At 40.0% G+C, this 54,624-nt stretch overlaps 3 protein-coding genes across 3 annotated transcripts; 1 reads left to right on the top strand and 2 right to left on the bottom strand.

Moving 5' to 3' along the window:
- The first annotated feature begins 13,740 nt into the window (after positions 1-13,740).
- On the top strand, positions 13,741-15,636 carry LOC145448713 (uncharacterized). Its single transcript, XM_080327177.1, has 4 exons — positions 13,741-14,019; positions 14,253-14,327; positions 14,521-14,846; positions 15,475-15,636. Exons 1-4 carry the CDS (start codon positions 13,755-13,757, stop codon positions 15,634-15,636), a joined length of 828 nt encoding a protein of 275 aa, XP_080183303.1. The 5' UTR covers positions 13,741-13,754.
- Positions 15,637-21,924: 6,288 nt separating this feature from the next.
- LOC145449010 (serine/threonine-protein kinase/endoribonuclease IRE1-like) lies at positions 21,925-27,349 on the bottom strand. The gene is made up of 2 exons (XM_080327471.1): positions 27,208-27,349; positions 21,925-23,126 (listed from the first exon to the last, which is right to left on the bottom strand). Exons 1-2 carry the CDS (start codon positions 27,212-27,214, stop codon positions 22,018-22,020), a joined length of 1,116 nt encoding a protein of 371 aa, XP_080183597.1. The 5' UTR covers positions 27,215-27,349; the 3' UTR covers positions 21,925-22,017.
- Positions 27,350-27,353: 4 nt separating this feature from the next.
- Positions 27,354-50,016, bottom strand: LOC145449006 (uncharacterized). The gene is made up of 8 exons (XM_080327467.1): positions 49,728-50,016; positions 40,441-40,488; positions 39,303-39,538; positions 39,052-39,228; positions 34,936-35,097; positions 34,707-34,871; positions 30,685-30,843; positions 27,354-30,618 (listed from the first exon to the last, which is right to left on the bottom strand). The coding sequence occupies exons 1-8, from the start codon at positions 49,999-50,001 to the stop codon at positions 30,433-30,435; spliced, it is 1,407 nt and encodes a 468-aa protein (XP_080183593.1). The 5' UTR covers positions 50,002-50,016; the 3' UTR covers positions 27,354-30,432.
- Between the last annotated feature and the right edge of the window lie 4,608 nt (positions 50,017-54,624).

The raw sequence follows: 54,624 nt of genomic DNA, 5'->3' as shown, positions 1-54,624 counted from the left end.
GAGTCACCAGCCATTTCGATGGCGTGGGTTCGAATCCCACCGCTGCCACCACGGATAAAGAGCTTGTACTCCCTGCTGCACCACGAAACGATGTCTACACACGATAAACGTATATTACAGAAGAGACATCCTAACAGCACGAGTAGTGGTTATATATGGCAACTAAATAAACGGCGCAATCCAGGGTTGTAACCAAGTCACAAGGGTCCGAGTCAAAAGAGAATCTCACTTTTAGAGTTTTGACTCGAGTCAAGTCGAGTCATTTTCAATTCAACACCGAGTCAAGTCCGAGTTCAAGTCATCGTGCAGAGGTTCGAGTCCGATTCATGGTAATATGACTCGAGTCCGGGTCCAAGTCATTATGTTGACTGCTCAGTTTCCAGTTAAAGTCTTGTTAAACCCAGCACCTTTATAACTCTGTATTGTGATATCGAATGGTTCGCGTCTATAATATACTAATTTTCCTCGCCGAATTTTCCGAAGTTCCACTCCAATATAACACAAACAATATTGGCGCTCACAATTCGCGAGTGATACTGGCCGCTGGCGTGACAGTAACTTAAATGTGATGATTTTGAAGGGGGCATCCGAGCCCCTAAACCTGAAGACGGCATTGTCCTTACCTCTCAACGACATGTTTATGTTGCCACGAGAATAATTATTTTGACCGTGATGAAAATTTACCAGTCGCTGCAATATTGATCAATTCAGTACAAAAATAAATATTTGGAAAAGGGCCATTTCTTGCACCCAAAAGAGCCATTAATGGCTCGCGAGCCATAGGTTCCCGACCACTGACATACAATATTCAGAGTTAAAGTTTACGCAGAAACATATATATATATATTCAATAAGTGAGAATAATATTTCGTAATACACGTATACTATTCGTGAAGACGGAGGCCTACTAACTAAACTATTGCTCTTGCATAAATTAACAAAGAGACGCTTAGGAGTACAGAACTTCATAACACATTTGAATAAAATATTCATATTTATTCCCGAAGCTTTTCGGCTAACCCTCGTCAGGGGAATATCGTCAGCAATAATGCGAGAATTCAAGTAACTATGTTCAGCAACAATATATATCGCTAATTATGACGTCACACAGAAAATATACAAAGTTAGGAAAACGAGAGAGCTGAAGCGTTGGCATGGAGATAGCGAAGCCAAACAAGTTAATGCGCGATTTTCAAATGATACACAAATTCTTTCTGTTGGCATAAACTAGGTTTACTCATAGTGATGATGGTAGACTCAAGAACAGACAAATGAAATAAATTGCGACCCTTAGCCAATACAGAGAACATGTCCTCGTGGTAGTTAGCAACTACCAACTAGCTAACTGCCTACTTATTGAATGTATAAAATGGATCAACTGGGACAATCAAATGATATAATCTTCCCATAAAATCAATATCTTCCGTCGCTTTGCCAACAATTTCGACGAAGACTTGCAAGGGAATACGCCTTAGCGGTCCAGGCCAGACCGGACAATGTATTCGGCGTCTGAGTATTGCTACGTTGATAGCGAGCAGAGTGTAAAACGGGTTTCTATACTTGCTACCGATATTACCCCATTAACAAGTTATACAGCAGTAGCCAACACCCCTATCGCGCGGATTTGGTTTATATGACACAATAAACATATGAAATCTAGATTGACGCTTACTACATTTTTTACATCAGACATACATATCAATTGCATTGATTGGTTGAATAAGCATCATTCGCTGACTACCTCCGTGTTGTGTATTTCTCTCTTGATGTTGAGTGATCGCGGGTCAAGCTCACAGCAGAGAGTCTCTAAGTATTCACAAACGGAAAGCTGTATATTTCGACCAAACTTCTCTATCAAAGCAAGTAAAATTTTTGAGATTATAAAGGTACATGCTCGTTTAGTGTTGATTTTTGTTATGCTGCCAGCGCCATTGATAGAGTGGTCCGCAGTTGAAATGCAATGAATTTCAACCAAAGATGTTAGAATGAAGTGAAAATTGTACTACGAACTTTACTGGAAAAACATTTCCGAAGTCATGATTATCCCACAACATTGCCACAAAGTGCAATGAAATCGGTATGGTCGAAATATACCAAAGTATTTTTAAAATAACAAGACAACAAAACAGAATCGAAATGTCCGCGTAATATTCGATAACGTTCCTGCCGCAATTGATTGATTTTCATTGTGGATACCGCGTATAGTCAGGTCACCCATACCTAGGCTCCACATGGTGCGGTAACGAACCCAATATAAAGCCTTCGCGACCCATATTTTAAGAACCACTGCATGGCGGAACCGATTCCTTTGTCAGCTTCAAATAAGCGGTTGGTTGAATTCCTTGTTTGAAACTAGTATTATGATAAAACTAAAAACGTTCGGCAAGCCAGTTTGTGGTATCTTGACATTGACATATTTGACACCTTTCATACGCAAGGTTGCCGACCAATGTAGGCTACTACACAATAAAAATGAATTCATAGACAAATATAATACTTCTTTGTCGAATTTTTATTCCCTTTTTTTCCTAGCACCTAGGGCTGTCATGCGTGTTCCTGTTCAATAACAGAAGGTGTGTTGACGTTATATCGTTGAGTCTTTGTTGAAGTCATATTGAAATATTGCGGCCCGCGGTGTCAAATCAAGTTTTGGAGTAACCCATCACTCGTTTTGAGTTGAAGACTCACAATGTATTTCTATACTATAGAGTCTATAGCAGGGCCGGCCAACCCGTGGCCCGCGGAAAGGTTTTGAGTGTCCCGCGAGGTAATTTCCGAAATATCTAATATCAAAAATGGATTGCACAGATTGTGAACTTGCAAGGCCAACCAAAAATTTGATTAGTTTCGCCGCAACACTTGAGATGTGATGACTAAAATATCAGTTGCGACGCATTGAAAGATTCATCAGCCAGTCCCATATTGGTATATCTTCGTACACTACAATAAAGCAGAATAATTTGAGATGGATTTATCAAAAGTAAAAATTTTCTACAAGCTTAGCGCAACATGTTGTCACTCGATTCCTTGTTTTTAATATTGTTGCCCTTTTTGTGAAAATGGAAGAACGCCTAATGTATCAGATTGAGTCTAACTATATTCGCGATTACGAGACAAAGTGTCGTTCAACATATGCGACCTTGCGTTTGCGCTCGCAGTAAGACCGTTGACTATGAAACCTAGGCACGGAATGATTGACGCATTTTGGTCGCAGCTTTCGATATCGATATGTCCATGCGCCGAATAGCCCAGTCCTCGCAAACTTAGCCCAGCGATATACGGCAGGCCCGCAATGTAGTCAAGTTACAATATTATTGACCTATGAACTTCATAAAATTTTCGCGCTTCGCGCGGTAAGTGGCCCGCGCAATATTTCGTCAATCGAATGTGGTCCTTTGGCTGAAAAGGTTGGCCAGCCCTGGTCTATAGTATAGACTGCTCAGTGCTCGGCCTTACGGACCTCTTGTATGATTCACATCGAACGAATGGGGTTTATGCGTTATATTACTCGTCAACAATTGGTGTATAGCATGATTTCATACCCATTTTCACGCAGAATACATACTTTATGGTCGCGTGAACCCCCTCGCTGCGAAATTTGGGAAACTGACGACAAAAAATAGGTCATCTTATTTGCCAAGTCCTCATCATGGCCATAGTTTGAGTGCATAATTAGTGTTCGTATAATATATGCGGCTATTGTGACCTGCGGCACGACATTAGTCGAAAATACGGTCATATCTTATGAATATGAACGATCTAGTACAGGGGTTCTCAACATGGGGGCATGCCCCCCTTGGGGGGGGCGCTGGTTGCTCTCAGGGAGGGCGCGAGAAATATTTTTCAATTTGTCAATGTCTGTATAAATTGTGACTAAACATGTGTTTCACAACCATTCTGAAGATACGATTATTGAAGATTAAACTTAATTCGTATTCTAGAAAGCTTGACAAACTCAAACTCCAGCAGTCGCGCTCAACGGAGTATAGGCTGACTTCAAGGCGTCAGCGGTGTCTTGCAAAAAGCCTAGAGGTGGGCCGTGCTATAAGTCGGCAGTTACGGAATATAAAAAGATTATCGGCCTGGTGTAAATGACCATAGTAGTCGACAAACACCATGAATACCACAAACCAACCAACCAACTTCATTTGAGCAAATTTTTGATATTATTTGAAGATTTAGAGAAATCCATACGTGCAAGTCACTCATTCATTACTTTATAGCTTTGGAAGTAGCCTAAATCTCTGTGCGCTAGGTAGCTGTTGTTTATAGCTGGCAAACTGCACTGACAAAGACAGACTTGGATGCAATATAGGTTGCCCGGTTTCGCCCTCAATTTGGCTATAAATCAACGCAATTTCATTCATTTCCAAAACTGATCAAATTTAGCATGGTAGGACAGAAGGACACAAACGGCAAAAAAATGCACACACTGAGTTCAGAGTGTTATCGGAAAATGAACCGAAAACAGAAGCGAAAACGGCAATACGAATCCGGTTTATGCGGGAAACATAGATAATAATATAATAATTGCAGAGAAGTATAAATCAAATATCTTTGGTCGCACTGCTGTATCACTCCTGACTCAAAATGTCCCCGGCCTCCCGAGAATGCCGAATCGCCATTTAATAATATGTAACGGTATTGAAATGGCCAATCCCCGTATTTATTTTAGCGATTCGGTTCTTTGCGAATAAAGGTGTTGGCAACAACGCCCAAAACTAAATACCGCTAATTCTCCTTCTGGCAATTTCTCAGATAATTTTACAGAAGTATTTGCTGGGTAATTAAGCTATTTATGCCCACCCCATGTCATATTCGGCACGTTCTGGCGACAATTAATGGATGTGTATCGTGTATAGCCTACCTCATACTCACCCATAATTCGAGCAGCCTGTTGCCACGACGGCCTTACAACTTGCCATTGTATCGACTACGTGATCTCCTTCTTAATGGAATTTCAAGGGTAAATTACTCTGAATATCGTTTACGTTGCTACACTCCCTGCGAGAAATTGAAATGTGGCAAATCTCAGAAAACTAGTTTACACCGTGTTAAAGCTCAGCTCATATTTAGAAAATAAAATATTCGCTACATAATATCAATAATCGTCAGATTATATATTCATCTGATCAAGACGTAGGCCTACACAATATACAATGCGATACACAGGACACAATGTGATGTAACGAACAGATAGGATGCTCATTTGTTTGATATTGATATTTTCGGGTCTGTCATTTTTAGACAGTTCATCCTTGTTCTTTTTCCTCAAATAACAGCATGTAATTCTGCCATCGGGCAGCATATCTTGCAACCTTATAATAGCAATCAGTTATCCATAGTTGCTTGTGGTTGATCTCTTTTTCATTTAAAGGTCCTCGAATCTACCATTATAAAGCTGCCAAAGCCGATCCTCATCTGCCAGAAAGAACATCTCTACCCTGATCATATTCCGTATTTGTGTCTGTTATACCGTATATGCGTGTTGTTATCTACCGTTCGCGATTCTCATGTACTTGACATTATTTATTAGTATATTTAGCATATATTATGATATTTCGAATTAAATATAGCAGCAAGCAATATATTCAAAGTATCAAATGTATTCCACTAACTCTCATGGGGAGCGAACGTAATTTGACATATATAAATAATTTTGTCGTTGTGGCGTAATAATGACAAAGTGCACTAAGTCGCGAACCGCAATAACAAACCTACAGTGAAAGTCAGTGGCGGCGCGTGACAATATCGAGTGGTGGGGCACGGGCTGCACGCGACTTTTTATCAGGATGACGTCACTATGGCGTTTTCCAGCGTAAACAAGTAACTTAATCATGGTACGGTAACATCATGGAAAATTTTGTGAATCACTGCCTTAGAATTATCATGGTGAAATATACTATGAAAAAGTTAATCAAGCCCCTGCATTAATTAGATTTTTCGTACGCATTTTTTCAATATTTTAATAAGTTTCTTTAGACTCTTGCGGGCTGCACAGAACGGTGTGGAGGGCCGCATGCGGCCCGCGGGCCGTAGTTTTTCCATCCCTGGGCTGGAACCACTCTTTTATGCGGATCCATATAGTTTCAAACAGGTGATACTTATTGTATGAATGCATGCTGCCTGTTATGATATTATTATGGAAGTTAAAGCCGTTATGAAGGCAGTTATGGTCATGTCCACGCTGCTTTATCTGCAATATCGCTATGCCTATGGAACTATGTCAAATCGTAAATTGAAATTGGGTCCAGTAGATAAAAATTGATGTTGAGGACGTGGTCATTTGTAATGCGGTTGACAAGATCAGAATGCTTTGCGTCTGATGTCTTGAAAATTTCCTTAAAAAGGAAGATCTCTCAGTCACCAGACATTCTATATTTCTAACACATGGGTGGGCAAACTTTTGAGCTCGCGGGCCGCATTCAACATCTCAATCCATTCGCGGGCCGCACTATCTGAAATTGGAATTATAAACCAAAACGCAATAGTGGTATTTGATTATAGCCTATATAGTGAGGACATGGGGAAGCTTATTTAAAACAAACCAAGCATTGCTTTGATGATATCGTACATGCGTCGGAAACAGTGGCGAGATTTCACAGGCTGCTCGACCTCCATAACCAATTTGTCAAAAACTATAGACATGAAAGTCGGTGGTCCCGATTCTTAGAACAGGATTCAAATTTAAATCTGTCAGCAGCGATCTGTTCATAGATTTGCAAATTTCACTTTTGGTTGAGTTGCAGGACACACAATACTGACAGCATCATAACCATGTTAGCTTCAAACACGCTTCTTCTGTTTGTAAATAGATAGATATATATAGCCTACCATAATTCTACGCATACAGAGAACGAATCTACCTAAGACATGCGCGAATCGTTTTTATAAACACATCACTGAAATATTCACAACTGGAGTGGCCAATCTGAAATCACACTCGTGATCCAAATTATGTCAATCTCGTTTACGAGTTCTGTGTTTTTTTGCAGTTGAAACCTTTCAAACTGCGCGGGCTTTAATATCGGGCTGTCGCGCCAGACATTAAACAGAAAAAAGGATATAGGAAGCATTAACTTTAGAACAATGGTTCTCAAACTTTGCAAGTCACGCCCTTTTATGATGGTGAAAGATTTCGTGTACCCCTTATCGTCATATCACAAAACGTAACCAGGATGCTAGCAAACCTAACGGGTAGTTTGATGGCGTGGAAGGCTACGACTGTGGAGGTAAGATTTTTAAATATGAAATCCAGACGAAATCCAGAGCGATAACCGTGTATTGAATGTAAATCGCGCGGAAGGCGAAAAGAATTTTCAGTTGATCTGAGCTTCGCGCCCCTTTTCAGATGCTTTCTCACCCTCAAGGGGGCGCGCCCCCCAGTTTGAAACCCCCTTCCTTAAAATTAGCATGATGAAATATACTAAAAAGTTCAATCAAGTCGCAGCATTAATTCGATTTTTAGTACGCATTTTATCAATATTTTTAATAAGTTTCTTTAGACGCTCGCGGTCGCGGGCCGCACAGAACGGTGTTGCGGGCCGCATGAGCCCGCGGGCCGTAGTTTGCCCACCTCTGTTCTAACACGTCAAGTCAACAAGCCGGACTCGACCCCTAACACCAATTTTCACATTAGTATTCCACATTTATACTTCAATGACACTTGCGAAAACTGTGAGAACTTATTTTATATTCCAATACCAATGGATTGGCTACATACACAGATGATGACTTCAGTAGTCATATTTACTCCTATAACTTTCAATATCACACATCTAACTAGGGTTGCAATTAAACAAAAATCAATTTAAAACAATTTTATTTTTATATATTTTTTTAATCCATGACGTCACGAATAAGTGAATGAAGTGAAAATTGTAATATATGAAAAGGGTCCGTAGTGCAGAACCTACCAAGGTTCGTTTGTGAACGTGAACCTTCGAATTTCTGAGGTTCACACACAGAACGCGAACGTGATGAGCCTCACGTTCACACCATCCCTAGTTACCATACGTACTCCTTCAGTCGGATTTGTCCTCTCTTCGCCAAATTGTCCTCTTTTTTGACAATTTATCCTTCTTCTTAGCCTATAGTGGCCAAAAAGACCGCGGAAGACGTGAAATATCGGCCTAAAGACGGAAGACGGGTGTTTCGGGAGTCAAATCGTAAAAATCTTCTTTTTTAGTGAACACTTATAGATTATGCTGTATAAATATGTAAAGCACCCATACTTCCCTCCACTATAGTATATTTTGCCCCATGTGAAAAGTGTCCTCATTTCCGTGTCTGAAATTATGGTAACCTCAGCATATGCATGCATGGACAATAATTGGACATCCGTTGGACATTATAGACGTGGTTACATTGGGTGTAATTGGACTTCATTTGAACTATGGAGTGATAGTGTATCGTTCCCAAATGTTGGACCAATTTCAAGTAACGTCTACTTCAGCTTTGTTCGATCACTTCAGTGATGCGTCACGGTATGTCATAAGCGCTTAAGAAAGAAATAGATTTTACCTCATAACTATCGTAAAATGATAATGCTTACCAAAACCTAAACATTATGGATGGTGTGAACCAATGTTCCCTCTAAGCTGCGCACGTGCGCAATTAATGCGCAGTGCTGACACGGTCTCTGCGCACAGAAAGTCTAATCTGCGCACAAAAACTCCAAAGTGATGACCTTTTTTTTGGTCGTTGCGCACCGTTGTCCAAGGTACGGCGCAGTGAGTTGGCTCTTTATAGAAATCAACAAAAATATTAACGACGCCCTTACTACTTGCCATTGTATCGACTAAGTGATCTCGTTCTTATTGAAATTTCACGGCAATATTACTTTGAAGAGCTATCGGTTACGTTGCTATACGATCGCTGTGACAAATTAAAACGAGGAAGATGTCAAAAACCTAGTTTATGCCGTATGAGCTTTTAACACGTGTTAAAGCTCGTCATTTCATATTTATTTACGAAATAAGATCTCCGCTACATAACATTACGCATACTTACATGTTGTTTGTAAGCAAGGATTTCTCGAACTTATAGAAAGACCTGGTTGTAAGGTCAGGTCAGCATGTTGTTGTCATGTATGAATGAATCAAAATACCAAATTTTGACGTGGGTAAAATTTTATTTTTCTACAACTTTGATGAGTCGATATATGTCTTGAAGCATGTGCAATTTGTGCATACCGTATTCTTCTAGTTCAAGTTCAAGTTTGTTCATAAAATTTCATCACTTCAAAACATCACAAGACTGCAATACAATGAATGATAGGAATAGAGATATCTAAAAGGTTTAGATATCCCTGGGTAGGAAGATGCCGAAACTTCTAGTAGTCCTAAGATCAAACACCCACCTGGGCCTAGGCGATGTAAAGAGGAGGCATGCGCACTGAATGAAAAGTGGCGAGATAGCACAGTAGTTTTATGGGGACCTACTCTTTACTCTTTATAATTAGGATAGAAAGCGATTTCACGATACCGACATTTCTTTAAAACTACTTCTACTTGAGTACTTCAAAAGCTATATATTTTGTCCTTCCATTTGAAGTAAATTTAGCATGTGTTGTAAATCACTCCAGCTATCTCGACAACCTCGCTAGAATGCGTAGCTTCGTCTGGATCGGTAGTACCTAGTAGCCTACGTTGTGTATACATATAGAGAGGGATTGCAGAGGCGACTTGCTTCAGTCGAGTAACAGGCGATGTCGATTTCACACGCATTCCAAAGTGCATCTTGTGAGAATGATGTACCGCCATCCCGGCAATTCTAGCTACGACATTGGATCATTTCGCTGTACTAAGGTGGGTATACCCCGACATGGTCGAGTGCGCTCGATCTTTTTCATGTAAAGGTAGTTTGGGTCGCTTTTACTTTTCACCTATACATGTTTACACAGGCCCCCGTATCCACGTAATAGCCTGCACAATGCCATCATAGCGTCATTTTTTTCGATTTGGCTACGTAAATACCCGACTTTCGTAATCCAGGCCCACATTTCGCGTTACTTGTGGTGTTTTTTGGATATGTTAAGCTAACAAGGAGGACAAATTGACAGAACGAGAGTATATTTGGGCGAAGGGGTGACATATCTAGGAAAAGGAGGACATATGCTCCCCTAAATGAGGCCGTATGGTAAACCTATTAAAACAGGAGGGTCGATGGGGACATCAAATGGATCGCATTGTGTTGCTGTCAACCCGAAGACGCGAGTTTTGTCATACAGGCGGATTGATGACTGACATCGATTGTGTCACGCTCGATTGATCACAGCTGATTTGCGTTCATCACACCACACCGAAATTACAAGCATTCCAACGACGAGTTATGAAACCCAGTCAGTGTGATCACCGTTCCCGTCGAAAAAATAAGCAATTCTCTCTAATACCCCACCGGCCGCCGGTTGTATTGCTAACGTATTTCCAGACTCTTTGGACCTGGATTACCAGCCCCCTGTTAGTGATCACCATGTTACAATACTAACAAAAACAACCATGCCAAAGGAATCGTACGCGATAATATCGTGTGAGCGTGGTGGAATACCTCTTAATAATGATATGAATGAAATCTACAAGGTTATATCCCGTCGGGGTTGTTGACGGGGAAGGTTGTTATCGTTGTGTGATCGATAAGATTTTGCCAATATAATTCTTGTGGTGCCAAATCAAATTACACTAATGGCACCGGTTTAGACGAATCAAGCAGAATTTCGCCAAAGGGGTGATATAAAGTTTCGTTTTACGCAAATTATTATACAACGACACCCACATTACAGCAGAACTATTTTGTCTGGACGGGGGTGGTCACGAATCATCTCCGGGCCCGGCGCAGATTTCATCAGTTTTGAGCGAAGCCGGACTGGATGCAGCCAAATGGCCTTGAGAGTCGGATTTATGCTATATTTTACCCTCACAACATGTGGAAACAACGGGACTTTACGTGCCAGCCGGATTTTTTGGACTTTGATTTGGCAACCCGAGTCGGGGTGGAGTCAGATTTCGAAGTCTCCCGCTCATCTTTACACCTCACCGAAAGCAGGCTAGATTGCATCACGTATGATCTGCCACAATTCATCCCCCATTATTGCACCACCGCAACTGAGCGTGTTTCAGCGAAATAAGGTGAGTCCACTGATCCCCGATGAAGCGAGCTATCCCGATTCGTCACTATACAACTGAACCTGACATCGTACTCGTAGTTTCAGAGTTCGAGCGGTAAATGCGAGGCTCGAAAGGGTGACACAGCAATTCTCTGACGGTAACACTCCGCCGAATCTATATATCCGTAGTATGATACTGTAAATATGTTTGGAGGTGTTGGCATAACATGTATTAAGGATATGTTACGGTACACGCGAACACAACTGATTGTCTACAGCGAAATTAGTCGCACTCGAACGACAAGTGCGCGGTGAACTCGTGATCCATATCTATCGTACAGACGGGAAAAGCATCAGTACGACAACAGATCGATTCAAGTTGTACATCATGTACAGCATACAAAATTAATATCCCGCGGTAAATTGCATATCATTTATAGGCACTGGTATGATTACGCTTGACCAGACGTGAAGCAGTAAAAAGAACCCATCATATATACATTGTTCGGATGGGACTGTCTGTCCTTATGAAGACGCTAGAACGCGGTATAGGTATGGAACAGCCACATTTGTTGCTTGCACTGAATACTAGGTACGTAACACCGGGGGTTAACACGTTGATGCGAGCAAAATTGAGAATCAGCTATTTGTTTAATTACTTATGCTATTCATAATGTTACTTTATTTAAGCTAATCTATGTCGGGTCGCCTAATACAAATTTCTACTACGACATTCATTTTGATTCTCGGTATGACTCGAAATGACAGACATATTTATCATCATAACAGATCATTTCTCGTTACTGTCTGGGTGGACAACAAAGCAAAAAAGGGTTCAAGTACAACAGTACACAAGACACAGACCACAAGCGTCACTTTACATAGCCGAACGTATGGACACCTAAAACACGCACTAGGATCTCATGGATCAGAAGAAACTATACTGACGTCACGACCGGTAATTATGACCCCCGTACATGAAATTGAATCAACCGCGGAACGACAAGTCAACCAGCTTGACGCTCTATTGTTCCCAAGCCACGAAATTGGACCACGGAATGACAGGTCAGGGCAGGCAACTATTATCACCGTCGTGTACGACCGAAGTCAGCTGTGGATCGTGCAAAATTACAGTAAAATGACAATGTATTATAATAAATCCCAAGTTTCGTGTCTGACCAGAGTACAAAGGTCAATCGGGATTCTTTGTTCTTTTTCTCTCTAGCGGGGATTATTCCCCCTTTTTGACTGCCGCACACAGGGTCATAAAAGTATTGCTGCAAAATTGAGAATGAGGTAAATCTTTAATTACTTATTATGTTGATAATCTTTGTTTGTTTATTATAAATCGCGAATGAGGGGATTCCGCCCAAACTATATACTACTAAGGAAGGGAGCCTCAAGGAATGCCATCCTCTCGGGGAACCATATCCGCATTATTAACGAGCGATTGTTAGCTTTGAAAAAGAGCATTCCTGACGTCTTTGTCCGAAAACCCAGAACCCTGCTGGAAGTTGATCGCTGGAAGGCAACTGAATTCCGTCAATTTCTTCTGTATACTGGTAAAATTGTTCTTAAGGACGTTTTACGTGAAGATGCATACAGCCATTTTTTAACTTTGAATGCAGCTATTTGTATTCTAGTTTCTCCTAATGTTAGTGAGCAGCTAGCAAAATTTTCGCATCGACTTCTAAAGTCCTTCGTTGGAACAAGTGTTGATCTTTTTGGCGAGATATTTTCTGTTTATAATGTTCACATTCTGTTGCACTTACCCGAAGATGCTGTTAAATTTAAAGGACTGGACAATTGCTCAGCATTTAGATTTGAAAATTACATGCAAAATATGTTGAAAAAAGTCAGATCTGGTAAAAATCCTCTCTCCCAAGTAATAAAGCGTCATAAAGAGTCTGTTCCAGCTGTTTACGAGAATGTTCCTGCAAAAAAGTTGTCATCAAAAAGACCAAACAATTCTTATATATTGAAAAATGGGTCGTGTTGTGAAATTTTGGAGATCATGCCTGGCGATGATTCCAATTCAAACCTTATGTGTCGCGTGTATCAATCCATAAATCCATTGTTCAGGTCACCGTGTTCATCTAATCTCATCGGTGCATATGTCACCAAACCTTCATTGGGAGAGGTACATCGTATCTCATCTAGTGAGTTATCATGCAGAGCGATGCTGTTGGAATTTTCCAGTAATGCAATAGTGTTTATGGCCCTCATGCATGACTTTGAATATGGTTGATAATTATACTGTAAATTTCTATTTTTCTTGTTTCAGAGCTTTCGTCATGTCTGAGACTTATCATAAATATTGTGTTGTAGTTTTTCCTCAATATCCTGATGATGCTGCTATTGTACATAGAAGTTGGATCAAAGAATGTGAAGTAAGCTGCATCTCATTAATTTCATCCCTTCTCCCATCTTATTCATAATCTAATATTTCAGGACAAACTACTTTGTCATTGGCCCCCAAGAGGTACTGCTCGGGCAAAAGCCAAGAAGGAATGTCTGCCTGACCCTTCTTGGCCTCAACATGAAATACGAATGATGCATGACACAGGCGAGTACAAGATTACGTAGTCAAGAAAATATCACAGGTAATTCTTTTTATACTTTGATGTTTTCAGATCAATGGGAGATTGCTATGAGAAAATTGAGCAAGGTACTTGTCACTAGTAACTTGGATAGCTCGCCATCAGATGCTGGGAAAAAGCGGCGTATACGAAATCCTGAGCGATATAGGTGTGATTCAAGCTCTGATTCCGGTGACGATGACAAAGTTCGAAAAAAGCGCAGATGTCCTGCTAAAGCTGATCTTGCTGAAGCTCCAGCAAATCATCACAAAGGACAGTTGCAAAATAAATCTACCAGTAAAGTCATTATTGCTGGAAGTGCACCACCAAATGCAGGTTAGATCTTCCTGTAGTATCTTATCAGTCAGCTTCCCGCAAACATGATTTAACAATTTTAACGTAATTGCTTTATAACTTTCTTAGCTGTTCAAAAATATCAAGTTGAATATTTGTAAAGTCTAGCTAAATGGAGCAGTATGATGATTTTAGATACTCTCTGCACGATTAATCACCCCATGCCTGCTAGTGTATGTGTTTGAAATGCTAATGGCTTTTATCAATCCGTTCAGATGATCATTTGGAACAAGCATCCATTTCTGAAGAGGATCTTTCAATTCAAAACTGGGGATGGCCAACTCCAAATGGTGAGCTCAGTTGCTTGATCTATTATGACAGCGGCAACCAAATTGAGGTCTGCCAAGACATCTGACAAATGTTGCATACGTCGCGGTTCTACTCTCATTGCATAATGACGGCAAAAGGTTACGAAACTCGGGAATAGAATAATTGTAGTAGAGTGAAGTTGTGTATTCTGAAGTAAAATATTCAATTGTTCAGATAATCCACTGAGCTCAACGTTTCTTGAAGACACCAGCTTGTCCAAAACAAATCCGAAGCGATCTCGTATGGACTTCTTGTGTAAAGAAATCGCAAAAATCAACGAGAACCAAAAAGACTTGAAACAAGATTGTAAAAAAAACGAAAGGTTACTGGAGCAGATACTGCAATTACTACACTCCAATGGCCGACCAGTTGCCAATGAGGACCACAGCACAGGTGTAACACTCATCGAAGATATCGTTCCGGAACCATTTCAGGATGTTTTGAAACTGGAGAGCTTTCTTGAAAATGAGATCAATACTGCGAAGCAGAAGTGGAGAATGGTAAATGAATAGTATATAATAGAGAATTGTCTTATGTAATACACAAGAAATATGGTACCTTGTTGCTGCGCTCTAAATACATTTAGTATTCTGATACAATTGAATGAGCACTGCGCTCAAAGATGATGTGGTCTCAAATTGAAGAGAAAAATGAACAAATTTGTTTATCCGCAGCCATTTCCTTAAGAACGCCACCGTAATGGAGCTGCAATTTATTGAAATTTCCCCAGGACCTTCACGCTCTAGCTCCCGCTGCTGCTTAGCTCGCTACATGGCATGCTGTCTTCATCGTCGCGCTTGCTCGACCCAGTAAGGCAGTCACGCAGAGAATGAACTTTCGACATAATTCCTTCATAAAGATCTGCTTACAGCTATCTAAAATTCGTTCTCTACGTGACTGCCTCTACTTCGAGCAAGTGCGACGGTGAAGACATCGTGCCATGTGACGAGTTAAGCAGACGCGGCAGCTGAACCGTGAAGGTCTTGTGAAAATTTCAATTATTTGCAGCTCCATTACGGTGGCGTTCTGAAGGAAATGGCCAAAAATTTTTGTTCGTTTTGCCCTTCCAACTTCCCCACATCTGTCTTATGACACTGCAATGATGTGTTAACTTGTCTTATTTTTCAGGTAAAAGCAATGAGTTCTGTCGGGGGGCACTCTCTGAATGACTCTGTCAGAAAATTATATAGAAGAGTTGCAACTGCTGGAGTTTGGACCAAGTTCTGTGTGAAGGGCAGAAATGAAAATAAAAAGGCTCTGTGTAAACTCGCTTTATACCAAATCATATAGAAATGGGCATCTCGGCGTCAGCCAGTATCACACCATGACGCACCAAGACATATGAAGTTTCAGGCCATGTAACATGCGACTCCGAGAAGTGTGCTAGAACGAGAAAACCTTGGCAGAAAAGGACTGCCTTTATGCCGACCGACTCGATATATATACGATATACATATATATTTAATTGCCCATAGGCGCCTAAATGGCTGGCGCCAAATGTTCCTGTCCTGGCAATTAGAACCCCACAAAAAATGCCATTTCGCAGAGAAAAATTATGCCAGTGCAGAAATACCAATTTGAAATCGCGTTCGTCTTTTAGTTTAGTACGTATGGGCGATTTGAATATCTTTTGACATCGCAGACAGGTCATGAAATGTCATTACGTAGCGAAGTCATTATACCCACGGGCAATGTTCCCTCCGAATTTTGACCGAGTATGCGCACACTCACCAACTCACTGCGTAGACCCTTGTACAACAGTGCGTAACGACTAAAAAAGGTCATCACTTCGGATTTTTTGTGCGCAACTTGATTATCTTTGCGCAGAGACCGTGTCAGCACTGCGCAGGTTCGAGGGAACATTGCCCACGGGTCCGCCCGAATATGTTCAATTATTATCTATGGGCCCTACATTTTCCAAGACACCTCACTCAGCTTTACCGGAAATCTGAATACATAAGCAGAGAGAGGATAAGAAATTGACAGCAATATATACGCAATTCCCGATCATATTGACCGATGCAATCATGAATGATAGAAAATCACGATTCGTTTCCGGCGCGTATTTCATCAGTTTTGGTTAAACCTGGGCTGGATGCGGCCAAGTGTCTTTGAGAGTCGGATTTATGATACATTTTACCAGCCTAATACATGGAAATACCAGGCCTTTACGGGGCAGTCGGATTTTTTGGACTTTGATTTTGCAACCCTATAGTCGCAGTGGATTCCGATTTCGAAATCTCCCCCTCTACTTTACACCTCACCTCATGCTATAGATCGTATCAGGTATGATCTGTCACAATTCATTCCCATTATTGCACCACCGAACGCGTTTCAGCCAAATAAGGTCACTGATCCCCGATGAAGCAAGCTACCCCGATTCGTTTCGTGGACAATTGAAATAACATCGTACTCGCAGTTACCGAGCGGAAAATGCAAGGCCCGAAGGCGTGACACAGCAATTCTCTGACGGTAACACTCTGCCGAGTCAATATATCCGTAGTATGATGCTGCAAATATGCTTGGAGGTGTTGTCATAACATGTGTGGAGGATATGTTTCGATCCTCGACACAGCAGGATGGATCACAAAACAAAATGGCGCTATGCAGTCTACGCGGCCGCATGTCATTTTCGACAGCGAGATTGATTATCGTGGATTAGGTCTTGGACAAAGCAACGATAGCAGCGCGTCGTATAATATCCGAGCTAAGTAGTTATAGTATACTATAAACCTGATCCTCGCACCGCCAACGAGCCGTAACCACAATTCTAATACCGCAACAACCCATACACAATAATACACCATACCGGGAGCTTTCAAAATACCAGTTGACGTGGTTCGATCGATTGTCGACACGTGATGATTTAAATCAGCCTGATTTAAACCAGAGCCCTAAATATGATGCAAATATGCTTGGAGGTATTGGCATAGCATGTGTCCTGACCGCGGGGTTGCCGGAAGGAGCGACTCTACTGTGTCTCAAAGAATACCAACAACTTTTGGAGATCTCAGAGAAGCGCGAAGTAGTGTCCGTATGAACACCGACCAAATTAATCATATTTTATTCAATCATCGCGACACGCGAGATTTATTTGCCGGGACTTTTGCGATCGATTTATTGCCAGCAAAGCTACTTAAGCTGTACGCAGTCGTTATCAATTACGACCCTAACGCGAAGGGCGGCTCGCATTGGATCTGTATCTTCGCCGATCAAGATGGCACGCACTTTCACGACTCTTTCGGGATTCCGCCTCTGAAGAAGGAGATCTATAAGTTATTGGGCGCTGACGATTATACCTTCACTAGTGTGCAATTACAGTCTTTACGCTCGTTTGTGTGCGGCGAACATTGTATCGCTTTCCTGATTAGAAAGGGTCAAGGTCTAGGTACCCTCGATTATTTAGATGCTTTTGGTTCTGATAAACGTGCGAATGATCGCCTCGTTTTTGATTTTGTAAACAAAGAAAAATCTACTTTGTGAACGCTCGTGACTTGTATTTTCAGATTGTGTATGTTCAATAAACCTTGTACAGCATACGTTCTACTCTTTTACGAGCGCTCGGGAGTCGTTGGCGTCATAAAGATCATACTCGCTACTATACAGGGAGCAAAAAAGAGGTCAACTATACGAAAGTATGACACAGACCAGAATCGTCACCTTACATCGTTTCGTCTGGCCGAACGCGTTGACAATCCACCTAAAACACGAGCCGGGGTCTCACATACGGATCCGGAGGAACAGATACTATACTGACGTCATGTTTGACGGACAAATATTACCAAATCCCATCGTGTTTACACGCAATTGGATTAATCAACCCACCGCGGAACGACAAGTCAAGACAGGAGAACTATACCGATTCGTCGGCGTGCATACCATTGAAATTAAATGTCAATCCATTGTTGTTCGAGGGAAAATATAAAAAATAATACACAAGTCTCGTGTCCAGAGGTCAGGCGAGGTAGAATCAGGAGTGGAAAAGTACAAGTAGAAGTACTCCAGTTTCATGTCTGAGTACAAAGGTCAATCCAGATTCTTTGTTCGTTTTCTCTCTAGCGTTAATCCCCCCCTTTTCTGATTGCCGCACACAAGGTCATAAAAGTATTGCTGCAAAAATGAGAATGAGCTAATTCTTTCAATAATTATTATATTGATAATGTTTGTTTGTTTTTTATAAATCGCGAATGGGGGGATTCCGCCCATTTCTCTAACTACTCACAGTGGTATAATCCGCGGCTGCAACACCAATGGGTGCGGGTTCGAGTGCGACCGAGGTCGACTTCCGAATTCCGATACCTAAGTGTTGGAGGTTTACCTAGGCTCCTCCTATCGCCACCTCATCCGTGTGGGGCTATAAGTCGGCAGTTACGGAAAATAAGAAGAATATTGGCCTGATGTAAATTACCATACTAGCTAGTCGATATTTGCCGATATTAGCAATAAACAAAAACAGCTGACGTCAAAGCACAAGCACTACTTTTGCAGAAAGCTGAGGAAATCACTCATAACGGTAGAGACATACAGTTCAGCAACATACCGTCAGGGCTGGCGACCTTTTCGGCCAAAGGGCCACATGCAATTGGTGAAGCATTACGCGGGCCACTAGTCGCGCAAGGGGCGAAAATTTTTCGAAGTTTACTTGTCAATAAAATTGTTTCTTGAGTAGGGGAGACCGCGGACAATTGTAACAGTTTCTGTATTTTCGAACATTACGTGTTTTTCTCGAGGATATTTCATTTCCAAACTTTTATATAAAGAAGCCAACAACTCGATAGTTGATATAAAAACTAAAATGGATCTTAATCAATATTCAATCATGGAAATTTTGGGTCGCGAAAATCATCGCTCAAATGTTACAATCGCCCCGTACCCCGGGGCAATTGTAACGCCCATGCGGGGCAATTCCCAGCAAACACCAAATTGCCGTGGGCTATCCGAGCCGGATCCGAGCCGTGTCCGAATGTCCGAGTGTCCGCTTGGACATACGGGGGTATATACTAGGCTATCCAGATTTGGAACTGTCCTTTTTGAATATCAAGAACATACCTCCGGACCAACATTTAGGAGAGTCCACTGAAATTGCAAATCAAATGTCCGATGGATATCACAATCTGACAGTGTGCGGATATTTCCACGTTGTTTCAGCTAAAAAGTCAACATCTCAAGTTCCTGTGCTGATAAGTGCACATATTTCATCCTTTCAAAATATTTCGAAAGAAAATTGTAGCTTTACTTATCAACATTCGGGATGAGTGTCCACTGAAAGTGCGAACCAAAATTCCAATGGATATCAGGTTCGGACAATGTGAGGATAGTTCCATTTTGTTTCAGCTAAAAAGTCAATCCCCCAACTCTGACGCTGATATGCACAAATTGCACATATTTCAGGATTTCAAAATATTTCAAGAATATAGTTTGAAAGAAAATCGTCACTTGACGTGATTCTTCAGCGATGTGGCGTATAACCGCATTATGCATCTTGGCATTGAATGGTCAATATATTCCTTGTCGGGCCTTCATTTCAAGCTTTTAGGCGTTACGATTTCTATGCCTTTTTAGCTGTCGCGTTACTGTTTGTTCCTGCGGTGAACATTCGCAATTCCGAAAGATATGTGACGAACTTTTCGCGTGCGTCACGTCGTCAGATACGTTTATAGCGTTTCTCGCTCGAATGCGCTCAATCGGTCGGCAGAAATGGCGTCTGCGCACAATGAATCTGTATTTCGTTTATGACTTGATCGGGATTATATACTTGACTTGACCGGAATAATATGCTGGTATTGAGGAGTTGATGGTATATTTTCTTTCGGACTTTTATTTCGAGCATGTAATAAACTATACCGTACCTATTCTGTACCGCCATATAAGGTGTTTTACCGAAGTTCCTGCGCTGAACATCACTGAACATTGTGAACGATCGTCGCGTCGCGGCCTTCGTGGATGAGATTATTAGCGTTTTTCCCTACATGCGCAATGGCTCAGTGCACACAGTCACGTGACTCAAATTTTCGTCTGGCAAGTTTGAACTTACTGTCAGCGGCGAGAGAAGCATTTGGGAGTCTGCTGTGCGCCACTTACCTCGTTGATTACTTATAACTACTGGCTCTAGTTAGCGTAGTCAGTCAATGATACGGTTAGTGTTATAGCCGTACTGTGTATAAAGTGTAAATCGCTACCCACAAATATAATTATCGATCTATCTAGTCAGAAGTGGCTTATGCCCACAGCGAAAATGCGCTTGGTTGGTTATTAGACTGCTGTCATCTGGGCCGAATACTTGTATGAAATTTCCAAAGCGGAAAAAAGATATGACCTACCATTACCATTTTTAACGAATTACCTCCGGAGGATGAGTTGATACCTTTTCTGGATTCAATAGTGGTATAAATTACATACCAATATGAGATAGCTTCTTTCCAGCTGCATAAGTACCCGTAAATGTCCACCCAAATTTCTGTGATGTGATCGCATTCGCAACAATACACCATAGCTTCGATCAATTTGACCCTGTCAATATATCTTATCGGTAGGGTAACTTATACTTTGTTCCGGAAGATAAGTTATACCTTTTCTGAATCTAATAGTCATCTATTTTACACCCAGACTAGAGACAACTCATTTCGAGGTACACAATTAACTCTAAAATCCACCTAAATATGTCGTAATATCGCTACAGAGGCCAATTCACATTCATTTCACGCAACTCGACCATGCCAATATATGTTATCGGTAGGGTAACTTAAACTTTGTTCCGGGAGATGAATTATACCTTTTCTGAATCTAATAGTCATCTATTTTACACCCACACTAGAGACAACTCATTTCGAGGTACACAAGTTACTCTAAAATTCACCTAAATATGTCGTATTATCGCTACAAAGGCCAATTAACATTCGTTTCACGCAACTCGACCATGCCAATATATGTTATCGGTAGGGTAACTTAAACTTTGTTCCGGGAGATGAATTATACCTTTTCTGAATCTAATAGTCATCTATTTTACACCCACACTAGAGACAACTCATTTCGAGGTACACAACTTACTCTAAAATCAACCTAAATATGTCGTGTTATCGCTACAGAGGCCAATTCACATTCATTTCACGCAATTTGTCCATGCCAATATATGTAAAGAGTCGTAAAAACTATAATGGCTGGAGTCTCTATCATGAAAACGTGGCCCGCGAGAAGGTTTTGTGTGGCCTGCGAGGTAATTCTCGAAATTATTTATCACATGAGGTAACATTGCGCGAATTACCTCGCAGGCCACACAAAACCTTCTCGCGGGCCACATTTGGCCTGCGTGCCACGGGTTGGCCGCACCTGATCCGCATGGTTAATAATAACAGTGATTGACGGTACATAAAAATTATATTGAAAATCCTTTGAAAGCAATTGTTTTGATGATAGAGAAGTTGGAGTCGGAGTCGGAGTTCGAGTCAGGGTCATTTTCACAAACTCCGACTCCAATCAGTATTTTTTCCTACGACTCCAACTCCAGCCATTATAGTTTTCACGACTCGAACTCCGACTCCGACTCCACAGCCCTGCCCACGACCCACGTATACCTATATACACAGGTAAGTTATTTTTATTAAGATGGCCAATAGAGGTAATTGTTTACTATAAACATATTTTCTACTACCAAGTCCGTGAATACAAATGATCTCATCGTCGTCTACGAGATGTTAATCTGTTATTATTGCTGTTAATATCTTCCAATTCCGCTTTGTACAGTGAAATGTCAACTTTAAACTGCGAAATATCGCCGGGTAACGGTGAGTTTTCACATTCGGCTTTTAAATAGATGTCTTCAAATCCTTTCAAGAGTTTGTAACTTTTGAAGTGGTCATATATGTCATATAAGAGTTTCGGATATCTCTTTGAGAAAAACTGCCAATATATGCTTGTTTCATTATTTTGGAACGATTGCCGCACCGGACCATCCTTTTTATGAAAATGTGTTTTCGTATTCCGAAAAAACTTCAGCAATTGGAATAAGCTCCTTCTTGAATCTCCTTTGTTCTTCCCTTTCGCAAGTTTTACCACCGCGTTATTTTCTACCAATCCATAAGTCCTACACATATCCACCTCATAAGTAGTTAGAACTAATAAATTAGTCCAGTCGTAATTCAAAAGTTGACTGAGGAAGACCTCGCTTGCTGAAGGTTCCACGTCCAATAAATCCGTGCATCTCAGTAAGAAATTTATTTTCTTGTCTTCTGACCAAAAGAATGGGTGTCTGAGGATATGGGAAGTCAAAAAGAGGGTTTTATCCCTCATGTCTTCGATCAATTTGGTGGCGATCACATGATCTCGGCATGTCCACTCAAGTCCGTCGTTCTGCTGCCCATTCTTAAGGACGTATTCGAACACGTCTGCAAGGTTTATTACATCATTTCGGATGGAATTCGGGTAAACTTCGTTATGCTCATGATACACGAGAACTGCATTAGGACAGGCAGGATCTCCCGATAACAAAACGTTCTCATTATTCACGCTCCCGTGCTTCTTTCCATGTTTATGCAAGTACTTTAAACCATGGGTGATTTGGAGTAGCAAGCATTTCCGAAATTCATCTCTCAAGTAGAGTCCGTCTTTCTTATACTCTTCTATTACTTCGGCCAAATTTTTAGTGTGAGAAACAACAACTTCAGATACATTATCACCATCAGTGATGAGAGCCACGTTGGGATGTGGCGATGAGAAGGCTTGATGAGATCTTGCTGTTTCGGCGATTTTCGTCGTCATCATGCGATACGACGTTGAAGTTGTGACTGAAAAAAGGCGCAATAAGGAATCAAGGTATGTTTTTATCAGTACATTGTTGTAATCATAGGGAATTGTTTTCTCAGATGGCTAAGGCCTGGCGTAGATTTACGAGATACGCGAAAGAAATCACATAGCTTCCTTAGACCTTATACTTTCACCATTAACTATGAAATAAGAGGCCGAAGCCGTTGATTGTTGGTGACGTCAGGAGCGGTGGCAAATTCAATCGTGGAGCGTAGAGAAGAAATGCTATCGGGATCGTACCGTCATGGTATCAATGGAAGAACAAAAGGTGATAAAATGGTCCGTTACTATCAGCGGTGGTCAGTAACTAAGTATTTCTTATTTTTCGAAGTACTCATGCAGTTTTCCTCTACTTGTTGTACTTACTCACTTGAATCTAATTTCCCGATACTTATACTTCGTCACATTGTGTGGCTTACTTATAGTTGAGTAGCATTCTTGGCGACTTCGACCGCTTCTGATTAACATAGCTCTTTCAATTGAAGCTTGCGATGCAATCACGCATGCACATCATGCTTGTGCAAAAGCAACTCTTTTCCTTTCCTTTCACTGACTATCCCAGTGATTCCCAACCGTGGGGGAATCGTCCACTTTGAGAGAGTTTACTAATTTGTAGTGGGTAATCCGGCTTCCGGATATATTCTAGCTGGCAAAACCGTGGAGTATGAAACTAGTTCGACATATGTGTTCTTTTTGGATGATATTTAGCTAGAGTCAGTGGTTCTCAAAGTTTTCCAGACACGCCCTCCTTTATTACAGTGAAAAGTTTCGCGCCCCCTTATCTGTATCACAAAATGCAACCAGATTGCTAGCGATCCCGACGGATAGTTTGATGGCATGGACGGTTATGACTGCGTTAATGAGTGAATTGTCCAGTGACGTGCGGTCCATTGAAGCAGGTGAGGCAGTGCCGTGTACGTGAAAATTGTAAAAACCCTCCATGAGTCGATGAATATTGATATTTTACATCGATGTTCATAAATAACTAAATTTCAACATTTTTTCGCACAACATCATCAGTTTGCATAATTATTATTCAAAAATACAGCGCGAAAGGAGAGTTGAGGCACAGGTGAGGCACGGGCGGGTCGTGCCTCACCTGCGACAAAGCAATTCATCACAAATAGCTCTGAATTCATCACAACCGGTATCAATCAAATGCTATCGTCACACTGATTCCGAAAATCCAAATATTACCAATGTCAGGCCACCAGAACCCCTCAAAATCGCCAAGGAAGGTGACATTCGGCTTTATTACAGACAATGCCATCGCAGAGAAACAATGACCAGGTGAGGCACAAACGAATCTGCCTCATGCACTATTCGCTAACGATTGGACAATCGCAGCACAATGAAACGCGCTATCGATTTCGGAATACAACAGTCTTGACTGTCTTGTAGGAAATATATGGTAGCGACGGCCAATCCGTAATGCGGAGCAAATACATTCCCTTACTTATGTAGGTGTTATTTATTTTCCGTTAAATTGTGGTATGTGATAGCTACTTGCATAGGCTGCATTGTCGTTGCTTTATGCTTCAAATAATTTATACCGGTACTTGAAGAGATAGTAATTATTATCCGTTTAAACTTGCCCATTTAGCACAATAGCGACCAGTCCTACATGTATTGTATAATGTGGAATAGCTTCAGCTATCAGTGTGAAAAGAAAATGCTCTCTATACCCGCGGCTGTTGTTATTCACATTTAAGATCTCTTTATCAGGTAGGCTACCGTACTTTACGTGCGTGCGTGTTTGTGTGTGTGGGGGGAGGGTCCGTGCCTCACCAGCCATGAACCTCACCGCACGTCACTGAATTTCTCAAATAGGAAATTAGGAATATATACAGACCAACAACTATGAATTGGAGCCCCCCAGTTTGAGAACCCATGAGCTATACAGTATGGTTCTCAAACTGGGGTCCGTCAGACCATTTTTGGAACCACGAAGCACGTGACTAAAATTCAAACGAGCCAGAAAAATACAATTTTCTTCGTATAAAAAAATCACGCAACTGATTTACTTGTTATTCAAATTTTAGTTGAGCGTCACGTATTGGAGTGTTACCACGCATCTCCTGATTTTATTGTTCGTATACCTTGTATACCCACTCCCTAACAAAATAACTGTATTCGCAATTATGAGAGCATCGCTTGAGGCCGTTGAAACACTTTCGTATAGGGGTGCGCAACCTGCGAGCGCATCATCGGAAATTCGACGCTTACCATTTCCGCGCCAGGACACACCAAGACATATGCAGATTTGGCCAGCACGCGACCTCACGAGAAGTGTGCTGCCGAAAATATCGCTGACGATGAATCCGTGGACCAAAATTATCACCAAATGTTGGTCGGAACCTTCGATATTGATATGTTCGGGCACCGAATAGTAATAATCTAAGCCCCGCGCGGTACAAATGCGTCCCGCGGAGGAAAGTAATGCTCCATGAGTTGAAATGCGAATTGAAAAGAAAATTTCACTTTAGTTTAGTCTGGTAAGTGTGAGTGACTCCAACGTCTTTCGAATTGCGACAATCATTACCTAAGTTCACGAAATAATAACACATATTCCAACAAAGTCATTATTAATTGAAGAAATATTGAAGAAATTGCTTCTTTACAGCTTCACACGACAAAAAATAACTGCTCACTGATTTATCATTACAGTGGTTGCTGGTGCTTACCAACCCGATTGAAACAAATTAATCGTTGGCCATTTTATACTTCAGCTTGTTGTGGATATATAATACCGTATGCTAATAAGATAAATAAAAGGTAGTGATGAAAATCTCGCAGGGATTAGGCTGATCTCCATATGAGGACCAAGACCGCCGTTTTCACAGGTAGAAGGCGAATTTGAATCTGTTAAATGTGATTCTGAAAAACGCAACCAAACATAGCCGTAAATATCGGCTACACCTGTCACATTGCCACCATAAAATCAAATGAGTTGTTTTGTGTCAATATTGCCAAGGACTGTGAGTCATTTAAATAATTGCCAAGGGACCTTTACCCGGTATTATTACTTCCGCCACCACATATTTTTGGAGAAACCGATGTTCGGCACTCGTTCATACTAACTCGAAGACGTAGGTTTTCAAAACACGTCCAGGTCCATGCATTTTAAGAAATGCAAAGTCGCAGAATTCACTTTGAAATAATAACCGTCTACGCGATTTTTATCCAATAGTATTATATTATTTCAAGAAAATCTAGTTTGCTGCTGTTAATCACTAGCCTGCAGTTAACAATTGCACAAGATATATAGCGGTTGCACGATAATTGAGCGGAATTAGAAATGAAACCAGGGGTCCGGAATGGTCCAAAAGGGGCCCGTGAAGACAAATAGGTTGAGAACCACTGAGCAAATATCATATTCGGCCAATTTGCTCAGCTCACTTTATTTCGTTGATTTCCTTTGGACTAGAAAATTGAATAGTTTGTTTGTTTGTGGTATTCGTGGTATTTGTTTACTACTACGGTCATTTACACCAGATCGATATTCTTCATATACCGTAGCTGCCGACTTGCAGCACGGCCCACATCTTGGCTTTCTTAAGACACCGTTTGCACGGATGAGATGGCTAGGAGGAGCCTAGATATACCTCCAACACTTAGGTAGGAATTCTGGAGTCGGACACGAACCCGTAATCCATTGGTGTTGCAGCTGTGGATTATACCACTACGCTATCTCGCCACTAATATTAAATAGTCGTTATTTTACAAAACGACATTCAGATGAAATAGACGGCTATACGACTAGAAATCATTATTACTCCATATCCGATACTATAATGGTACTTCCTATAGCAGTGGGGTCATTCGCCATTTTCTGGGGATCGCGAAGGTGCTGATCTTTTTAATGTAAGTAGGCCGTAAGTCTGGCCGGATCTCCTCACCTTTTTAGTAGTTGGCAAAAGTGGGGTCGCAGAACATTTTCAAATCGGAAATTGGGCCGCGACCATATAAAGGTATGGAATCACTGTCCTGGAGCAAGGGACAAGTACAAACAGAGGTAACAAACTTTTTCTCACTAGAAATAAGATACCTGAAATTTCTTACCCGACATTCTTGGGTAAGGTTGTGTCAGAGTGTTTCCTCAACTCAGTATGCTCGCTGATGGTATTGCACCCGCTGAAGACTGATAAGCACTCACTACGTATGGCACAGACCTTGACATTTATCAGATTATAAAAGGATTACATATACTGTAATGGTAAAAATCAGATATTTCATATGAGTAATTGAAATCGCAGGACAAAAACTTAACCAAACATTGGCAGGCTAAAGACACATATAGTTGTTTGGCGCTTTGTTTTGTGAAATCAATTGCCGCGAATTTGAATGATTTGGGATTCAATTGGCTTGAAACTTCACCGAGTTTGTGACTAGGAAAGGGATGGACGCCATTGATGTATGCATAGGGAAAAATCGCATAGTCATTGGATAAATATCAGTGATATCAACATCACTGAATCAATGGCATTTTGATACTTATTTTATCCCACACAGCTGCGTAGCGTATGGTTTTTAGAATTGATTGTCTGTACCTTCTCTGTTTTATACATGCCCGTAAAAACACGGTATAATATAAATTAAAAATACATTTCTTGGGGTGTGGGGTCAAGGTGATAGTTCGTTAGCACAATGTTAGGGGATCGCCACACCGAAAAGTTTGAAGAGAAGAAACAACGATTGAGAACCACTGCAAGGGGCCAATCAATATATGGCCAGATTGGTATGAATACGACAGAGAGGTATTCGAGGACATAATGGTTCGCCCTACTTACTAGTTCTACGCAAATCAGAGTCAAAGGATACAGAGATAAATGCACGAACACGAACATCATTGACGGGTCGGATTGCTAGGGATCATTTCGACTTATCAATGCGTGGAAATATTCAGGAAAGGACAGTGAAATCCTCCAGTACAAATATCATTTCCCAAAACGGGGATAGTTGGTTATAACATTAAAATAAAATGTTTAGTCTGATTCAGTTAATTTTCAATCATTATCTTTATTTCCCCGTGAACGCGGGCACTCGATTTTCATCTTGTTCACCATTTTGTGCCAAGACTGATTTCGATGATGTACCAGTGTTGGAATCAAGTCACTACCTTCGAGTCATGAGTTATCTCGAGTCATTGCACATTTTGACTCGCGATTTCCGAAGGTGACTCGAGTCAAGTCAAGTCACTCGTTTTTTGGAAGTGACTCGAGTCGAGTCGAGTCGATTTAAGTCGAGAGAGTATGAGTGATGATGTAAAGTAATTACATTTTGCTAACTGGGTGAAATACAGATTAATTGGCCATTTATCTTGAATCAAAGAAATAATATAAAGTTAAATATACATGCAAAAAGGCGCTGTAATGCTCAAGCACACGTAAAACTGCTAATAAAATACGTGAGTAACTGTATAGCTATATGCTCCAGTCTGTCATTGTCAGCCAAAATAGAGGATCAAATACGAAGCCTCGAGAAGTTGAAGCAAATTGATATGGTACAATACACTACTCATCTACACACCCGTGAGGGTGAGAATATCAACGCATAAACTATATACATTCGATTTAAATCTTACAAGAGAGTTGGTAAATGTGATCACTGCACAATGTAAGTAATGAACTGTATAAGAAGAAAAAAAGAATATTTGCTATTAGGTTAATCCACTACTAACACGGCAACGAAAGCTGTGGTCGTTTCGTTTGCGATCAATTCATTTGTGATGTAACAATGGGAAGGATAAGGGAAACGTACAATCGGTGAATGACAGGCCGCTGTCGTAGTGAAACCGGCTTATCGCGAACAATCCAAACATACATAGGATAGCGTGATTTTATCGACACCGTTTACTTGATGACTTGAAATTGACTCGTAAATTTTGCCTTGAGTCACGAGTCAATCCACATTTCTGAAGCGCCAAGTCAAGTCAAGTCAAGTCTGACTCGAGTCATCCCAACACTGTGATATACTAATCAGGATGTCCGGATCTTCACAAAGTCACGGGCTGTCTACAATATGTATGTATTTGTAAATGCTATAGCAGTCGTTCTTATGACAGTGTTATTAACGACGCCTATTGTTGTATCTTTCCTATTTAGTATATGGCCCTTTCGGTAGTCGGACACATACTAAAGTCTCTACAGCAGTTTTCCTGTCGTGGATCATCCAACTTTATACTGAGGTTTTCTACATTTACATTGTCGGGCATGGTATACGAGGAAATAAGGATTCGCACTATGGCGCATAGCTCAGTGTTTCTCAACCTTTTTTGAGTGCGGATACCCTTTGGACAGTCACGGACCCCACCGTTTTAGTTCAAATTTAGTTCAATTAACATGCAACCGTCTTTGTGTTGTGTTAATATCAACTTTGGGTAATTGATAAACAGCAATAAGATGACCTTACTTGAATATAAAATCATAATATTTTTTTTTAAATTGGAAAGACTTTTATTATTTCAATGCGAATTCTGTGGCTGCATTCCTCGAGATACGCGGCTGAGTCTTGAAAATACGCGTCGTCGATTTGATATGAACGAGTGCCGAAATGCAATTTCGCAAAGATATGTGGTGACGAATGTAATAATAACGCGGAACGCTTCCAACGACACCTTCGGGTATGATCGCAAAATCCATGGCACGTAAATTAAGAATTAGCGTTTTACTAAAAATATCACATTCAACCTTGTCATTTCAATCTATCAGATAATCTTGAAGTTATTCTGGAATAGCGGTTATGTAGCCTATCCTATCACAGGAGAACATGGATTTGTACAAACAGTATCTTTCAAAACCCCAACAAAACATCTGTAAACAGCAATGTTTGTGTCAGTTGTCTGTTGGCAATTTGACAATTAAAATGACTTTGCATAGTAAAATATTTCATCTCAGACAGCCGTTCTGTTTATGTAAGTATACTAGATTTTTACCAGTTATGACGCGAAACTGCCTCGTGATTTCTCTAATTTAAACAGAGAATAGGTTATCAACAATATTGCAGATTGGTAGGTTTCGCGGACCCCCTGTAACTGCTTCATGGACCGACCCCCGGTTGAGAACCACTGGTCAAGCATGATTATTGGGAGTATAGAAATTAGAGTCAAAGAATTCAAAGTACATGCATGAACATAACTAAAATGAGCATGGCGTTTCATTCATATGCCGTAGTGGTGAGGATCACTTAAACAGACCATCGAATGCAAATATTCATAAATGGTCAGGGAAAATGACAGGTCAGGTCATGAATAACTGGTCAAAATGTTTTGACTGATGCAGGTAATTGTCAATTTGTTATCTTTATTTCCCCGCTTCGTCGAGCACACGCTGCTTTTAATTGAGAAATTCTTTCCTTAGTCCATCCATATTTGGAAATTTCCAAGTTCATGCCGCCGCTGCTGTCGATAACATCAATTAGGATGTCTGGAGATTTAGAGAGCTTCGGGTTGTCCACAACAGTTAAACTTTTGAGCTGTATCAGATTGAACGTTAAAGAATTTGATGGCTATGTGTGTGCCAAAACTGTATGAATGCAAACCTTGATAACATTCGCAACTTCACTCAACATATATCCGCTCAAATCGCAACCAGCCAATCCTAAGCTTGTTGGTCCGATTAGTTTGAGTGTTTCGGCTGCAAGAAATATTTGGGAAGACTCCAGGATACCAACATTATAGCTCAGGTTGAGCTTTTCAACCTAGATGGCAAAGATAATATTATAAATACGTGATGCTATATATATTGTAAACTTTCAGGAATCACGAACGCTCTATGATAAGTTGGCTATATGTATGGTTGCATTTATGTAAAACAAATGGTTGTTTAAAAGACTTTGTTTAAACTATATTTTGAACAGAGTTTTAAACATAGGCATTTAAAAAAAATGAATAAGTTTATTTAATCGGTATAATTATGCCATAATTGTGTAAATACCTTTCAAAAACGTGCTGAATGAGCCTACGGACGATATCCACCCGATATAGCCAGCCTATACGATACTTACTTGGATAAGTCGGCGAGATTTTCGTCGATCTTTGCGCAAAATATACCGTCGGTATATGTAATGAGTTTAAATCAGGGTGTGTAGAAAAAAAGCATGTTTTTTCGAAGTTAAATAAATATGTCATGATTGTGTGAATACTTTCAACAAAACATGTAGTATGAGCCCAAGGACGATTTGTAGCCGATATAGTCCAGGTTCTATATAATGGAATCGTTCTTAGAACCCTCGAAATCGTCGTCGGTTCAAACGTTATATCACGCAGTTATAGATCATTGGTGTGGAAGGGATGTTCTCATGATGATGACCGCCGACTGAAAAAATGGTGCATAGCGATGTAATTAAAGATATTTTTTGTTCGTTTATGACAGAGGTCGGAAGCCTTTTTCGTCAAGAGGGCCATATTTACCCGACATTTTCAAGCGTCCATGTCAATCCAGAATGACGTCACAACTGGGGATTTTATAAACAATGGTTATGTTTTAAACTTAATTGTTTTAAATTGATATTTGTTTTAAATGCAACCCTAGGTATATAAAAGATTTTCGGGTAATTTACTATACGCACCTAGCAATGAAGCAAAATCCCATTACCTGGGCTACATACAACTTCACCGAATCGCCTTTCGCGCAGGTGGAACTGGGGTGTGTTTATTGGGATCGAGTCCAGACGGCTGTTATAACAACCTTGGTTTTGAATAGTAAGTACAGTTATTAGATCCTTCATTAGTCGAGTGGTCGCCGAGAACGATTCGGCGGGTAACATTTCAAACAATCAAAGTCCAAACCCAAAAAGACCGACCCGATTCGACCATTACCCGGTCGTCTTTAGTACTATCCGTAAAATGAGGATAGCCTATGACCATGAAAATGTCTGAATAGGGGCGCTGGAGGGAAAAGGCTTAGAACCGATGGCGTAAACATATGTACACACGACGGATCATGCTTGCATGATGTTACTATTATTATTTTATTCTTTATTCACAGTAGAACTGGTAAATACACACATAATCCGGGAAACAACCTGCCCCAAAGCAAAATGGCTAGATTGAAGTAAATTTGTAACATTTCAGTAATACGGTCAAATTGTTATTTCTATGCAATACATGGAGAAGTCAGATTACAGCATTGCAGTGGATGAAGAATTGGCAAGTGTTACAGAGCAGAGGTAGAGATGATTGAAAATGAAGAATCGAAATTACAGAAATTATGTGATTCACAAGTGTAATTTTAGTCCAGTGGTGAATTCAAGGCCTTCCGAAGAATATGCACAATGCCCAATAACGTGATCTTTTGTATTATGTCGAATCGAACGTTACCCGGAATCTGTTGGATATGGAATCTGTTGGATATGTCTCATGAGTTTTTTTGCTTACGGCCCCTGTAGCGCCAAAGACTATCGGTACAATGTTTATTTTGCATCGCCACATTTTCTCGCATTCCATTGTGAGGTCTGCGTATTTCCACTGTTTTTCTGATTGTTTTTGCAATATATTGTGATCAGCTGGGACAGACAGTTCAATGAACAAGCATTCTCTTGTCTTTTTTAGTTTGATTATCATATCCGGGTGGTTGCTCCTGATTTCGCGGTCAGTTATAACTAGTACATCCCACATAATTGTTACTTGGTCGTTTTCTGTCACTGGTGCTGGGTTGTAGTCATAGTGGGCAAATTTCATTTTTATACCTTCCGAAAACTCATGAACAATTTTCATTTGGTTATTCAGGTCCACATCGGATTTCGCATACAGTTTCAGATCATCCATGAACAAAAGGTTGACCTTCATTGTTTGCTGCTTTTTTCATCACGTATCCTGTTTCATTTTTTCTCAGCAACTCACTGAGTGGAGCTAAACTGAGGCAGAACAGAAGTGGTGAGAATGAGTCGCCTTGAAAGATACCATTCCGTATCTGAATTGTACAGGTTTCAGTTTCACCTTGATCATGTTTGATCAATAGTTTTGTATGCCAATTTTCCATTGAATCTTCAATAAATCTGATAATGATCGGATTCATTTTGTACATACGCATTGTTTTCAGTATCCATGTGCGAGGGACTGAATCGAAAGCTTTTTTTATAGTCTATCCATGCCATGTTGAGGTTATTATTATTATTATGAATTGTGAAAATGGGGCATTATCACCTTATCGGTCTGGTGCGCCACGTCAAAATTTCGTATTACATGTCGCAAGTTATTTACCTAACAAAATTTGCTTAAATCAACACAGGACGTGCGTGACGTAAACCAGATGCAAAAATCTGATACGACGATCGACGACAGATTCCCAGCCCATTCTTGGCCGTGGCCCATTTCCGGTTTAAAAATGTGCTGTGGCCCACCTGATATCTTAGAATCATAGTCCTGTTTAATGCGTGGTCATGGACAGCGCCGATATGCCTATTTATCTAATATATGCACATTTTTCTCTAACTTATGATATTTAAATCTCGATCTACCGGAATATGAAATCGCGCATAGCGCGAAAAAAAATGTCGGGTGTGGGTGCGGCAGTTACGGCCCTCTTAGATCATAAGCTAAAACTCCTAAGTAGATTATTTTCGTCCGCTGCTCCATTCGCGTCGCGAAACACAACGATCAGATCCCCGCACTGTGAGATTTGAACTTTAAGTTAGTGATACTATTGCGGAGAATATTATAATCATTCTGGGCCAGCATCGAGCAATTCATTGGTTAATGGGGTACTATAGAGAAGTGAAGAAAGATTTTTCAATAAGCTATCCATGATGTACTTTGTAGGTCTTGTACCAAATCAACTGAAGTTGCGATATCAGAATATTCAATCCAATGATACAATGAATTCCTGTGAATTCCAGTGAATTCCATTATGTACAATGATTTTCAGGCCGGACATTTTAAACCGATTTCAAAGATTAATGCGCTCCGATAAATCCTCAATCCATTAAGATTCGTTGCGGTGGTGCAGTATATACCTCCGCCAGAAGTTGCTAATAAGTTGCAATTATGGCTATTTTTAGCTTACAATAATACGGCCTGCCGAAGTACAGTAAATCTGTACATCAATTGCACTTCATTGCGAGTTCATTGCATGCCCCTTTCAACGGCATACGACATATGACCATGCCGGAATACTTGGTTACTTCGGCATTATCTTCCAGTTATTATGGGCTTGAAATTATTTTAGTTGCTGTTAGCCGTGGGTTGTCATAACCAGTAGAAAAAGTCACCGTTTTTCCCTAACGTTTTCAAATACATGCTGACTTCATACGTGCCACTACGTCTAATCAGAGTCGAATGAAAAGCTTTATGTAGCCTACTTATAATTAGATAATACGAATATATTTTACCGAATAACATAAGAAATATAACTAAACTTACATTAATTCTGAAATTTTCTAAATAGCTCTATGGCCCACCTCAAAATACTCTGTGGCCCACCCTTTGAGAACCCCTGGTTAGCTTATATCGGGAATCAGTCGGGCAGTAATTTACTTTTATTCATCAAGATACGTTCATTGTTAAAGTAGGCTTATAGGCCTACTTTATTAATAGGAATGTCCCCACCCCATGACACACTTACCTGTTCTTCACCCAATCCGTGTTGAAATTCGAGCAGATGACCATACTTCATTTTGCAATCCACAAAAAGAACTGTGTCAATTTTCGATTTGGCGACTATTCTACCGATAATCTCATATGCCTCTTTCGGATTCCGTCTGTTATAACTTAGATCCAGAATTTTCACCTGGATTCACGTCATATTAATAGGCGAATCGTGTTTTCGGAATTTTATGCACAGAAGGACTCACCTTCGCCTCCTTCATGCTATCTTCCATGGTTGAGAGGAGCTGTTTAGTTAGATTGCAATTTCCAATGCGCAATTCCTTCATGTGTGTTGAAGAAGCGAGAGCACTCAAACTCTTAATTATCCCAAAAGATATTTTGTTGCTGTTGTAAACCAGAGTTTTCACCTAAAATAGAGTATGCGATGGATTGGTGATAATTAGGGCTAATTTTTCTTGTACCAAAGTCGCGAGAAAGTTGTACTTAATTTTTAAAAAGTTGCAGTATAAAGTTGGATTTTATGCTCAATTTTTTAAAATTGTTTTAATATCAAATGCTCGAAAGGTTCCGTTGTATACCCACATAATTCAAGCATAAAGACCTTAATGATGTGGGCACGGCTATATGAAACGGCTCACTGCATTTGGGCTACGTCACACTGTCCATTTTGCCAAAAGAAATTTTACGGCCATTTTTGACCAGCTTTCCGAACACTAAATTCGATAAAACGGGTATCAATGGAAAGCTGCTGCTGTACTGATTACGAAAATATGCATTTTATTCTGCTCGTGGACCTGGAACCCCCAAAATCAGCCACGAATTTCGGATTGTGATGGAGCTATGCATTGTGACGCTTTGACAAAATGGTAAGTATGACGTAAACCAAATGAAGTGAGTCGCGTAATCTCGCTGTGTCCGCACCATTTAGGACACTATGGTTTAACATTTGTATTGTATGTTCTTGATCCATTTCTTTCTTTGCTATTCAATCGATAATGCGTGCATATTTATGGTCTTCAGACTTGAAAGCTACATACCAGCATTTCGCTGTCAGTTCCTGCAGAGCTGTCAAATTTGGTTCTTTCCCATTTCACGGGCGGCCTTGCGAGACCGCCGAAAGATTTTGCCGGTATGAGGCAAGAAAGTAACGCAATGCAGAAATAAGTTCCAAATAAGTTTCAACCCAAGGCATTGCTGCGAAACTCAGTGTTGCCGACTTTAACAAAATCAATAGCCTAAAACAGTAATGCCCTAGTGAAAATAATTATGGTTGGTTTGGTCATAGTTCATATGGAAATCTAATATTAACACTGCTGGTCTAGAAAAATATAAAATAATATTGCACTATAAAATGGGATGATTGTTGTAGGCTACGTTTTGTGCGCTGCATCTTATTCCAAGTTTGAATTGCCCTATCCTGTCAGGATGTTTCGCTGTGAATTCTCCCCACATTCATAAATTCATCAAATTGTGGTTGTTAGTGACGTAGCGATAAGCGCATGATAGCAACTGATCAAATATTGCAATCGAAATCGACTATGATGAAATTTCAGTTGTTACATCACAGAACGACAGAGTGTTCACTGTTCAGTCAAGTTATCCAGTATTTCTGCAATATATCCAATAAATCGTTATCTAATGTGTTACCTGTTAACTGGCGAGACCTTTGGAGAAAAAAGTATCTAACATTGCATGATAAACCAAATGGGTATTCTGCAAACGTATAAGGTCCCAACAAAAACTGATTTACAAAACGACCCGTTTTTAGACTCTGTTTTCGTGATTGTCTTCTTCGTATAAGCATACCGTCACATCTATCGCATTGATACGTGAACACTGAACATTTCAATATTAATGGCAGGCGACGGTTTTCACAGGGTTGTGACCAATTCGCAAGGCTCCGAGTCACAAGTCAATCTCACTTCTATAATTTTGACTCGAGTCAAGTCGAGTCATCTTCAATTCACCACCGAATCACGTCCGAGTCCAAGTCAGCGAGCAGATGGCCAAGTCCGAGTCACGGTATCATGACCGAAGTTAGAGACCAAATCAATGTGTAGACTGCTCAGTTTCTAGTTCAAGTCTTGTTAAACCCGCATTTTATAACTCTGCTTGGTGATATCGAATGATTCGCATTTATGTTACACTAATTTTCATCACTTTTAGCATTTTCAAGTACCAGTACCAATAGACGAAATGGCAATAGTGCGGTTACTTTACTATCCTTCGAAATTACAATGAAATGTCGGTTTTGGCCGTCTGAGTATCGAGTCATATGACTCGAGCCCAAGTCGAATCAATATACAAATTGACTCGAGTCGAGTCTAGTCATTTCCTTATTTTAAGAAAATGACTCGAGTTAAGTCGAGTAATCAGAAAATCGTGACTTGAGTCGAGTCATGACTCGAGTCATTACACCCCTGGGTTTTCAGGTGGCACGCTAGCATCTTCCCTTTTTCACATAAAATAGGATTAGTTGGGAAGCTTGAGGATGAGCGTTCAAAGGCCATAAATTCTGCCATTGGCAAACACCTGTGGGGTAATCCTGCTTGTGCTAAAAATTATCTTTCACTTTCATCTGTGTACCTTGGATTCGACCTTTATTGTACCATCTTAAAATAACACATTGAACGCTCTTTTATTTGAGATCTCATTTTATGCTGTTGACGTCATATTTTGTGGTACGATTGTTGATATGCAATGTTCTTTCCAATTCTCTTGTATAGTTCATGACGATTACCCCTGACGGCAGTCAGGCGAGAATATTCGGGTTCATTTCAATATATATATAGTATTCAATTGGATATTGAAGTTCCTGTTCCGTACCTCCGAGAAGCTCCTCAAACTTAGATTCCAACTTTTACACTTTGTTCATCTGAATTTGTTTACACAACATTAAGTTGACGTTCTGCCGGGATCGGTTAAAATGAATGAACTTTGTTGCAGAGATTCCTTGTATGAGAGCGGAATCGCGGGCATCCAGATTTCAGGATAAAAATGAATTTAGAAAATCGAAACCAACCAGGAATGACTTTCGATGCGAAGAAAAAATCTTACTAATATAAGTTGTGGTGCTAAGGTGTTGTTTTAGTAGGCCAATATTATTCGTCTGAATAAAATATGACTTGGATCAAATTAGTTGTCATACCGGCAGTGGTACGCTTGTACGAGAACACACACCTGCTGCACACGAGTATTGGCAACTATTATTATTCCAGGCACTATTGTTTCAGTGATTTGTTTATATGTTATACGTGATCAAGTCAGTGTCAGTACCCATGTTATATGGAATTACGTCGTGATATATTTGTATGCTGTGTCTTACTTGGCTGATTTATCCGACACGAAAACCAGAAAATTCCAAGGTAACGTATTAATGGCGTAACAGCAAAATTACTTGCAAAGATAAGTCCAGTCCCAACACGCTCACTTTTGTACAAGAAAAGTAACAATTGAAGTCAATCTGACTTAGTTGAGCATAATTAATGTCGCCGCGGGTGCAATTAGTTTTGTCCATGGGTCAAATGAGAAGCAGAAACTATTGTGGTGAGTCGAGCCCAAAGTTCAAACTATGTTCAGCGGTGAATCGACATTGAAAGCGGTGATGAATGACATGCTTTGTGCGCTATGCAAAGCGGATGTCTTCATATTATAGCCAATGAGAAAGTAACGGATTATCTATATAAAAAAAAATAACAATTAAAATCACAGACAGTGTATAGCATATCAAAACAATAAGGCTGAAGTTGGAGTTGGTATCATGATTTTTCTCCAATTGACCTATCCAAGTTTATTCGCAGAAAAATCGTTTCTCCATAGCTTACATTAGTTTTGTGTGTTATCATGTATGGATTTTTCGTCTTCTACTCCATCGTTACAGATTTCGCATAGTTCAAACCTTGTTTATTGGTATTAAGCATTACGAATTACACAATCTCTGACTTAAATTATTACGGCATTTTCGGTTTTGTATGTGCAAACTGTGGTTTTAGTCCAAGCATTAAGTTTCAAAAGTCAGTTTTATTTTCTAAATCCAAAATACTTTTGGCGAGCCTGTCAGAGTCGGGTCCTGGTCCATGGTTTTTGTCGTAAGCTTCTACTTTACCCAAATTGAAATTATTGAATGTCAAACGACTCCATTTTTTATAGAAGCTTGGAAATTGCTGCAATTACATACACATCTTTTTGCCAACGATATACCCGATTTCATATGTAGCCCACCTAGAGCAGTGCGCATGTAGGAGCCTTATTTGTATCAATGCGTTTATTGTTTTTGCTTTGAAATGCCGGTAGAATAGCACCTTCTATATCCAGTAAAATATTGGAGTAACATGTTATGCCATTAGACGGCATGATCATACCTTACAATCAGTCTGTATTTCTTCTTGGAGGCATTTCATTTCTTTGGTTTGCAAACAACATTCACTTAAATCCAAACACTCCGTGTTCCACATACGCAGCAGCATGCCCAGTGATTTCGTATCATCAATGCCTAGGTTACGATTTGCGCTCACATCAACTCGATCAATTGTTACTTTCTATAAAATACCGAAATAGGATTTATTGTGGTCTGGACTCTGTTTAAATGTATCTATTACTGTGCAGTACACACCTCTACACCATGATCATACTTTCCAAACTTAGAACACAATTCCGGCAACAGCGATCCCGGCCTCAGACAGTCTCGCAGAGTCAATACTCGCGTTTTTCCCATTGTTATCAATGCATCTGTAATGTCGTCCGCATATTTTTCATCAAGCGGCAGGTACGACAAATTCAAAACAGCGGATATAGGATCATTCAAAAAGACACGAACTCTTCGCTGGATTTGAGATTTCACTCTAACATCTGAAAATATAAACTTTAATTACAGGTGCGTCAACGTATGTGTGGTCGGGAATCAGTATCACGCTGTGAGATTCTTACGGCTTCGACTGCAAAATCGAACTACAGATTTTAGGATAGTCATGTGAGATTTAGTTTGCGCAGCATGGAAATATTTGAGTCCGAAACCTACCACAGAGCTGAAATATAGTGAAGCTCGAGGCATTCGTGATAGATTTATCGTTGCGTCGTGCGGTGAATACAATCTACAATTGAACTTTTGCTTACGCGTATGTCCACTATATCGTAAACGAAAAACGTATAAATCCTGATTTTCACTATAGCTTAGTGGAGATCAGAGTGGTTCCCAAATTGTATGTCTCGGCACGCTAGTGTACCGTCACAGATTTCCCTGGTGTGCCTCAAATCTTTTTGCAGTCAAAATTATATTGTTATTTGCAATCTTCATGGCTATAGAAACGAGAGAGAAATTTTGAAATTGACGACGACGAGTCGGTCAACAATGCATGCTCGTTCCTTTCATATATGTTCATGTTCATGTTCATATAAACACGCAGATCCATCGCAATAACCAGTTATAAAAATTATTTTTAAATCAACTTCTCTCCTGTTGTAAGTGTGCCGTGAGCGTTTTATAATCTTCCGATGCGCCACAAATTGAAAAAGTTTGGTAACCAAAGGTTTCGGCTGCATATCAAGATATCAGCACTTTTTGCTAGGCCTATCTAAAATTCAGCTTTCACATCATGTCCAATTATTTAAGAAAAGTAAGAAAATAAAGTGACCTATACCTCTAGTGGGCTTCATTTTGCCACGTTAACATTTACAAACTCTCGTACACAGAGAACTCGTGATTTGGAGTGACTGTAAAGATACTGGAATAAATACCATAAAATCGATTTTACCTGCAAAGGGCTCTTTGAACGAATCCTGCTTCGCCTCCAAGCCAGACACTGTAACACGAAAAATGGCCTAGTGATTGCGAGCCTCAAAGCTCAATATTGTCCCCTATGGGGAGATTTCCCCTCGTGTCTTGATAGTCACTTGTTGAAGTTTAGTCGCTTTGTTGCTCGTGATATCATTGCATCAGTGCTTGAAGTTAGGCTTGATTTAGGGATATAATGTACCAACGGGCATTATTTGTGGGGATGGTGTAAACCACTGAAAGGCTCAGGTTTGTGTGAACGCAAATATTTTTGAAAGGTTCTGCGTCAACACGAACATGAACCTCGTGACGTCACGTGACGTCAAATTGCAAATTCCAACCCTACATTTCAGTGAAGTGATAGCCTATAATATAGGGTTACCATACGTCAATTTTTGAGTCAACTCGCGAAATTTTACAGCAAAAATAACGGAATCGGCGGTTTTCGGTCTTGATCAACCAACTTTTTTGATTCGGTAAACGTGACCTCCTTTTCTGATTTCAAAATATGGTAACCCTACTATATTAATGTTCATTGTTCGCGATACCTAGCGACGACTCGGGCCACATGTCACAATGCTGAAGTACATATTAAAAGTTTTAAACGTCGCCAAATGTATCAACTGGGGCAATCAAATGTCATCATAATCCCGTAAAATCTATATTTTCTGTCGCTTGCTTTGCCAACAATTTCGACGAGGACTTGCAACATAATATAAGCGTAGGCCTACACCTTAACGGTCTAGGCCAGACCGAACAATGTATTCGGCGTCTGAGTATTGCTACGTTGATATTGAGCACAGTCTAAAACGATTTTCTATATTTGCTACCGATATTATCCCATTAACAAGTTACACAGCAGTAGCCCACACCCCAATCACACGGATTTGGTTTTTACGATATAATAAACATAGGAAATCAAGATTGATCCCGTTCACGTGCTAGATTTTCTACATCAGTCAACTACATCAATTTTATTAATTGATTGAATAAGCATCATTCGCTGACTATATACCTATATGTAGTGTATTTCGCTCTTGATATTGTGTGATTACAGGTCAAGCTGACAGCGGAGAGTCACTAAATATTCGAGCAAGCTTTTGTAACAAAGCAAGTAAAATTTTCGCGATTGTCAAAGTGCATGCTCGATAAGTGTTGATTTTTTATGCTGCCAGCGCCATGCATATAGTGGTCCGCAGTTGATATACAATATATTTTGACCAAAGATGTTATAATGAAGTGAAAATTGTAATATATGACAAAGGTGCGCAGTGCGGAACCTACCAAGGTTAGTTTGTGAACGTGAACCTCTAAATTTCTGAGGCTTTGGAGCAGGAGAAAGGAGCTGGAGCCCCGGAGCCGTGTATTCTCAACGGAGCTGGAGCTCTAAGTAAAATTCTGATGGAGCCGGAGCCGAAGCCGGTTGTTTGAAAATTAGCTGCAGATCTGATGTATTTTATAAGATGTTATGCTAAAATGTTTGGCTGAATTCACAAAACTTTATGGTAATATTTAGGGATGGAGCGAACCTCTGAAAGGTTCTGATTAGTGTGAATGCGAACCGTTTTGAAAGGTTCTGTCTCAACGTGCACGTGAAAAATATACAATTGAATTAGGTCAGCAATTTTGCAAATTTAGAGGTTTCGCAGGCCCCCTCAACATGCCTCACGGACCACCGGTTGAAAACCACTGATCTATCCGGTTGAATATGAGTTCCAACTGTTGAGCCGAAGACGATATTGGGGTTCCTACCAATCCATGTTGTGTACGTCAACCATAGGTAATGCAACTCGTACAAAGGTTCTTACTCAGCTCATTAATGCGTGGTTTTCGAAAGTAATTGGACAATATGTCATCTCATAATTATAGAACTTATGAAATGAAACTTTTTTTCAAGTGGTATTTGTCAAAAACATGTTTTAAACCAAGTATTTACACCACTTTTTGCTTTAAATGCAACCCTAATAGTGCCCCGGTATCTAATGAGTCGAGCGGTGCGGACGTATTTTCGGCGCTGAGGAATATAACTAGCTTTTGGACCCGTTTACTACGGGAAAGGACGATATATTACTGGATATACTCGATATATACCGGATATACTTGATATTGGATATACTGGATAGCTGGATATACGACGTAGCAATTCAGGAACTATCCGATTAACAATGGCGACGGCCATGAAGACGCAGAAAGTTGACGATACCGATGCACAAAGAAATGTTACACAGGTATCTTATGCAACAGTAATGAAAAGAGCAGAGGATACAACAGTGCAGAGATAAACCAATCAGGAAACACCGATGCTGAACCATACCAGGCCAAATGCCTTATATTAAAGGGAAATGAAGACGTTCAGGTCGTTACAATAATTACAACGCAACAGCATCACAAGTAAATACTACAAATACATTGCAGGCTTATATGAGCTGAGGTAAGGAATATGGATTATGAATTTGATCACAGAAATCAATGGAAAGAACTTGAGAGATGTGACAAAACCCCAATGAAGCAAAATTCCGCAATATAACTTTCGAACTCCCAAGACGTCCAACGACACACCTCATTGTTAAATGAATAGGCTACCACACGAATCTAAAGATGAAGATAAAGCCGAACAATTGAGTGAATATGATTTCGGGACGGTTATTAACCAGACCAGAGTCTTCAGAAGAAACACGAACTGGTACAATTATTTCACTAACATCTGGGTGGAAGAATTCAGAAAAGAAAACATATGCCCTACCATTTAAAAGTTGATGGGTATAGATGCCTTATCAGAATGACTGAAGACGCTTACCAAAAGCGATGTTACAACTGCAATCTAACGGGACATATTATAAAGCATAGGTCTCAAACTCAAATGTGCTCGCGGGTCAGTGTTCCAGTTTTGACGACGCCGTGGGCCGCAGCAATTATAGGGGTATTCTATGTCTTTCTAAGTAGGCCTTATTTGGCGGGAACGAATTGTCCTATTGAAAATGAGCCGATCCAGCAGTCTGACAGTAAACACACATCGTCAAAATGTGATTTACTCTTGTATCAATTTAGGCCTGGCACGAAAAGAATCCTCACAGTTATACCTATTTGGATATAATTGATATATATTAATCATAATATGTAGACACCTTGTGGGTGGACAAATGTATGCTGCAATCATTAAAGCTATTGGGTCATAATTTTGCAGCTACTACGAATATTTTGAATTTAACAGATTGACAATGGAGACTGATCTGATCTCAAAACATTTTTAGGTTGAGCATTGTAATTCCAATTCAGGATTCGGGTATACTTTTGATAAGTAGGCTATTAATCTCGTGGCCAAATATCTTCAAAAATAGGAGCAGAAAAAAATATAAATATAACATAAAGATATTAATGAATGTGTCCTAGTGATTGAAATGTCGGAAGGCCGAACGGCCCATTGTTGTTACATCGTTGAAGCGTACCATTGCGGTACTCGATACCTTTAAGTGGCCTTAATAACATGGTTTAGCGATGGTTTAGCGACCAAAAATGTATAACTAACAGATTGCCAATGGTTGCCATAACTACTTGCTTAGTTAGCGAAATACCACGCTGCGACCTTCTGATCTATTACTGTTCCCCTGATACGCGATTAGTTTGTTGCATCCATGGTTCTAACAATCACGGCATACCGAGTCACTCCGAGTCCACTCCAGTCATTTTCATTTTTCCATCGAGTTAGTCCAAGTCTGATTAATTCTAAAAAAGGTCGCGTCCAAGTCCAACTCACAAATTTCAGTCACGAATCGTCGAAGGGTCAGGTTTTGTCAACATGAATTGGAAATGTGACGAAATAGTGAATCCTCCACTGCATGGTAGCGTTTGCATTTGATGTGATAGTGAAGTTTGATGAATAGTTTCAGGCTTTCGGAGCAATTTAAAAAGGTATTTTCACTTTATAACCTGAAAAGATATATGGGACACTTATATATTGTCAAATGATTAAAAATCTAAAATGTCGTCGCGGGCCGCACAAAATGCTCTGGCGGGCCGCGCGTTTGAGACCTCTGTTATAAAGGAATGCACGAATGAAAAAATTGGAATGCAAGATGTGCAAACGACTGGGTAATCGTGCAGATGAATGCAGGTCCAAACTTCGACGAGACAAACCCGGGCATATGGTCGAGTCTGAAATTGCTGAAATAGCCAACAAGGAAACAGTAGATACGGTTGACCCGAAAACAACCCGGAATGACGACATGAACAGGAATGAAACAAGGCAGACGAGTCAGGCAATTATCAAAACATACTCCTCAACCGACGCTGCATTCGAAAATGCAGACACAACACATGAAGAAACCGAGCCAGTGCAAGCCGTGTTGGAAAACTAAAATACTGACAAACAAAGAGAAATACAGACGGCCCAAAGGCCAGCCATCAAAAAGCCGTCGGATACGAAATCTCAGAAAACTCACAAACAGACAGACAGCTGTGAGCCGGTGAAATATGGACCCAGCGATAGAGTGACTACCAGAGGAAATGCAAGCAGCCAAGCGAAAAAGCCGAATAATAAGAAGAAGAACAAACGTAACAATTCCCCTAACAGAATCGATGACGAATCTATTGAAACCAACGTCGAATAACATGAATGAATTATCAAATTGAATACAAGATCTGTAACAATATATACAGACCTGCAAATGGCGATCGACGCTACACCCGACCAAATCATGCGCAACGTATACGATGGACCACAAGCTACGACAATAATGAAAGCTATCCGATTGTGCGAGATAATTTGTATTTATCGACCCACAAAACCCAACCATTTCACCCACAACCTATCCCAAGCATTCTAACCTCCCATCCCATCCCATAATCCCCACCCTTCCCCAACCCATATCATTCCCCCGCCAATACCCACCCAAATTATCCACCAACCATCATAAACGATAAAATTACGACTACAAAGACTTAATATGAACAATACACGCATTAGTCCTGTAGAATTTGGTCTAAAAATGGCTTAACCTAGAAAAATTCTTATAAAGACGTATTATATACTGTTGGAAATATAATTTTACCAGCTTTTCAATGATAGGTTTTGTCACTTTTTCACCTTGGGGAGAAAAAGTTATGACCTAAAACGTGCCATGGGGTAAAAATTAAAATTAGGGAAAAATTATTATAAAAATATGAACAAACTGCTAGAAAGTAATGAATTTTCAACAGAAAAGCAGGATATCGATGCAAAATGAATATATGAAAATATAATAGAATTATATATCTGTTTCAGGGAGTAAGAGTGAGCAAGACAGGGAATGGGGTTGGGGCGCAAGTAGAGCTGTTGTTGTCCGTTATAACTTCATTACGTTATTGTTTACTTACTATGGTCTGTTTCATTTAGCTTGCTTGTTTTTTAGATAGTGCTAAGTCAAAAAAGAAACAGCAGTTTGTGTTAAGTGTAGAAAAGGCTATCGTACTGTAGATTCACAGTGTCATTCGGGAGCTCATTTCTGCGAGAGTGATAGTACCACACAGGGTTGCATTTAAAACAAAAATCAACTAAAAACAAACACGTTTAAAACAAGGCCCTAATTTAAAACATGTTTTTCATTGTTTTCAAGTCATGACGTCACGAATATTCAATTGTGACGTCATAATGGATTGAAATCGACCATTGAAAATATCTGTACTACAACTGTTGAACCGACTATATTAAGGGTTCCAACCATGCCATAACGATATACGTCGGCTAAATTGTGTGGTAATTATCCGTGTGATCATACAACATGTTTTTGGAAAGTAGGTATTTACACAATTCTGGCATAATTTTATAACTTGAAAACAATACAATTTTGTTTTTTAATAAGGCTTTCGTTTAAAATATGTTTTAAAAAAGTGTTTCAAAACACCGTTGGCTTTAAATGCAACCCTACTTTGGACACTATAATTGATCATGCTTTGAAACTGAGTTGTGAAACGCTGATCACAACTTTTCAGAAAAATTAAGAAAATGGCCATAAGACGTACATCCACACATCATGCCGTAATTTATTGAGAAACCATGCGAGATCAAAGAAACGTTTGTGGAGGCTTTATCGAAAATTCGTATTTCTTCACTGGCAAATAATTTTTTTCTGAGAAATGTTATTTGACCTGTGGGGTTCAGATTGCCACGATAGAATAATTAGACACGAGCAAACTAGGCAGCTATGGAAAATTAAATAGGCTTATATTTATTTCGAAGTTCCCGGTCGACATAAGGGCAATCCTTTTCGGCTAAGGTTTACTCGCAGGCGATCTATTGGCACACTTTTCAGAGTACCATATTGGCAAATACTTCATATGTTTTCGAGCATCGCGGCGTGGTAATGGTCGACGCCGAAATGCCTATTTTTATTTTCTGCTTTTTTCGTGGGGGAAGGGTACTCATAATCAAAAATTTTGCAACATGAAATCGCGCCCAGCGCGAAAAAAATGAAAAGAGTTGCATAAATTGTCGATAAGTGATGTATAAATAATTTATGTTCATTCACCGACATAATTTCGGGACCCTCAATTAGACGATTTGGGGCGCGGCAGTTACGGTCCTGGTAAGAGGTCAGAGTCCGGTCGTTGTTTTCTGGTTGATATTTTACTATTGGAAATATTTTGCGCTTCAATCGCATATATATATATATATTAATTGCATGTGGTATATCCGGGGTCAAATCAAGGTTGTTATAACAGCCATTGGGGAAGGGTTCATACCATGTGCTTCGAACCAGATGTACGCAATCCGAATTCCCATCTGTGATTGGCAATACGGGAAATTAATTGCATTGGGTTTTGTTTTAGTGCTTTGTGTGACTGGTAAATCAACTGGGAATGTCATGGAGATATCTGCCCACATTGAATTTGGTACTGCACCCAGTTAATAATTTTACCACGAATGTATTCCAAACAAAGCTCCGCTCCGCGACGATGTTGGCTGCATATGATTTCATAAATTTAGAAGCCTTAGCAGCCCCTAAAGCGCGGTAACTGAACATATTTTCGAATATTCTACCAATGGGTATTGTGTCATTATAAACATTTTGCGTTACCCGAGAAGATACATGTTGCGATTTCGTATGTAGCCGCCTCCGACTAACTGTCGAAAGTATGCGACCACCCTCCCCCGACCAAATATACTTAGATATTTCTGCCACTTGAAGTAGTTTTCACGTGTCTTGAAAAAATTACTACTTATACTGTTAATCGAGTAGAAAATATAGGGAGTTACTTGTGCTACTTGAGTAGCAACGCCAATCACATCTACAAACTATAGTTCGGTGGTTCTCAACCGGGGGTCCGTGAAGCATTTTCAGGGGGTCCACGAAGCGAAGCGAATTGACAAAATAGTTGATAACCTGATTTATATTTTTCAAATTAGGAAAATCCCGAGACAGTTTTGCTTCATTGCAGTAGAACTCACATCAACAGGATGGCAGTCTGAGATTGAATATTCTGCTGTGGGGACTCATTTTAGTTGCTAAATTTCCAATAGCCCACTGACACAAATATATGGCTGTATAGAGGTGTTTTGCTGGGCATTGTATAAAAAATAAATGGTTTGATACGTAAAGTCAATCACGGAGACTTCGAAATGTTAGCAAAAATTCGTTTTCTCCTGTGATGGCCTACATAACCATTTCCCTAATAACTTCAAGATGAGCTGCTAGATATGAATTAGCAGGCTTGACGTTATATGTTCAATAAAAAAAATTGTTTGTCCATTTTGGTGTCATCATTGTTGCGATCATACCCAAACATGTCGTCGGAAGCGTTATGCCTTATTATTACATTCACCACCACCTTTCTTTGTTTAAATGGATTTTCAGCACTTGTTGATATGAAATCGAAGGCGCAGATTTTAAAGACACGGCCACGTATTTCAAAAAATGCAGTTGAATAATTAGTTTTGAAATAATAAAAGTCAACCCAATTTCTACATAAATATAATGCTGTTATTTTCAAGAAAAGTAATTTTGTTGCTGTTTATCACTAGCTTACAGTTATCAGTTGCACAAGACAGATGACGATTGTACGATATTTGAGCTAAATTTGAACTAAAACTTCGGGGGTCCAAAAGGGGTCTGCGAATACAAAAAGGTTGAGAACCACTGCTCAAGTTCATAGTAAAATTATTACGGCAAATCAGAAACCACCAAAAATGTGAAGCTTTTTGTATATAGAACTGGCGTTTAATATTGCAAAACACAAACAAAAAGCCTCGATACCATTTAAAAACATTTCTGCCTCTGTTCAAGTATGGTATTTGGTATTTGTTGACCAGTGTAAATGTACGGGTCGAAAATAGCATCTGATTGGACGATGATAGAGAATCACTTTATTCAAGTTCACCGAAAAACTCACTCATTATGTATTCGGCTACAACAACCCAGGTATCATGATAGATGATTTCAATAACAATATTTTATCTGTTGCTATTGTATGTTAACCGTGATGTCACTAACAAAAGCTGAAATTTGATTAACTTACGAAAATGAGAAAAAATAATACGGAAAAAATCTGACGTGACGGAGAAATTATTAGCACAGAATCGGATTCAGCAACCATAAATTACCCTAAATCAATCATTAAAATTTTTGACGCTAATTTTTTTCGAAATTCGTAAACCAGCTTTATCTCCGTCTCGGTCAACTTTTGCCCCCTTAACTTATGATAAATACATTTTAATAAAGTTATATTTCAATTTTTTGCTGTTCGATTGTTAGTTTGCTTTACTGAGAGTGATATTCTAATTTATGGTGTTGTATTCTGTTACGAAGGTATCGTGTTTTAGCTTATAATTGTATTTTAATGTCAGGCAAAATTGTGCTTTACCCCCTGGCACGTTTATGGTCATAACTTTTTTTCCCCAAGATAAAATAAAATAACAAAACGCATCATTGAAAAGCTGATAAAATTATCTTTCCAGCGGTATATAATAGCCTACGTCTTTATAAGAATTTTTTCTAGGTTGACCGAAAATTCTGCAGGACTACATGTGGACACCAATTAGCGGCGGCTTCTACTACCACTTCAACTACAAATTCGTCTTCGACAACGACTGCGATGAGATGACCCGATAATGGGGACGATTCAAACGGAAAGAATACAAAAACGGTGTCTAATGTACCCCACCTTCCCCCACCAAGTCAGTCATCGGCTTCGGTTGCCTCCAAATTCGTTCTACGTGTGCCATTACCGTATTCCCATATGTATTGTATGTGCTTTTAATAAGAAAAAGGCTTGCTGAATAAATGTATTTTGTACCTGATTTTCGTTTCCCAGTTCTCGACATGTCAACTGCAGTCTCATCTTCTTTGGATTTTTCATAACGTGGGCTGTGCAAAAAAGTGCCTGGCGGCTTTCGACCACTGGTATAATTCCCAGGAGGATCCACTAACATAGCCATCCTATATCTGTTTAAAATTACTGGATAAAAAAAGAATCGAAATGTCCACGTAATATTCGATAACGTTCGGGCCGCAATTAATTGCTTTTCATTGTGAAGTACGCGTATAGTCACCCATACATATGCCCTCATTATAGCTCTGGTGCGGTAGCGACCCAAATTCAAAGACTTCGCGACCCATACTGTAAGAACCACTGCCTGGCGGAACCGATTCCTTTGCCAGCTTCGAATGAGCGGTTGGTTGAATTCTTTGTTTAAAACGATTATTATTATAAAACTAAAAACGTTTGGCACGCCAGTTTGTCATATTTTGACATTGACATATCTTTCGCACGTTTCATACACGATGTTGCCGACCCATGTACTATAGTTCACTACACAATAAAAATGAAGTCATTGACAAATATGATACATCTTCGTTGAATTTGTATTCCCTTTCTTCCCTAGCACCTAGCGCTGCCATGCTTTAAAATAACATAGCTGTGTTGACATTACATCGTTGATGTTGACATTATCTTGATGTTCTTTTGTTTCCTGTTTTCTTTTGCCCTATTATTTAATTGAAAGTCGATATATATATATTTGGGGCTTTGTTGAAGTGATATTATAATATTACGACCCGCGGCGTCAAAATAAGTTTCGGAGTATAACCCGTCACCCATTTTGAGTTGAAGACTCAGGATCAAAACAAAGTATTTCTATACTATAGACTGCTCTGTGCTTGGCCCTACGGACTTCTCGTATGATTAGGGGCCGGTATGCTCGTCAACAATTGGTGTATAGTGCATACTCACTATACTCTTACTCATTTTTCACGCAGAATACATAATTTATTGCAGGACTCTTCAACCGGGTGTATCGTACACCCTGAGGTGTACCAAAATTGCCAAAAGGTGTACCACTCAGATGAGGTGTACTGGGGTGTACCAGATCCGCATTAAAATATACCAACGACTAGCTACCACAATAAACAGGCGAGTTTATGCTTCAGAACATGTTGGCCGGATGAGTAATATCGTACAATGCTCATATCAGCAGTACGTAACTTTTAAGTAACATTACTTTTGTGAGTCATAACCAAACGCGTAACCTGAAAATTTAAACTTAAGCGTTAGTTTTGAGTAGAACAGGACGGAGTTGACATATTTTCAGTTTTCGGTATCTGTTTATAATGATTTTCGATGAAACCGCCGTGAGAGCTCAGAAATATTGAATCAATACTTTCTGCAAGATGCTTCTAAATAGTGCATTTTACGTAGTTGCAGGGGCGTGGGCATGATGTCTCGAGGGAAGCGTCGAACTTGAGAACCACTGTGCTAGATGGTGGTCCGGTAATCTCGAACCCTGATTAGTGTTTAGCAATACAAATACGCTGTAGCCTTGTTCACCTTTATTTCAACAGGCCAGAGGTGACCAACCTGCAGACGTTGCATGCAGCCGTTAAGTAGGCTTACCATACGTCCTCTGTTAAGAGGATTTGTCCTCTTCTTTGACTTTTTTGAAAGTGTCCTCGGAGGACGCCCTTTTGTCCTCTTTTTTGAGATTTTGTCCTCTTTTTTGAAAATTTAGGTCATATTTAGAGGAAATTGCGAGTGATATGCCGCAAATTAGCGCAGAAGTGAAGCTCCGGCGGGTATTTCGGAGGGAAGAGTGGTGATTTTAGCTCTGAGCGAAAAAGAGACTTTTTTTTTTTTTTTTAGTCAACCGATCACGAAGTGGGAAAAATTTACCGGTTTTTGAGAATTCTTCTCCAGTTTGAAATTTCTCAAAATGTGTCCTCTTTTTACATTTCCAAAATATGGTAAGCCTACCGTTAAGCAATAATCATGCGGTGCTCAACACATAATAAATTTGCGTGTACGTGCGACCGTCAATAAGCAATTTTATTTAACGAATTGGTTCCCAAATCTTTGAGATATTATAAACTTGAAACATTTTATTCACGCTTGGCGCGATTCAGGTTGACTTGGGTTTTTTCGTACTTCATATTATATAATGCAATCTGAGTCCCACCGTACAAATGGGACCACAGAGGAAAATGCTGCACTATATACGTAAAGAAACACCAACTCGGGATCGTTTGCGTTTTACGGATGAAGTACGTTTGGCTTATTCCGATATTTATTTCGGTTGTGGAAGGTCAAAAATAACAACATAGAACAAAATGATAAATAAAAACAGGAAGAAGCATCATCATTAATTTTGTGCCCAAAGTTTTCGAAGACACCCGCTCTATCAGCTTTATCAGTTAATCTGATCACGTGGGTGAGGAGTGGATAAATATTTGACTGTAATATATGGAACAACTAATATTATCGACGAAATTATTTCCATATGGAAAGATTTTTCGCGCTCCACGCGACCACAAATGCAGCCCACTTGCGTTTTCCTAGTATTTATACTTGCGATCTTGGTGAAGAGATAATACTGCGGGGTGCTCTGCTGTTACAATTGAAAACTTTTAAATGCAAGGTATATCTCACGAAATCAGCGATGGCACAGAACACCATACAAGCGCTCTTTACGGTGCAAAGTTCCGAGTAGCCAATTTAATATGACTATATAACTCCAAATGGACCATGACGACGCTCTGAAGCACGGTTCTTAAGAGCAAGGAGGTTGAACATCAGTGGATTAGGCTTACTATACTGAATATGCGAGTTACGGGGTCAGGGGCTGTACGAGTTTCGAGTAAATGTTAAAAGGACTAACCACGAAAAAAAGGTTGAAGAGCATTGCTTTATTGTATGGTCGACTGAACGCCGTCACCACAAAATTTGGGAAGCTGACGACAAAAAACAGGTCATCGCTTGCGCCCAGTCCTAATCATGGCCAGTTTGCGGGCGTAATTAGTGTTCGTATCATGATCTATGCGGCTATTGTGATCTGTGATCAAGTTTCATGCTTGCAGCTTCAACACTGGCCCTTCTTGGACCGCTTAAAACTCGTCCGCGACCCCCCGAGAGGTCATTATAGGTCAGGCGAACGCCAATTGTATATACGAGCATCTCATGGATGTGTATATAGCTGGGTTACGTGTTGCATCAATTTCGAGTTGAATAAATCTGCCCAAATTACTTTACTTTGTTCATTCACAAAACGTTTGGTTGGCCAGTGGCTTCAGCGAGTACAAGTCATTTCGAAAATGACCGCGCAGACCAGATCTTCTCTCGGGCAACGGGTTCGCCACCCATGGCCTAGGCCCTAGGCAAACCGTAATCCGTATTTTTGATAAAACATTATATAGAATGGCGCGTATCACATCTAAAGGGTTTTCACGCCCAGACCAAAATAAATTAACGTTAATGGCAGGGCATATACAATAAACCGTACGAAAGTTTACGCATTATAATTGCATATTCAGAAACAATATAGGCAATATATATATATATATATACTGTACATATAACTCTATATTCTTTCATTGGTTCAGAATCAATGACCTATCAATCTGTATTTTAGAGAGCTAGCAAAATACAATGACGTAACCATGCCTCATACTTCGAAAAAGCAACTTGACTTGTTTCTAACTTGACTAGTGACTTGACTTGTCTTGACTCGACTTGACTCGAGTCACCTTCAAAAATCGAGTGACTTGACTTGACTCGAGTCACTTTCGAAAATCGATTGACTTGACTTGACTGGAGTCAAAATGTGCAATGACTCGAAATGACTCGTGACTCGAAGGTAGTGACTTGATCCTAACACTGATCTAGAAGTATCTGGCAGAAATCTGAACGAACCTATAGTGCTGTATTTTTAACCATGCATCATCATATTTCCCATTTCAGTAAACATGTGTTCCTCAAGCAAGCGATTTACAACTTATGAGGCATGATTATCACCTTCCATAGTCCAGATATTTTCTGATGTGAACTCGTTCATCCAATGATTGTATGTTCGAGAAATGTCATGTCACCATTTGTTCGCGAATCATGCCAAATCTTCCTCCCACTAAATAATATTGTCCCCTTCTTTAGAACAATGTCATATCATTCTCGATATCTGCAGACTACTATTTAATTATTTCCACTGCGTCTACAGTAGATTGCATTTTGTTTTGATATGAAATATATATGTAATTCTCAAAATTGAGAATACAACTTTGAACTACATGTATTATTGAAATCAGAGTAAGCCGGTGGTTCCCAACATTTTATGATCGCGGCCAATGTCCGATATGAAAATGTCACGCATCCCACCTCTAACTACGGTAAGCTGATTACCAAAAAAGGTCATCAGGCACCATCGCATCAAAGACCTATCTGTCTTACGGTTGCGACTGTCAGGCGAACATTGCGGCTGTCAGACGAACAGATATTGGCACGAGGAAACCATCAATCAGGCTCAATTAAATAATCATTGGTTGCTGCAAAGCGTTGCCAGAGATTGGGTGCTGGTCGTACTAAATAAAGTCGAGTTCCGGCAGACCTGCTCCATGCGCGACCCACATATCAAAAATATTAGTCACAACACAAGAATTCAAAAATTCGAATTTATGACCTCAAAATGAAATGGTTATGGAATGAAGTTTATTATTGTGGTGCGTCTCCGCCTGGACTGCAAGGTTTTTGACATCAGGGTGATATGACGTCAAAGCAGTGCGGAGAAGTTCCTCCATGTGCTGATGAGAGTTTAAGGAAGCTTTCAGATCAATATTCTTATTACACCGAAAATCTGTCTTCGTTGGGTAACTCGATCGTCACTTGTCAAAGTTTTGGTGTTTGGTTTCGCAATGACATTTCAAGTTACTGT

Source organism: Botryllus schlosseri, chromosome 10 (genome assembly GCF_051294905.1).
Source record: "Botryllus schlosseri isolate E-star chromosome 10, Bs_hap1, whole genome shotgun sequence".
Lineage (NCBI taxonomy): Eukaryota > Metazoa > Chordata > Ascidiacea > Stolidobranchia > Styelidae > Botryllus > Botryllus schlosseri.
Note: the sequence above shows the minus strand (reverse complement) of the source record. Positions and strands in the feature narration are given on the sequence as shown.

Coding starts and splice junctions, on each gene's coding strand:
- LOC145448713 (XM_080327177.1), top strand. CDS start 13,755: ATGAGAAAATTGAGCAAGGTACTTGTCACTAGTAACTTGGATAGCTCG. Junction 14,020..14,252: donor AAGTGCACCACCAAATGCAG/GTTAGATCTTCC, acceptor CAATCCGTTCAG/ATGATCATTTGGAACAAGCA. Junction 14,847..15,474: donor CGAAGCAGAAGTGGAGAATG/GTAAATGAATAG, acceptor CTTATTTTTCAG/GTAAAAGCAATGAGTTCTGT.
- LOC145449006 (XM_080327467.1), bottom strand. CDS start 50,001: ATGAGGGCATATGTATGGGTGACTATACGCGTACTTCACAATGAAAAG. Junction 39,539..40,440: donor GTTCAAAGAGCCCTTTGCAG/GTAAAATCGATT, acceptor TTATATTTTCAG/ATGTTAGAGTGAAATCTCAA. Junction 35,098..39,051: donor AAATACAGACTGATTGTAAG/GTATGATCATGC, acceptor ACTCTATTTTAG/GTGAAAACTCTGGTTTACAA.